General features: G+C 48.2%; 2 protein-coding genes across 9 annotated transcripts; both read left to right on the plus strand.

Moving 5' to 3' along the window:
• Nucleotides 1–1,739: 1,739 nt before the first annotated feature.
• Nucleotides 1,740–24,128, plus strand: EPN3 (epsin 3). 8 transcript variants are annotated; one of them, XM_020972715.2, is made up of 11 exons: nt 1,740–2,137; nt 4,073–4,231; nt 6,161–6,892; nt 14,738–14,856; nt 16,345–16,428; nt 16,797–16,919; nt 18,698–18,785; nt 19,175–19,435; nt 19,749–19,859; nt 20,932–21,162; nt 21,686–24,128. In XM_020972715.2, exons 3-11 carry the CDS (start codon nt 6,322–6,324, stop codon nt 22,018–22,020), a joined length of 1,923 nt encoding a protein of 640 aa, XP_020828374.1. In that variant the 5' UTR covers nt 1,740–2,137; nt 4,073–4,231; nt 6,161–6,321; the 3' UTR covers nt 22,021–24,128. The 8 variants fall into 8 exon arrangements, with proteins under 8 accessions (XP_020828374.1, XP_020828380.1, XP_020828372.1 ...); XM_020972713.2 differs by having other exon boundaries at nt 1,741–2,137; nt 19,746–19,859; XM_020972719.2 differs by having other exon boundaries at nt 1,741–2,137; nt 19,791–19,859.
• A 5,223-nt stretch (nt 24,129–29,351) lies between these two features.
• SPATA20 (spermatogenesis associated 20) lies at nt 29,352–40,500 on the plus strand. Its single transcript, XM_020972559.2, has 16 exons — nt 29,352–29,524; nt 29,715–29,864; nt 30,259–30,323; nt 31,013–31,167; nt 31,253–31,396; nt 31,644–31,845; nt 32,030–32,160; nt 32,246–32,350; nt 32,656–32,730; nt 32,836–33,045; nt 33,904–34,096; nt 34,996–35,164; nt 35,765–35,976; nt 37,872–38,071; nt 38,759–38,839; nt 39,558–40,500. Exons 1-16 carry the CDS (start codon nt 29,454–29,456, stop codon nt 39,726–39,728), a joined length of 2,334 nt encoding a protein of 777 aa, XP_020828218.1. The 5' UTR covers nt 29,352–29,453; the 3' UTR covers nt 39,729–40,500.
• Nucleotides 40,501–56,553: the final 16,053 nt, after the last annotated feature.

Consider the following 56,553-nt stretch of genomic DNA (forward strand, 5'->3'; position numbering starts at 1 on the left):
TGACCTTAGTTCCAGGCTTCTGCCTTCTCACAGTGTTTAGTCACACGTGGTTTATGATGACAGTTTCATGAAGCGTTACCACTGTCATCTTTTATAGATGGGAAAATCAAGGTTAGGGCTGATAGGGATAAGGACTGGACCTGTGATTTTATTTAATATAGAGAACTTCCAGGTGAGGAAATTCCCTCTACCACTGCCAATCGGCACCTTCTCTGCAACTTATAGTCTTAGAGAACTGAACTCTGTCCAATGATAAGTGAATTATCCAGGTTGTTGTTCAGTCCTATCTGACTATGTGAACCTGTTTGGGGTTTTCTTGGCAGAGATACTGGAATGGTTTGCCGTTTCCTTCTCCAGCTCATTTTATTGTTTTGTTTTTTTGTTTTTTTAGTTTTTAGGCAATTGGGGTTAAGTGACTTGCCCAGGGTCACACAGCTAGAAAGTGTCAAGTGTTTGATCTGAGGCCGGATTTGAACTCAGGTCCTCCTGACTTCAGGGCCAGTGCCCTACCCACTGTGCTACCTAGCTGCCCCAAGCTCATTTTATAGATAAGAAAATTGAGGCAAACAGGGTTAAGTGACTTGCCCAGTGTACACGGCTAATAAGTGTCTGAGGTCACATTTGAACTCAGGAATATGAGTCTCCCTGATTCCAGGCCTGGCACTCTATCCACTGTGCTACCTAGCTGTAATTCTGAGGTAGAACTTAAGCCCAGGTCTGTCTATCCACTAGGCCATGAGCCTCTTTATCAAGCTTAGATAGCAAAACCTGGGGTCATAACTTGCAGCTCTGTCACTAGTAATACAAATTAGAGGCAGCTAGGTGGAGAAGGACCCGAGTTCAAATCCTACCTCAGACACTTACAAGCTATGTGACCCTGGGCAAATCACTTCAACCTCAATTTCCTCATCTGTAAAATGAGGATAATAATAGCCCCTACTTCCCTTCTTTCCCTCCTCCCTCCCTTCCCTCCTCCTTCCCTTCCTGCCTCCCTTCCTTTCTTCCTCCCTTCCTTCTTTCCTCTCTCCCTTTCTTCTTTCTTTCCTCCCTTCTTCCCTCCCTCTCTTCTTCCTTTCTTCCTTTCCTCCTTTCTTACTTTCTTTCCTCCCTCCTCCCCTCCATTTGTAAAGTAAGGATAATAATAGCACCTACCCACTGGAGTGGTTTTGTGGCTAAAAGGTTAATATTTGTAAAGCTCTTTGCCAGCCTTAAAGTGCTGTATAGATGGTAGCCAGCTGTTACCGAAGACCAAAACAGGAGGTGATGTGACATGGAAAATTGTCTGGCAGAATATAAGCTCCTTGAGGGTAGGGACCAACTCATTTTTGTCTATGCCTGGGGTTTACCATTATGCCATAAGCACTTAGTAGGTGTTTAATAAATGTTCATTGAATTTAACTGGTCCCTGGACTTCCCAAATTCCTTTGTCTTCCATTCCAGGTAGGTCTCTTTTAAAATATGAGGTCAGATTCAAAGGATGCTCTTTAAGTTTTCTGGGGGACACAGAATTTTAGATCCTCTGTCTCAGCCGAGGAGCGAAGGCAGGCAGCAGGAACTTAGCCTCAAAGTGTGATCCATTTTTTCTCCATACCAGCAGAGCTGGCCAGCCAAAAGGGGTCTGTGTTTGCATTTCCCTCAGCCACTTTGCCTAGGGAAGTGGCAAGCAAAAGGTTAATATGTCTGCCAGCAGTGGGCTAGCAATTAAACTGTGCCCAGGTCTGCACTGCTCTTTGGGACAGCAGGCTCTCAGAGAGCGTTGTGGCGCCTCGTGGGCAGGAAGGGGTTAATGAGCCCTGCTGATTCCTCCTGTGTCCTGTTACTGCTGAGGCGGACCTGCCCAGCCAGCTGAGCAACTTTCTCTTCGGGTACAGGAGGCAGAGCTGCTCCCCAGTTTCCGATGTCTCGGGACCCCTGTTCACTTTCTGGTATGGAGGGATCTGCCCCTTCTGGGCAGCGTGGTTTGCTGGAGGGCAGTATTTGTTGGATCTGAAGACACTGGGGCTGTCCTGTTCCCAACCTGCTGGGACTGGCAGGTCACTGCAGAGCCTGGGCTCTGGCTCCTGGGCTGAGCTAAGCCTCCTGACGCTGCCGCTGCCGCCACCCTAGCTGCTGCTCGTAGAAGGAGGCTGCACCAAAGGTAAGTGCTGCTGTGTCTCCCTTTGGAGGGTTCAGGGGAGAGGGAGAGGTCTGGGAGAGATGCCCCTAAGCCCAGAACTGAGCCCCTGATGTTAACCTTCCCACAAATGGGTGAGGGGAAAGCAGGATATAAACACATTTCAAACTGTAGCTAGTCCTTACTGACCTGGCAGGGCTAGGGCTTGGGGCTCAGGGCCAAAGTCCCAAGATGGAATGACTGAGGCAGAAGGCTGGCTATGAGGGAATCCCATCACCAGAAGCCCCAGTGCTGTGGGTACAGCTCAGAAGCTTCTTCATGTTGCTTGGTTCACATTCTGCTCACCCAGCCCCTAATAATGTATTTCTAAGACACTCAAACAGCAGAACCTCCCCATCCCTCCTTCTGTGGTGTAGAAAGCTAATCAGAGCTGTGACCTTTCTTACCCCCCATCATATCATTTTCACTGATCTGCCATTAGCTGAGCCTGGTACTCAGTAGGTGTTTAACTAATACTGATTGATTGATTCGTGGTCAAACTGAGAAACCACTCATAGGGATCTGGGAGGCCAAAAGGCCTAATCCTGAATGTGTGGCTCAGATGGGCCTGGGCCACACACTTCAGAAAGCTCAAGGTCAACCTGGAACAGTGGGGTGGGTTGTTTTTTTGTTTTGCTTTTCTTTTTCATTCTTATCCCCCCTGCCCCCACTCTCAGGCTCTTCCTGGTTACCTTCTGACCTTGGGGAGATTTTGGTAGAATCCCTGCTCCCCTGGGGGAGTGAGGAATGATAGCCCCCCCCCCCAAACCAGTCTCTCCTTTTTCCTTCCAGTTCTTGGACAGCAGGGGGAGAAATCCAGTATGTTTCGTCTCTTACCTCCCCACACCATCCACATCTCCTCTCCTCTGGACACTTCCCCGCCTTACCCCAACACGTCCCTGGCCGTCTCCCATTCTGCTAGTGGCTTGTGCGTGCCCATTCTCACCCTGTACCCTGGACTCATTCTCCCACTCTCGTGCCCTCCTCCACCCCATCTGAGCCAAGAAGCCTGGGTGCTGGGTTGTGTCCTCTCCACCTGACAAGCCCTGGCTCAAGGTCACTGCAGTAATTCCATACAAGACTGGCTGGTGCTGCTGCTGCCGCCTTATCGGCTGCCAGGTTTCTATTTCACTCCCCTTTATTCCTGGGCATATTGTGTTCGATAAAACTCTTTGCTTTTAACACTACTGGCAGCACTCCCAGCCTTCTTATCCCTCCCTCCTTCCCTCCCTCCTCCCTCCCTTCATCTCTCTGTCTCATTTTTTTTCTCTCTGCTGCACTGGCATCCTTTCTTCCCCTATAATACTGACCCCTTTAAACTTCTCAGAAGTTGAAGAATATGAGGAATGCACTCAGATATCCTTCCACCTAAGTTCCCTTCCTTTTCCCCAGTAGAGACTGATGGAGACAGTATCTCTTTCATATACACACTGCCCCCATCTTCTGGGTAGGGCTTCTCCTTTGGGGGGAACCTGGGAAAGATCCACCTGGCCTCTGAGGCCAGCTTTCTCCTCCCGAGGTTGGGCAGGCATCATATTGGAATTTCCTGAGCTACACTGGGAGAAAGAAAAGTCCCCTAAGTCCGGTCTGGGCTTGCTCCCTCCCCGTGCATGATGGCACAGTGCCTGGGGCAAGAAGGTGAGCATGGCCCTGCCACAGGCTGGGCTTCTTTGTGGAGTTATGATGCCCAACTGGCTTGACTGGTTTTCATCGATGGCCCTCAGCAGTTGCGTGCATTTTGGGGGCGGGTTTTGGTATGAAATTTTTCCCCATATTTATTCCAACATCCCATCCGCCCAGCTGGGAGGTGAGGACAGGCTGCTTCTGAGTCACCCACAGTTGGGGGAGGGAGAGAATAGGACAAGTTGTAGCAGCTGAGCTTCCCCTCAGAAGCCATCCCCCCGTGCTTCCCTCCCCAAGGACACAGCTCCTGCTCCAACAGTCCAGTGTCTATCTACCCCTGTCAGTGGCTGGTCGGGGTCAGGAAGAGGTGGATGTGAACTCAGTGGAATTCTCCTGGAACCCCAAGGTCAGGTCTGGGGATCCCAGGGAACTCTGCAGGAGGCTGGAGAGGAGAAGGTAAGAGTGGAGGTGGTGGAAGTCGGGAGTGAGGGAGCAGGCATAGAGGGGGGTCAGTGCTGGGGAAAACCCAGGCAGATCCTGGAGTTGCCCGCCTTCTGGACCTGTAGGAAGGCTTCTGGAGGACCAGCTATGACTATAATCAGGGATGTTTTCATGATGATGTGGTTCAGATAGGAGACTGAGCTCAACCTATTGGAGCTTGAGGAGATCCTGTGGGAAAGGTCCCTATTAACCATCACAGCCCCAGAATAGCCTCCTTGGGGTAGTCCCTGTATCCTACTTTGGGAGCCACAGTGGAAGTATCCCAGCCAGAGTGAGTGTGTGTGTGTGTGTGTGTGTGTGTGTGTGTGTGTGTGTGTGTGTGTGTGTGTGTTGGAAGAAGGGTGAGGAGGAGATTATCCACATTTTATAATGGAAGGGACTGGATTTGAAATCCCAGGACCTGGGTTTGAATCCCAGCTCTCTGTATTACTTTGGTAAATTATCTTCCCCCCTCCCCCTGTGGGCCTCATTTTCTTTATCTGTTAAATCAAGGGGTGGGGTAGTTGGACCGGATGGCCTCTAAAGTCCTTTCCAGCTCTAAATCCCGTGAGAATAGTTTCCTCTTGGTTCTAATGCCAAGAGGACCACATCGGGATGTGGCTGGGGCTAGAGCTCTATATTCTCTCAATTGGGTCCAGGCTACCCTCTCTCAGTCTAGTACTTTGGGAATGCATAAAATAAAATATACAGGGTTACAAATATTAGTGAAAATGAAAATGTGATTTTTCCCCCCCAAATGCTTAGACTCCAGGTTAAGAACCCTCGGACTAGAGGATCGAGTGTATCCAAGATTATTCATCAACAGACATCAGGGTTTAGTTAGAAAACTTGTTTAGCACTTACCTGTATGTCGTTAGGCAAGTCATTTTGCTTCTCAGGATGTCCATCTGTAAAATGAGAGGTTAGACCTGATGACACCTAAGGTCCCTTCCAGCCCTATCGTCTGTGATCCTCCACTTATTTTCTAGTGTGAGAGAGGCAGTGAGGTGTAGAAGGTGCAATGCCCTGGAAGTTAAGAGAATTCAGTTTCAGTCCTAGCTCTGTTGCTGACCAGCTGGGTGACCTTGGCCAAGCTCTTTCCCCTTTCTGGGCCTCAGTTTCTTCATCTTTAAAATGAGCAGGTTGGACTAGATCCCTTCTGACCCTAATGATCTGTGACTGTGAAGGGTTTACTTTGTGCCCGGCCCTATACAAAGACCAAAAAGGAATACCAATGGCGCTGAGCCTGCTTTTAAGGAGATGATGGTTTCTTGGGGCTATAGGGTGGGGTGGGGAGTGGAGGGCAACCAGACCAACATAATGAAGCAACCAGAGAATAATTACATGCTGACCTGTCTAGGTGCCCAAGATAAGGACTGAAGGAGTTCAGAGAAGGGAGAGGTCAGTGGAGCTGAGGTCGTCAGGGGAGGCTTCGTGGAATGAGATTTGAGCTGGATCTTGGAGGATGAGTGGGATTTGGAAAAAGGAAGAGAAGGAGGGAGAGACTTGGAGGGGAGGTGGGGGTAGGGGTGGGAGGGCTCTGGAATGAGGACTATTTCCAAGTTAAGTACTCCCTTTGTGCTGAGAAAAAAAAGGCAATAATCAACCATTACATTTAGCTAGCTCTGATGTAGTTGGAATACAGTAATTGAAGCCAGAAACCTGGGTTCAAGTTACTGGGCAGCTAGGTGACGCAGTGGATAGAGCACTGGCTCTGGAGTCAGACAGGCCTGTGTTCAAATTCTGCCTCAGATACTTGTTAGCTGTGTGACCCTGAGCAAGTCACTTAATTCCTATTGCCTTGCCCCCCATCCAAAAAAAAAAAGTAGTTGTAGATAAAAACTCACCAGGGGCCTGGGGTGTTGTGTCTAGAGTTCTGACCATCAAGTTTCCCACTTTTTTCAGATCCATGAAGAACCCTCCACAGCAACGGTCCCTTTCCTACTGAGACCAACATTCCCTGTCCACGGATTTCTTGGGGTCAGAGCCTGTGAACATTAACCTCTTGCCCTCAGTGCCTCCTTTCTCACTGGGGGAGGGGACTCTCATCCCCAGTGCCCCCAGCCATGACAACCTCAGCTCTGAGACGGCAGGTAAAGAATATTGTGCACAATTATTCAGAAGCAGAAATTAAGGTACGTGAAGCAACCAGCAATGATCCCTGGGGCCCACCAAGCTCCCTCATGTCAGAGATCGCTGACTTGACTTTTAATACCGTGGCCTTTGCTGAGGTCATGGGCATGATCTGGAGGCGGCTCAATGATAGTGGAAAGAACTGGCGCCATGTATACAAGGCTCTGACCCTGTTGGACTATTTGCTGAAGACTGGCTCTGATAAAGTGGCCCACCAGTGTCGAGAAAACCTCTACACCATTCAGACCCTCAAGGACTTCCAGTATGTGGATCGAGATGGCAAGGATCAGGGCATCAATGTTCGAGAGAAGGTCAAGCAGGTGATGGGGCTGCTCAAGGATGAGGAGCGATTGAAGCAGGAAAGGACCCATGCTCTCAAGACGAAGGAACGCATGGCTCTAGAGGGCTCTGGCATTGGCAGCGGGCAGTTAAGCTATGGTCGCCGGTCCTCCCATTATGGGGACGAGTTCAGCCGGACCAGAGGATCCCCTTCTTCCTACAACTGTGAGTGAGGGGTCAGGCTCGACAAGAAGGTAGGGTGGGGAGGGGGGAACCTTGGAATGAAGGTTTTGTTCAGGTCAAGGCCTCTACTGGGGGAAGAAAAATAATATGACAATAAAGCCAGCTACATGAACAATTAGTTGTGTCCCAGGGGATGAATGCAGCAGCAATAATCCACAGCTGGCTTATACCCTGCTTCCTACAGTCCCACACAAGAGCAGGCTGTCACTTAACTAATTAATTAACCAGGAAGGGACTATGTTATGTAATCTTTCTGTCAGGTGGCACTCTGCTCCAGCCATGGACCCAGGGAGAGAGGGGAGTTGGTTTTTCCAGTTTATATGAGAGACCTCTTTCTCAACTTCTTGGCTAGACAGGTTTATTCACTCTTGGTAACTGTTTTTCAAAATTCAGTCTAGGAGAAAAGAAAATGGAATATTACTCTGAATTGTGAGAATTATGGGGTCTCTATCCCTTGTCTTCAAGATTTCCTTCAATTGGCCTAAACCTCTATATGTAAATTACCCAAGCAGTCAACACTGTGCTCACATGGTTTCTTTAAACATAGTCAAGTAGCCAGACATGGTGGTATACATCTGGAGGCAGAGGCTGGTGGATTGCTTGAGCTTGGGAGTTCTGAGCTGTAGTAGAGTTAAAACCAGTGGTGTGCCTGCACTGTCTGGTCCACATGTGATAGACCCCTGGGAGCAGGCCCTACCAGGCTATCAAAGCAGGAGCAAAATGGCCCAGGTTAGAAACAGAGCAAGTCAGAACTGTGATGATCAACATTGGGATCAACCATCCCCTTCCAGCCTGGGCAAGTTAGGGAGACCCAATTTTAAAAATAACAGCAATAGTAAAGTAACTCATGAAGCAACTACCAAGTGCCCCCACTCATAGATCACTTCACCCATTCATGTTCCCCTTGTACAAACATCCTCCCAGCTTGTAGATTCTAGGAAAGGGAAGGGATTTCATGTTTAGATCCCACCGGCATTGACTCTGCCCAACCATGGAGAATTGGGAAAGCACTGCGTAAGTCTGGGTCTAGTGTCCTGTCCTGATCTCACCAACATCTACAATGTCATGGTAGTGCCAAGCCATTTTCTTCCCCTGGTCACCAGTCTGCCTTGTCACATCTCTACCCACGGTCTCCATCCCGGAGCCTCAGCTGTCATGGCAGCGTTCCAGGACCTAGCCCAACTCTGTTTCTAGCACGCCCAGCTTGAGAGGCAGCAGCTTAGTGGTGACAGAAGGCAATAGTGAGCAGGTACTGGTGTCAGCCACCTGTCCCACCAGCAGCTCTTAATTTTTGTTTCTCTGTTGTCAGCTGCATGGAAGGTGGGGGAGGAAGGGGAGAAGAAAAGGCTGACTAGAAGTCTCTTTCAAGGGCAGAAAAAGAGGAAATGGGAATATTGGGATCTGTGTACCTGCATACAACTCTTTCCATTCCCAGGTGTCTCACTAATCTATTTCTCTTTTCTGTGAGTTCTGGGGCTCCCTGTAGCTCTCCAGTGGGTCGAAATGTCAGTGTAAAAACATCCATTACAGGGGGAGGTAGGTGTTGCAGTGGATAGAGCACCGGCCCTGGAGTCAGGAGGACCTGAGTTCAAATCCGGCTTCAGACATATAACACTCACTAGCTTGTGTGCCTCTGGGCAAGTCACTTAACCCCAATTGCCCTCACCAAAAAACAAAACAAAACACAAACACAAACAAAAAAAATCCATTACAAATAATAATCACATATAACAGAGAGAGTCTTTGGAGTCAGCAAGAACTGGGTTCGAGTTTTATCTCTGACATATATTAGCTATATGACCATAGACAACTCCTTAAGACAAAAAGTTGCAGGTGAGTTGCTCAACTGAATTCTTGGAGAAAATAGCAATGAAATCACAGGTTAGATGTAATTACACATACCTGTGGTATAGTATAGAGAACATAGTACGTGGAGTTTAAAAAAAAAGACCTGTAGTTGAGTCCCAGATCTTATACTAGTTTTATAATCTTTGGGTACCTCATTCAACTTCTCTGAACCTCAGTTTCTTCATCTGTAAAATGAGGATAATAATACTTATACTATGGCTTGGGCAGTTAAGTGAAAAGTACTTTGTAAGCCCCGAAGTGTTGTAGTTGTTATTATCCATCATTTTGTGGTGCACACAGCAGGTGCTTAATAAATATTTGTTGAATGGAATCAAGGTATTTTCATCAGTCAGTCATCAAGCATTTAGACTGTGCCAGACCGTATGCTTGGCTCTAGGTAGACAAAGACAGAAGTGATATAGTCCCTGCCCTCAAGGAGCTTAAATCCTAATGTGGGATGAACCAAAACCATACGGATAAAGCAGATAAAGGGTCACCTTGAGTGGAAGAGTCCTGGGGGTGGAGGGAGAAAGAATCAGGAAAGACTATACACAAGTGGAGGTACTTAAGGTGAGATAGAAACAGCAAGATTTGGCAACTCGCTGGATGTGTGGGGTGAGTGAAAGTGAGGAGTTGAGGGTAATATCAAGGTTGTGAACATGGGTGACTAGAAAGTTGGGAAAGTCATGAGGGTGGATTAGGGGGATATGTTGTGTTTGAGCCTATGGGACACACAGAAATATCTGGCAGGTAATTGGTAATGTAGGACTGCAGCTCAGGAGAGAGAGACTAGGGCTGGATATAGAGATTTGGGAATGATCCAGATGAAGATAATAATTAAACCTGGGGTTGCTGATGAGGTCATCTAGTGAGAAAATATTAGAGAGAAGAGAGATGGCCCAGGATGGAGCCTTAGGGTATATCCCCCTTAAGGGGTCATGATGTAGTTGAAGAGCCAGCAAAAGAAACTGAGGAGAAGTGGACCTACAGTAAGGTAGGAGAACTAAGTAAGAGCAGATCACAGACCCCAGAGAGGCAAGTATCCAAGAAGAGAGGGAGGTTAACAGTGTCAAATGCCGCAGAGAGGTTGAGAAGGATGAGGATTAAAAGTAGGACATTAGATTTGACACTTAAGAGGTTATTGGTCACCTTGGAGAGAGAGCAGCTCCCCTTGGGTGACAAGTTTGGAAGTCAGATTGCAGAGGATTTAGAAGAGAGTCAGAAGATGAAGTATAGATGACCAGTATGTATGCAGCTTTTTCTTTAAAAAATAGTATTTTCAAATACATAAAGAGACAGTTTTTAGCATTCACTTTTTCTTTTCAGCCAAAGACAAGGCTTATTAGAACATTGATTGGGGGTGGGTGAGATTTAAAGGATCTGCCATATTGGCCAGACTCTTAAGGAATCTAAGCATTTGTATCGCTAATGTACTCGGGCCAGATCTTAAGAATCTGAGCCTAACATTCATTTTTTAATAAAATTTTGAGTTCTATGTTTTCTTCCTCCCTCTCTGACCTCACTCCTCCCTAGGATGGTAAGCAACTTGATATAGATTATATATGTATATGCAAAGGAGTTTGGCTGAGAAAGGGAGGAAGGATATAGGACAATACCTGGTGAACAGAGTAGGACCTAGTGAAGGTTTTTGTTTTTTTTAAAAGATGGACTGACGATCATGTTTGTAGGCAGCAGGGAGGAACCAGTGTATAAGGAGAGAGTGCAGATCAAAAAAGGGGAATGATAGTAAAGTCAATATGCTAGAAGAGATGAGAGGGAATGGGATTGAGGGTACATATTAAAGGATTCTTAGTGACTGTGTGACCCTGGGCAAGTCACTTAACCCTATTTGCCTCAGTTTCCTCATCTGTAAAATGAGTTGGAGAAGGAAATGGCAAACCACTCCAGTATTTCTGCCAAGAAAACCCCAAAGCAGGTCATGAGGGGTTAGACATGACTGAAACAACTGAACAACAACAACAATAAAAGAATTGGTAGTGGCAAGAAGGACTACCTCTGTCCCAGAAACTAAAGTAAACAAGGACATACTAGGGGGGTGGTGTCAAGGGGTTGTGAGATGAGGAGGAGAGGAATAAGAGGGAACTCTATTTTCTCAGTAAAGGATAAGGTGAAGTCCTCAGCTGAGAGTGTAAGAAGATGGAGTGGTGTGGAGTGGTGTAGAGTGCGACCGTGAGATGAGGTTTGGAATGGCTGTTGCAGTGATCACAGAGAACCAATTAGGGAGAAGTAAGTAAGATTGTCTTACTCCAGTGAAGGCTTATTTGAAATTAGATAACGTAGACTTATAGTGGATTCAGTTAGTACAGTTCTACATTATCTCCTTTAGTCCTCACAGCAATCTTGTGAAGGAGGAAGAAAAGGGTATTATCTTCCTCAACTCAGAAACTGACATCAGGGTAAGCCACCAGTTCATGTCCACATGGCTAGCGAGTGATAGTGTTAGGATTAGATCCCAGGTCTTCTGACTGCTAGTCTGATACTTTTCCTACTATGCCACCATGTCTTCCTGAAAGTAATAATTGTAATAATAATAAAAATAATAATTCATCAAGCATAAAGATATCCAAAAGGCTATAGCTGAAGATAGTAAGAGATTCACTGGCATCTTGAAGTTAAAGCTTAAATGGGAAGAATGTATTTGAAGCAATTAACAATTATTCAACATCAGTCTTAATGTACACTTTTGAAACTATAAAAATGGACCATAACAGATTTTTAAAATATCCCAACAAAAGCCCATTCTATATTAATGAAACCTGGGGTGCGACTTCCTAAGGCAGTTATTGAAAATGACACTTCCTCATAGAAAAAAAGGAGAAAGAAGATTGATAGACATCCTTAAAGCACATGAGAAATTGGTCAGAAACCTACAGAAATATTTTTGGAACAAGCAGATGTGATGTCACTGAGCAATATAGTAAAGGCTTCTAATGAATATTTACCACTGGATTTGTGGAATGCAACCAAAAGTGGTTTCCCTCCAGAAGAAGCCTATGAAGCACCTAAGGTCCAAGAATGGAAATATAAAGGCCCTTTATAAGCAACATCACCGTGAATCTGCCAACTACTTTCCGACAAAGACTCAAAGAAACATTAGAAAAGTGGCCGAGTGATAGGGATTAGTTTTTAGAAATGGATGGGTGGAGTGGTGTTAATTCAGAATGGCATCACTACTACTCCAGAAATTACAGTAGAGTTATACTTACGAAACATGATCAATATCACTCATGCAAGGAAATAGTCCCTGCCAACTGTAAAAAAAAAAATAGCACCTTTCAAGTATCTAGCAAGCCATGACCTGGTGACTAGAATAATGTTGAGAAAGCAGTGTAAGAGAAATGGCTGAGTCAGGCAGGCTTATTGTTAGAAATGAAAGGGTTTATTCTAGTGATTCAGGATCAGATCGTCACCACAAAAACTTACAGCAAGGTTACTCTTAAGGAGCCCAGATGTATTGGGCAATGCAGATTATATAATGCATTAACAGAAATGACAATGTATCAGTGAAGGTTGCAAAAGTATCATCTTCTGGGTACCTAGAAAGATACAGCGAGGAGACTAGAATTATACACTAAAAACTTACTTTTTTTTCCATTGTAAAGGGGGATTTGGTCCCCCTCCCCTCCCAGCTCAGCTGATATAATCACAGATGAAAAGGTGTTAACATCCAGCGATGCCTTTACAAAGTATGAGCACCTTTCTCTGAATGAAATGGAAGGGGCAACCTCATTGGATGAAGAAAGATGGACACACCCCTTGGTGACCCTTAAAAGATAATTTGTCACTTCAAGTGGAGGAAGAACTCAGCCCCTGAGAGGGAATCACTGGGGGCAAGGGGGGTGGGTCTTCCTCTCTCCCTCTCCCCTCTCATCTTCTACTAGCAGAACTACTAGCTAGGTGGCACAATGGATAGAGCACCCACCCTGGATGCATATGTATGCATATACATACATAATCTATATCAAGTTGCTTACCATCCTAGTTCATCGTGAGTTCAAATCCGGCCCCAGACATTTGACACTTACTAGCTGTGTGACCCTGGGCAAGTCACTTAACCCTACTGCCTAGCAAAAACAAACAACAACGACAAACAACAACAAGCCTTGAGGGAATCACCCCATCCAGCAGTTGGAGTCAGTTCAAGAAAAAAGGCTAAAAGTCATGCCTGCTAGGTACCCAGCCTGAGAATTGCAGTCCTGAGAGAGCAGAGTTTCTACCAAGACTGGGTGCCTATGGTTTCCAAAAGAACACAGCAGTACCACAGCTAAGGACTGTAGCCGCACCTAACGTTGGAAGAAGTAGAGAAGATTGTTGCCCAGGAAGAGCAAGCCCCAGATATCCACCTATGAGCAACCATGCCCCATGAGCAGCAAGTCCAGTCCAATACTGGTGCAGCCTACCCAACACAGAGGTGGGGCCCATCACAGAGCAGCATAAGGGTAGAGCAAGAAGCAGGAAGCCTTGAACCCCTGCACAAACTGACTTGGCTGCTTGGCTATGCAAATTTCCTACATGTGTGCCTTAACACCAGTGTTCTGGGCTCATCCTTCAAACAGATGCTGTGTATATTTGTGTGAAAGTGCTCCTGCTTACGGCAGGGAGGGGAGAGGAAGTTTTATAGCTATTCTTACTGTACACCACTTTTAAGTTAATTTTGTCTTCATTTCTATAAACAGAGTTAATTTTGCCTGTTAATGGGGAAATCACACCAGCTGGGGCTCATGAGTTAGAGTTTTAGATAAATGACTTCACAGAGATATACCCCTTGAACCCAAAGTGGCAGTGGTCCAGTGAGGACCAATTTGTGAGTTTGAGTGTAAGTTTAGGGGCATTCTACTTTTTTAACATTACAAATCTCCCTTCTACAAATTCATACTCTAAAAGAGAAAAGAATAAAATTATGTTGAGAAATCAACCAATAAACTATAGTGAACCTAGAGCATCTTAACAGACAGGATGGTTTCCCCCAACTCCTGGACCTAATGTTGATCCATAAAAACTAGAACGATGTTTTTAATGGATGTCATTATGTCATACTCATGCTGTCCAAACTATATGGAATGAAAAGCTTTTAAAACATAGAGATCTAGCTGAAGAAATTTAAACTATATGGGACCAGGATGAGGCATAGATCATCCCTGCCGTCCAATCTGTCACTGAAGTTGACCTGAAGATGCTTTCTACAGAGGATAAACTTATACCCCAATACTCTTATTCAATTATAAAAGGCAGTTACTTTATCCACCTGCCTAATTGTCTGCAGAACACTGAATGTAAAATAATAGCGGGCTAACAACTTTTCTCAATTTTTTTTCTACTGAAACTTCTTCCAAGAAAGATGATAACAACAACATTATAATAGAAGGCATCTATATAGTGCTTTCAATCCACTCTTGCCTTTGATTCCCATAGCAGCTGTCTGAGGTAGGTACATCTGTTGTTGTTCAGTCATTTTAGTCATATCAGACTCTTTGTAAGTTTGGGGTTTTCTTGGCAAAGATGATGGAGTGGTTTGCCATTTCCTCCTCCAGGTCATTTTATGGATGAGAAAACTGAGGCAAACAGGCTTAAGTGACTTGCCCAGGTTCACACAGCTAGTAAGTGTCTGAAGCCAGATTTGAACTCAGGAAGATAAATGAGTCTTCATGACTCCAGGCTCAGGGTTCTATCCACTACCCCACCTTGCTTGCTGCCCCAAGGTTGGTACTACCCGTGTTATTATCTCTATTTTACAAATGAGGAAAGTCAGACACAGAGATTAAGTGACCTGCCAGTGACCACACAGCTATTAAGTGTAGGAGGTGGGATTTGAACCCAGGTCTCACCTGACTTCAAGTCTGACACTGTGGAGTTTCCCTCACCTCCTCCAACTTAGACCTCCCTGTTTCAAGATGTACCCTAGACATTTTGAATATAACAAGGATTTGGGGAGTCTGAAACCTTTATTCCCCATTCCAGCTTCATCTTCGTCTCCTCGATTTACCTCTGACCTGGAGCAAGCTAGACCCCAGACAACAGGAGAGGAGGAGCTACAGCTGCAGCTGGCGCTGGCCATGAGCCGGGAGGAGGCAGAGAAGGTAATGTTATCATGGGATCAGCAGGATTTGATGGGTATGTGTCAGGGAAGGGGGTATAGACTTGGATGGCCCTTAGGCCATGAGGCTGATGCTCCGCCCTGAAAATGTAAGGCCAGCACCTCTCTGGCAATGCAGTCAGAAAGCACCAGCTTTATGAGCAGGGCCCAGCTTAGAGTCCTAAGGCCATGAGGCACCAGAAGGTGACTGTCACAGAAGGAGCCAGGTTAGGTCCATATGTTTTGTAGATTGGAGTAGCCCCAACCCCATGCTCCCAATCGCAAGCGTGCCCAGTGAGTGCCCATCTGCCTGATTCCTTCTGTTGTTGGACTCTCTGGTTTAGAGACTTTTCCTGAAGGAAAAGAGCTAGAGCCACTTTGAAGTGTTAAAGGGCTGAAGGATCCTGGTCCTCCCTAGCTTTTATTTGAACCACCCAAGGGCAGGGCCCTAGCAAGCCTGAGCTGGTTTGTGTCTGCAAGCTTGTCTCTGCCTGTCATCATGATCCTAAAGGACTCATGGGGGCAGGGGGGCAAACCTGTAGGGACAGAGGGAGGGGTATACTTGGGGTATACCAAGGGTGCCTTCTTGGGCTCTCTGGACATGGATATAGTGGGGCAAAGTGCCTTAGGGCACATCTCCTCCCTAAGAAGACCACAAGAGGAGACAACTCCAGCATCTTTTGTGGGACTCTTCCTCCTCATCCCCACCCCAAGGCTTTACATTCCCTTTGCAGATCCCAGTCAAGTACAGTGTGGAATGGCCTCTTTCCCAGGCTGAGCCACCCATGTTTACCCAGCAAGGGTTCAGATGCATTCTGTAGAAAAAAGAAGATTTAAGGGGTGGGAAGGGAGCATTTTGACACATAAAGCTTGCAAATGTCTGCAAAATAATGTGTGAATACACTTTTTTTCCCCCTTTCCATTAGCCTGGGGCTTGGGCAGTTGACTTCACCGAACTGTAGCCTAGCCTCTCCCTCTGTTCTCTTCCCTTTCCCAATTTCCTTCTGCCCTAATGCTACTTATCTCAAATCCCCTCTGCCACTCAAGGCTATTTCTCCTCTGTCATCCCTGTGCCCTGTTTCCCTTCACTGCCCATCTTGTTTCACTCCCCATCCAGGTTCCCTGGACACCATATTTCCTATCCTATCATCCATTTTCCCTTTTGTCCCATATCTCCTACCTTTCCTCCTGCCCCATATCTCATCCTGCCCCATCTTCCACCTTCTTCCAGCCCCATCTCCCACTTTCCTCCTGACCCCTATTTCACTCTGCCCCGTCTCTTTTGGTTCTCCTTCCCCAGCCCCATTTGTCCCCTACCACTGCCCTGTCCCCTTTCTGCTTTTTCCTCCCCTGTCTCCTACCCTCTGTCCTTCCTCTCTCTGCCCACCCCCTCCAGCCCCCTTGCCCAAGACTGAGAACTGAAAGGGTGGGGGAAGGTGAGCTGAGCTAAGCAGAGGAGTGCCCATTTCACTCTCTTCTCCTTCATCCCCAGCAGCCGGTCCCTCCAGCCTCCCACAGGGACGAGGATCTGCAGCTGCAGCTGGCATTGCGCCTGAGCCAGCAGGAGCATGAGAAGGTAGCGGAGCCCCCAGGTCCTACTCTGGAACTGGTGCTGGTGCTGGTGCTTCTGGGCACTAACAGGGCTCCTCTCGGTTTCACTTGGTGTCTCTCCAGCTCCTTCTCGCTCCTGCCTGGCTCCTTAACCACTTTGTTACCTAGCCTGGATTTTCCCCTGCTACCCTCCCTGCTCTCATCTCCCCACCCCCACCCCTGCTTTCTCTTCGTGTCTGCAGGCTCCTGGTGGATCCTCTGGGGAGCTGAGCGTTCTCCTTAGCCTAACATTGGATGCCCTGGGTTCTAGGGCCCTGGGTCCCAGGGTCCCCATGGCTCCCAAACTTAGCTGGTTGCTCCCCCTGCTCCACCACCAATCTGTCCCAACTGCAGGAGGTGAGGTCCTGGAGGGGAGATGACTCCCCCTTATCCAAAGGCGCTGGGGGCCATGGTCGCCGGGACCAGGACCCCGAAAGAGAGGAGGAAAAGGAAGGAGAGAAACTGAAAACCAGCCAGGTTTGTGAAGGGATGGAGGCCTATGGAGGGGGGGAAGCATGCTGGGAGGGGGAATTAAGGAATTGAGGGACAAGGGGATATAGCAGTCATGGGGGGAATGTAGAAGGGACCAGAAGGTTAGGTTAAGGGCAGTACCATCCTTCAGGTATGACAGAGTTGACTGCCCCAGGCTCCATCCAGGCTCTGGGGGTGCTGTATTAGCTATGTTCTAGTGGAGAGGACCCTCAGCTGACTGGACCCTAGTCATTGTGTAACCTTAGATACTGCCCAGCTCTGGGCCTCTTGATGTCTGCCACAGTAAAATGAGAAGGTTGGAGCTTCTCATGACCACTGAGCCCCATTCTAGATTTGGCATTTATGACCCTTGATATCTGTTATACTACTGGATTGGGTTGGTGACAATCAAGAAGAGAATAGGTGGAAAAAGAACTATCAGTCAGCTGGAGATTGGGGTGGGGGGGATTCTATACATACAAGTTAAGGCAATGTTGGGTTTCTGCTTACCTCACAACAACAACCCCTCTTCAAGTCTTCCTCTGGCTGAACTAGAACTTTTTGTGAATCTTTTCCCCTAGAGCCCATCTTTGATGCTGATTTCAACCAGATTCTTCCCTCATATAAAAATGTTAAAGTAAGGGGGTTCATGCTATGACTTTCCCTGAAGCCCCAAACCTGCCTAGAGATGTCCTGGGTGATCAGTAAGCATTTAAGTGTCTGTTGTGTGCTATGCCCTTGGGATACACAAACAAGAAAGGAAACAGTCCTTGCCCTCAAGAAGCTTACATTATATAAGGGCAACAACACACATAAATATTATATGTATATATAATATATATATATATATATATATATATATATATATATATATGTGTGTGTGTGTGTGTGTGTGTGTGTGTGTGTTTGTGAAAACTATAAGAAAATTCTGGGATAGCTAGGTGGTGCAGTGGATAGAGCACCAGCCCTGGCATCAGAAGGACCTACATTCAAATCTGGCCTCAGGTACTTACTAGCTGTGTGACCCTGGGCAAGTCACTTAACCCCAATTGCCTCCAAATATATATATGTGTGTGTATATACATACGTATACACTTACATACATATATACACATACACACATATAGATAAAATCTGTAATATGGAAAGGGAAGCACTAACAGCAGGGGGGGGGGAGGCAGAAAAGGCTTTGTGTAGGAGGTGGATTTTGAAGCAAATAAGATTCTAGAGTTGGAGGCAGTGCTTTCCAAATGTAGGGGATGGATGGAGAGCCTGTGTGAAGACATGGATGTTGGAGATGTATTACCACGTGCATAGCCCAACAAGAAGACTGGTTTGGCTAGACAGTAGAGAATGTAAAAGAGAATGATGCATAATGATGACTGGACATCTTAGAGTTGAGACTGGCTGTGTCACAGTGGAAAGAGCCCTGGATTTGTTAGGCAAGTCATTCCCCCTCTCTGGGCCTCAGTTTTCCTCCTTAGGAAACGAGGGGGTTAGACTAGATGATTTCTTCGAGCTCTAGGACCTATGACCTTAGGATCCTTCTGCTGACCATCCTGCCTTCCCCTGCTCATGGGAAGGGTGAGGATGGAAACAGAGAGGAGAGGACAGGAAGGGATTGGGAACTACTCATCCACCAGAAGGTACAGTAGAGATGTTTAATAAAATAGTAGAACTGAATGAATAAGAGAGGCTGAGATTCTGTTGCTCTGCCCCCAACTGGCGCCAAGAACTCCCACTCCCAGGGTGCTCAAATGTGTCTCTACTGTCCTTCTTTGTAGTCTTCCATCCTGGACCTTGCTGATATCTTTGGACCAGGACCAGCTCCACCTTCCACACACAGCTCTGCTGACCCATGGGATATCCCAGGTGGGGTGGTCAGATCCTGGGAGAGACACACTTACCCCTTCCCCCTGGAACCTAGAGATAATCTCTCTCTCCATAGCCAGTCTCTGGGTAGACCTTCCTCCATTTTCCTCTTTTAGCTCTCTATCTCTGTTTTCCTTTTCTTCCTTCCTCCCCCTCCTAGGGACCTTCCCTGGTAGAAATCTAAGTGATCAGAAGGGAGACGGAAGGCTCCAGATTTCCCACCTAGTGCCTCAGTTTCCCCATCCATGATTGGTTACCATGTCCTCTCTGATAAGGAAGGTGACCATGAGAGTAATGAGGGAAGGAGAAGGGATGAGATGTGTGATGGAGAGAAGTAACTGGAGGTGGGGATAGAAAATGATAATGCGTCATTGCTATTCTCATTTTAGGTCTCAGGTCAACTGTGGAGCCTGCCGGCTCCTCTTGGGGACCCTCTGCAGACCCTTGGTCTCCAGCCCCCTCTGGAGATCCTCTGTCCCGTAGCCAGCCTTGGGACTTGCCATCTATGCTCTCTTCTTCGGAACCCTGGAGAAGGACGCCTGGCCCCCCCCTTTCCATGGATCCCTGGGTGAAGGATTCTCCCCACCACAAACCCTCTGGCTCAGGAACAGACCCCTGGGGAGCTACCTTGGACACCCCCAGCACTCCCAGTAAGTGAAAGCCTGTTGTCCTCCTAAACCATCCAGTCTGAAGGTGGGAGGTGGGATGAGAGGGATTGTGACTCCTGGCTCCATCCCTGATGCCGGAGACTTGGCTCCTGGGGTTTAAATCTCTCTGCCTTCAATGAGTGAGGGGTCTCTAGGGCAAGGGATGGGAAGAGATGGTGTAGATTGAGTCCTCTACAGGACAGATGTTATTCTTGCCCCCATAAAGGAGAATACCTCATTCTTTTCTTGGGAGGGTGCAGACCCATTTGTCCTCTTCCTCCCTATCTGTCCATCTACCCCGTCCCCACAACAGCAGCTCTAGGTGGTTCAGCCTTTGACTTATTTGCCAAACTTCCAGAGTCAACAGAGGCCAGAGAGGGGTCTGAGAGTGCCCAGGCCCTCCCCTCCGCACGATCTGGCAGCCCTGGTAAGCTAAAGGAGAGCAGCTGGGTGTGTGTGGTGGTGGTGGTAATGAGAGGGTTCCAGGAAATGAAGGAATGGGATGGGGGGGACCAGGAGGGAGGGGAAGGTGAGGCACAGCTGATAGCAGTGGAGCCCTGATGGGTGTGGCCAGACAAGTTGGGTGAGAGACCCTGGTGGGCACCTTCCCTTGCCCAGAGCTCTGTTTGCTAGCAAACAGAACCCTGGACCTGGAAATCTCGGAGCCCCACCCTGATCCCCCTATCTCAGATACCCTATTTTCTGACACTCCCATCCCCACCCCTTATGGGAGGCATTGTGCTGTAGTGAAATGGGTTCTAGATTTAGAGTCAGAAGACTGGGGTTTAAATCAGGGCTCTGGCACTAAGCTTCAGTTTCCTTACCTATAAAATGGGGATAATAATAGCACCAGCCTCACAAGGCTGTTATGAAAATCAAATGAGATGATACATGTAAAGTGCTTTGCGAACTTTAAAGTGTCATATAAATGCTAGTTTTGATGCTGATGGAACAGCCAGATGGCTGAGTGGATAGAGTATGTGTTTATATATTGTATGTATGTATGTATGCATTCATGTACGTGTATGCAAAATATCAAAAAAATGTACGGCAGGTAGGTGGCTCAGTGGATGGAGCACTAACCTTGGAATCAGGAGGACTTAAGTTCAAATCTGGCCTAAGATACTTCCTAGCTGTGTGACCCTGGGCAAGTCACTTAACCCTATTTGCCTCAGTTCCTTATCTGTAAAATGAGTTGGAGAAGGAAATGGCAAACCACTCCAGTATCTCTGCCAAGAAAACCCCAAATGGGGTCAAGAAGAGTCAGTCATGACTGAAACGACTGAACAACTATGATGATGATGACGATGATGATGATGATGATGATGATGATGATGAGACAGGTCTCTTAAGCTCTCTTAGCCCCAGTTTCTTCATGTATAGACTAAAGGGATTGAACTAGAAGGTCTGAGGCCTCAACCAGGCCTAAATCCACGATGCTGCAGTTCTGCCTCCTCTTTCCCCCAGCATCTGAGCTCCCCCTACTTTTTTTTTTCTAGACCTAGACCTCTTTGGAGACCCTCTCCCTAGCTCCAAGCAGAATGGCACAAAGGAGTCAGATGCTTTTGACCTGGGAGGACTTGGTGGGGCATTGACTCAGGCAGGCAAAGACGGTCGAGCCTGCCAGACCCCTGAGTCCTTCCTGGGACCCTCAGCCTCCTCCTTGGTCAACCTGGATTCACTAGTGATGGCTCCACAGCCTACGAAGACAAGAAACCCATTCCTTTCAGGTAGAGAGATGATACTTCCTCCTCCCTTCCCCCCAACTTCCCACTCCAGTCATCTGTCACCCTCTTCCCCCCAGATCCATACTTTGAAATGTTGGCACCTGGGGGATGGGAGAAGTGGGGGCAAGGCAAGGACACTCCCCTGGAATTTGGCTGGTGGACAGAGGAAGGGCCTTCCAGGATGGCCAATATCACAGAGGTGGGGAGTAATTTACCTCAGGTGTGGCTGTCAAGGAAGTGGGGAAGAACTCAGCATCCTCTAAGTTTCAACACCCTGAGGAAATGCTCTAGTCACCTTACCCTAGTTACATCTCAGCTTTTCCCTTTACGCCCTTGGCAAATCAAAGTCTCCATTTCCAATGTGTTCATGGTCTCTGTGCCAGTATCACACACACACACACACACACACACACACACACACACACACACACCCCATTAAATCTAAGTCTTAGCCTCCAATTTCTCCACCTCAGACCTTAGCTGCTTGGCCTCTCAGTTTTCTGATCTGTTTTCTCTTCTCCAACAGGTCTCAGTGCCCCGTCCCCCACCAACCCATTCAGTTTGGGTGAGCAGTGCAAGCCAACTCTCAATCAGATGCGGACAGGGTCTCCAGGGCCCAATCTGGCCTCCTCAGTGCCTATGGGTGCTCCCGTAGGCTCAATGACCTACAGCACCTCTCTGCCCCTTCCACTCAGCAGTGTTCCATCAGGAATGACCCTTCCTGCCTCTGTCAGCGTCTTCCCTCAGGCTGGCACCTTCCCTCAGCTGCCTGGGACCTTGCCCCAGCCCCTGCTCCCAATGTCTGGTTCAGTGGGACCCCTGAATCCTTCTTCTCAGTCAGGCACCAATCCTTTCCTTTGAACTCTGCCCTCATCTGCTCAGCTCTCACTTCTGGCACCTTCTTCCCTCCTCTCTGGAAACAGTTTCCATGTCTGTTGGCCTTGCTTCTCTGCCTCTGTGCCCCGGTCAGCCGCTGGCAGCTGACCAGAGCTTTTCCCACCCCTTGCTTAAGGGGCTGGGACAATGGACAGGGGCACTGCCCCCATCCCACTTAGGTCAGTATGAATGTTGCCTGGATGCTTGGTTCCCTGTCCTGCCTCAGGAGTGAGAGAGGGTCTTGGGAGCTCAGGGAAAGGACATCACAGGAGCCAGCATCCCCCAGGTTTTGTCTGGGCTGGAGGAGTGGCTTTCCAGGCTCCAGCTATCCCTTGAAGGGGCTCGTGTATGTATGTATGTGTGGAGGGCTCCGACACCACAAGTACTGTAGTGCATAGCACAGAAGAAGCCTGGTGACCAGAAGCCTTTTGGAGCCATGGCAATGGTCCCAGAATAAATACCTGAACTAGCACGATAGAGCCGAGTTGTGCTTGTGACCTTCTTATGGTGGCGAGCAGTTCTGTTGTGAATGAAGGGAAGGAGGGGGCGAGGCAGGAGCATTCCTTCCTTGCATCCCTCTCCAGCCCCTATCTCCCAAAGCCCCTGGAGGGGAAGGGGAGGGGAATGGGATCCAAAACACAGAAGTCAGCTCTTGGGTTTGCGTAAACTGGACATGTCTCTCTCAGAAAGCTTGACCCAGAGAGACAGTTCCCCTCGGTTGGGTCTCCAGTTGTTCAGGGCCTGAACTTCACTCTCTAACTCATAGGGATTCTGAGAATTAAAAGAAACTTCAGATTATTAGGGGTAAAGACCTTGGGAGATGGATAGGCTGGAGACAGTGCAAGAAAGTAGAAGGCATTCTCCCTCATTCCAAGTAACCACGGGGGAGCTCGACACGGACGCCAGAAAACTTGAAGCGTTCCATGTGCTCATCACGTGAAGATTCTCCCCTTCAGAGAAGATGGCAATCTGTCCGTATCTTCTCCACTTGGGTGACTGTGGTCCACATCCTGCTGTAAATCCTCTGTTTATCCACTCAGTATGCTGGAGCATCGCCTCTAATTTTTAAAATAATTCATAGCTAGCTATTCAGCTACGTCATTCATTCAACAAGTGTTTATTAAGTGACTGCTCTGGGCCAGGCAGGTACTCTGCTAGTTACTGGGAATAATGCAAAGAAAAAAAAAAGCCTGACACATTCCCTGCTCTCAAGGAGTTTTCACCCTATGGGAGAAGGGGGTGAGGAAGTGGGGAGGGGGACAAATTGTACACAGATAAGTATTTACAGTATATACATATATACATATATATGTAATTTGGGGAGGGGAACAAGCTATACAGAGATAAGTAATTACAATATAGCTATATGTAATTTGGGGGGCAACAATGTGTATACAGATAAGTACTTACAGTACATTAACTGGTGAGAACGAAGTGCACACAGATTAATTACTATATATATATATATATATTATATATATGTAATTTGAAAGAGGAACAAGAGACGTAGATAAGTAACTACAATATAGCTATATATACATATACATGTAACTTTTGGGGAAACAAAGTATACACAGATTAATTACCATATTTATGTGTGTGTGTATATATATATATATATATTATATATATATATATATATATGTAATTTAGAGGGGAATAAAATGTCCACAGATAAGTAATTATATGTCTATATATACATATATGTAATTTAGCAAAGAACAAGGTATATACAGATAAGTAATTATAATATATCTATATATCATATGTATAATTTGAGGGGGAACAAAGTATACACAAATAAGTAATTACAATGTATGTATATATATACACACATATATGTATGTATGCATGTATGTATTTTGATGGGGGAGGGGAGGAATTAAGGATGGGCCTTGCATAGGAGATGACATAAGCTGGGCCTTGAGGGGAGTGAGGGATTCTAAGAGAGGGTGAGGAGGAGGGAGAGCATTCCAGGCATGGGGCCCAGCTTGCCCAAAGGTATGGCATTAGATGATGGAATTTTGTGTGTGAGAAATAATAGCAAGTCAGCCAGGTAGGGTGGTCTATAAAGTCGCCTGCATCCTTCCTTAGTCTGGTCTCTTGTGTGCTGCTTGTCACCATGTAGTCCTCGTTGAGTACCCATCACAACCTAGTTATACTCATTGTCTCTTGGTCCACCCACAGTTTGGATTCTTTGGCCATCATGCCATGTTCTAAGCTTCACAGCCACCCGGCATCACTAGCAACTGAACTGCCTAGGGTAATTTTCATAGCACGATTTTCCACACACGATCCAACCTACTCTCTTATTCAAATCTTGGCCCAGACTGCCATCCAGCTGCAGGGCTGTGTAAGATGTGTATCAGAATGAGCTAACTCAATGGCCTGTCCATCTGGTAGCATGGGTAGCATGCATCCTTTAGCCACACAAACCAGCAAAATACCAAGTGTGCTAAATGCTTTAGGAGTTCATAGATCCAGAACTGGAATGTGAAAAGTGATCTCATCCAACATCAGAGAGAATTTGAACTCAGGTCCCATGGCTCTACAGCCAGTGTTATTTCCACTGTACCAGGAAAGGGCACTAAGGGCAAGATTTCATGAAGGACAAAACAAAGAAAAAAAAAAGATTTCATGAAGGAAAGTGGACCCTGAGCTTGGCCATGAAGGGCAGGGATGCCTGACCCAAAGAATGCCATTAAAGGACTTAGGGGCAGGTTTCTAGCCAAGTGTCCCAGGGATCTCTCTTTGGCTCCATGTCCTTTTATCACAGATGTGGATGAATGCCTAGAAAGCCTGCTTATATGAAATCTGTAGATAATACCAAGTTGGCAATCATAGTTATCATGTAGAAGGAATCAGAATACAAAGAGAAGGTGACATTAAAATGATGAGCTCTATCTAAATAAGATGAAATTTAATATCTCTAGAGGGTTATTACCATCTTCTCATTGTAGTAACTGATAGGGTTTTAAAGTATGCAGAGGTTGCAACAGAGATCATTGGGCCCATATCTGCTGGACTGGGGCACTCCCAATACTGCTGGACATATGCTCCATTCTCACAGATGAGGAGGCTGAGGCTCAGAGAAAATTCAATCATTTGCTCATTGTCACATAGCTTGTCAGTGCCAGAGGCTGAATTTAAACCCAGACTCCTAGTCCAGAACTCTAACCACTATTCTGTGATGAGATGAATGTTACGTCTTGTGTGTGTGTGTGTGTGTGTGTGTGTGTGTGTATGTTTTAAATGAACATCACAAATGCAAGATTTTGTTTTTTCCCCTTTAATGGGAGGGTATGAGAGGGAGACAAAATCAAATTTTGTTAATTAAAAAATAAAATTTAATTGTTAAAAATTTGGGACTTTTAGCTTAGTGTGAGTTCACAGTATGATATGACAGTCAAAAAAAAAAGCCAAACTAAAAACGATGCCATCTTAGGCTAGATTGTGAGGAATCCTGTGCAGGATAAGGAAGGTGCTGTCACCCCCTACTGTTCCCTAAGGATTATGTTCAGTTTGGGGTTCCACTGTACTTTGCCCTAGTCAGATGACATCTAAGCACTGAGTTCACAGTTTGGGGTGTCATATTTTAGGAAGGACTTTGACTAACTGGAGAGCATCCAAAGAGGGGTGACCAGTCTGGAGAAGTTGTTTTGTGACCATGCCATGTGAAGATTGGTAGAAAGATCTGGAGATCTTTAGCCTAGAGAAGAAAAGTCTTAGGGACAGCATCCTATCTTCAAGTAACTGAAGGGCTGGCCTGTGGAAGAGAATTAGATTATTTCTTCTTAGAAACAGTGTGAGAGGAGGAATTGCAGAGAGGCAGACTTGGGCTTAGTGTAAGGAAAAAGTTCTTAACAATTATAGTTTCATTCCCCTCTCTAAATCTGGGGTCCTATGATATATCTCCAGGATACTCATCTTCCTCTATTGGTCTATATTAGTCTATCCTTCTTCCTTTGGGTGGGGCACAGGTGTAGGCAATAAAGACATTGGGATATTCTCCCCAAACTGGCTATGTGACCCTGAGAGGGTGCCAGACTACATTGGTAGAAGGAGTTCCCTTGGGGCAGTTAGGTGGCTCAGTGGATAGAGCACCAACCCTGAAGTCAGGAGGTCCTGAGTTCAAATCTGATCTCAGACCAAACACTTCATACTTACTAGCTGTATGACCCTGGGCAAGTCACTTAACCCCAATTGCCTTAAAAAAAAAAAGGAGCTTCCTATATCAGTGAAATCAGGGGTTTGTTCTCTATCCCTGTAGATTGAAATGGACTACTTGGGAAAGTCAATGACCCCTCTGTGGAGAACTTCAAACTACTTTTAGAGAACTTCATAGAAGGAATTCTAGATCAGGATTTTTGTGGAACTACATGGGCTCTGAGGTCACTTCCAACTTCAAGATTCTGTGATTTGGATAGTTGGAGAAGAAGAAGGTAGGCATTCAGGCAGAGGTATTACAAAAAAGCAAGGGGCCAATTGGCCTGTTCCCTCTTTCCTCAGGGTTGTCTTTCTTCAGCCTCTTACTTTCCCTATCTAACGCTCAGTTTACTCGCATGTAAAATGAGGCCTTGGACTAAATGATCCTTCCCAGCTAGAAATCCTAGAATCCTAATATTGCCCTATGACCTGACCCTTTGGCTTCTGGTTAGGCTGGTCCAACCACAGCTGTGTTCTGGAGGCTCCCAGTGAGAGCAGTGAGGTATCATTTGACTTGCAGTTAGTCGGACGTCTTCGGTTCGAATCCTGACTCTGATACTTACTACTCGCATAACCTTGGGCGAGTCACCTAACTTTTCTGGCTTCAGGTTCTTCAGATGATCCTTGTAATCCCTGGGATCTTTTCTTCCAGCGCATAGCCTTCTTCTCCTCCCTTCTTCAGCCCCTCCCATCCCGCCCGCAATCCCACTCTAGGCCACCGGAGGGAGCGCGGACACCAGGGATGGACGGTCGCCCAAGCAATCTCGCCTCGCTCGGTCTGGGAGCGCAGGCGGATGACCAAGCGCTGGCCCAAAGCCGGCTCCAGAGTCCCACGGTGGAGGGAGGTGGATGATTGGTGACGGTTGGTGACGGCGTAGACCCCGGCCTCAGCTCCTAGAGTAGATCTTGGAAGTTGGAAGTTCTGCCCATGGGATGCGCAGCCCCGGGGTGCTGGAGGGGCACGGTCCGGCAGGGCTTGGGGCTGAGCCGCAGCCGGCCGGGTCTTGGTCCCTTGGCTCCGCCTCCTTGTCCGAGGCCCAGCCTGCTGAGCGGGATCCCCGCTGAGCAGGGTACCCTTTTCCCTAACCAAGAGCAGCCATGCTCCGTGGCGTCTGTAGCCTCCTGGGCCGCTGCATCCCACCGCTCCTGGAGGGGCCAGGGCTGGACTTCGCCGCAGGAACCTGCAGGTTTCCTCAGGACCACATCAGGGAATGGGAAACCACTTCTCGTGGCCCGCACCCTCTGGCTCCAGGATGGCCCCAGGTTAAATGTCTAGCCTGCTGGGTCCTTTCCACCCCTTAGCTCTCTGGTGTGTTGTTTCCCGCCAAGGTCCATCTCCCCTCCCACCTCTTTTCATGCTCATCCTCGCCCTTCCATCCCGCACTCCCAGCCATGCAAGTCCATAATCATGTGGGCATTTAGAGGTCATGGTCTGATCCGAGACCCTTTGAGACCCAAACTAGAAGTATCTTCTCTCTTTCCTCTCTGGTCCTTAAAAAAATGGCACAGGATTTATAGTTGGAAGGGACCTTCAGAATCATCTACAGGCATACATCATTTTATTGCACTTCTCCTTATAGCACTTTGAAGATATTTCAGTTTTTTTACAAATTGAAGGTTTGTGGCAAGGCAGGGTTGAGCAAGTCTGCATCATTTTTCCAGCAGCATGTGCTCACATTTTGGTAATTCTCACAATATTTCAAACTTTTTCATTGTTATTATATTTATTATGGTGCTCTGTGATCTTTGATGTTACTATTGTAATCATTTTGGGGCTCCACAAACCTGCCCATATAAGACAGTAAACTTAATAAATGTGTGTGTTCTTACTATTACATCTACCCTACCTCTCCTCTGTCTTCCCTATTCCCTGAGACACAACAATATAGAAATTAGGCCAATTAATAATCCTACAATGACCTCTAAGTGTTCCAGTGAAAGGGTCAATGGATCGGCAGACTTCATTGTCTTATTTTAAGAAGTTGCCACTAGCCGCCCCAACTTTTAGCAACCCACCACCCTGATCGGTCAGGAGCCATCAACATAAAGGCAAGACCTCCAGCAGCAAAAAGATTACAACTTGCTGAAGGCTCAGATGACAGCATTTTTTGGTGATAAAATATTTTTAAATTAGGGTATGTACATTTTTTAGACATAATACTATTGCACACTTCATAGAATACAATATTGTGTAAACATAAATTTTATATGCACTGGGAAACAAAAGAATTTATGTGATTCACTTTATTGCAGTGGTCTGGACCTGAGCCCACAATATCTTGGAGGTGTGCCTGTAGTCCAAACCCTTAGTTTTACATCTGAAGAAACTGAGGCTGAGCCAGAGAAAGGAAATGACTTATTCAAGGTCATTTGGGTAGTAAATAGTGGAATTGGAAGGGTAAACCTCCCTCTTTTATGACTTTGAATCTAGATCTCTTTCCCAGTTCCCATAGAATTATTACTGGGGCTCCTTTAGGATAGCTTCTTTTTATGTAACCTCTCCCCATATCCAGACTTCTCTGGGCTTGATCTTTTCCTCTTGCTTCCAGGATACCCCACCATTGCCACTATCCAACTCCCCTTCCTATTAATCATTTCCAGTTTCTGAGGCCCCATCCATCTGGAAATCTATGGTCCTACGATCTGTATCCAAGCTACTCATCCTCCTCCATTGATCTATAGTAGTCTAGCCCTCTTTCCTTAGGTGGGATGGGGGATTGGGAGGGGAATATAAATATTGGGATGTTCTTCCCAGCACTGACTCTCCTGTCTTATACAATCATAGGTTCGTAGATCTTGAGCTAGAAGGGGGCCTCAGAGTCCCCCCATCTAGTCTAAGCCCCTCACTTTATAGATGAAAAAATTGAGAACACCAAAGGTATTTATAGACACACAGGTCATAAGCACCTTCTGATGCAGAATGTGAACCCTGGTCTAGTGACTCCATAGCCAGGGCTCTTTCCACTTGTACCATGATGATTTGGGACTGCCTGTCTCATGTGCTCTGTTCTGTTCTGAGTGTTCCTGAGGAGAAACATGAGTCTCTAGTCATGAGACACAATGCAATATGGGGGAGGATCTCCCTCTGGGGGGAGGGAACAGAATCCCTGAGTTCTACCCATTGTGACAACTCTTGTCTCACAAGTCACCATCCCTACCTACCATCTGGGATGAAGCTGTAGGGAGCCTCGCCTAGAAAAGGGAACCCCTCCATGGACTCCTCACCCCTTCAAAAACACAAGGGAGCTTCTAGAAACCAAGGCTTATTGACAGGTCCAGAAAGGTAGGTCTGGTTTATGGTAGAAGATTGGGCTACCCTTGGAGCTCAGTGGAGGAAAAAAGGGGAACTGAATGTAAGGAAAGGTTTAGGAGTACACTGTTGGGCATTTCCTAGCCTTTATTGGTTGTTCCTTCCCTGAACCCCCCAGCATATATTCTTTCACTCTTTGCTCACTGATGGGTACTTTGGTCAGGGGCACATCAGTAAGTGGTCCTGCTGCTATGGCCACTGGAGCAAAGGATCATCGACAAAGCCATACCCAGACCCAGCTCCAGGTGCCCAACCGTCTGATCCATGAGAAGTCACCTTACCTACTACAACATGCCTACAACCCTGTGGACTGGTGAGAGCTCCTGTCACTTCCTCTCTTCAAATCCCCACAATAACCCTCATCCCACCCCATGTATGGGTGAGGGACTCACTTTGAGCTTCTTCTACCCCTCAATCTTTCTTCCTCTCTGTCTTTTATCCAAAGGACTGGTAAGGGACTCCCCTCCTTTACCCCTCCTTGCCAGCACATTTACCCTTCTGTCTCCTTGCTTTTCCCATCACTTCTACCTCCACAGAGGGTAGGAGAAAGTCAGCCCATCTCCCTGTTCCCTGACAATATCTATCTTTTCTACATTCTACCACAACTCAATCATTCCCACCCCTCACCCCCCCATTGACTGTTGAATGATATCTCCTCTACCTTAGGCCTAAGATTCATTGTCTGTCTTTCTCCAATTTGTCTCTAGGTTCCCATGGGGACAAGAAGCTTTTGATAAAGCCAAGAATGAAAACAAACCAATTTTTCTTTCAGGTAATATCCTTCCCCATCTTCCCCTTTAGACTGGACTGGGAAATGGTCAACTCTAGACTTCAGATGTCTAGATAGGGTGATGACTATACCAAGATGTCCCTTAGGATAAGTTGCCCTGATGAGTCATTGGTTTGAGCCAGCCAGCTGGGAGGACATCAACCTTCTATCCTGTCCAGTGGGATTGTAGTTAGCTGTCAATGCAGACTATATTTGACTCTCCCACCTGACAGTCCATGATTGATTCTCTTAGATTATTCTCATCTAAGCCCTTGCTACCCACCAGCCCTGGCCAGCACTCATCAATCAGTTCCTCTACCTTGGCCCCTTGTGGCTTCCATTGATCCTGCTAACCAATCCTCAATGGGCCTTTACATTGCCTCTACATTTCTGACCATTTCACTACTTTCCCCACCTCCAGTAGAATGGAAGATGCTTGAAGGCATAGACTGTTTCATTTTTGTCTTTGTCTCTCTAGCACCTAGCAGAGTCTGGCACATAACAAGTGCTTAATAAACACTGAATTGGATTGAATGTGGTCCAATGTGGCTAGCCCTTATTGACTATCCTCTCTGGTCAGTCCTCACTGATCTCCCTATTATAACTCTATAGGGGGATCTGCTCAATCCCCTTCTGGACAGCCCTTAATGACCACTGCCACACATGCATACACTCTCTGGTCATGGGTCTAGTTGGCTATTCAACTTGTCACTGGTGTCATGTGATGGAGGAGGAATCATTTCGGAATAAGGAGATCGGACATATACTCAGCGAGGACTTTGTGAGTGTGAAGGTAGATCGAGAAGAGCGTCCTGATGTGGACAAAGTATACATGACCTTTGTGCAGGTGAGAGGTCTATGAGTGGGTCTCTTGAGAGGCCAGGAGGCTGCTGAAGGCTGCCCCCTAATTCTTTGCTCATCCACTTCCCCAGGCCACCAGTAGTGGTGGGGGCTGGCCCATGAATGTGTGGCTGACACCTGACCTCCAACCATTTGTGGGGGGGACATATTTCCCTCCCGAGGATGGATTAACACGTGTTGGTTTCCGAACTGTCCTCCTGAGGATCCGTGATCAGGTAGACACATGATGCATGTAGGATAGAGGGTTGCAGGTTGGGGAGGGCTGTGAAGGTAGAATGAAGAGTGTGATTGGATGGGTTGGAGGAGTGCATGTAGGGAAGGCAAGGAGAGACAGATAGGATGGCACAAGAGGGGTTTTGAGAGGGAGGATATGGAAAAGGTTGGATGTAGAAAAAAGGGGATGGTGGTGGGAAGAGTTTCCTATGCTCCACATAACTATTCCTGGGATTCCTTCCCAAACAGTGGAAACAAAACAAGGCAATGCTATTAGAAAACAGTCAACGGGTCACCGCCTCCCTGTTGGCCAGGTCTGAGATCACTGTGGGAGACCGAGAGCTCCCTCCCTCTGCCTTAGTAACCAGCCAACGATGTTTCCAGCAACTAGAAGAGGTCTATGATGAAGAGCATGGCGGTTTTGCAGAGGCCCCCAAATTCCCCACACCTGGTCAGTGGTTCCTGTTCCCTTCCCCATACACTTGACATGTATCCAACTCCTGTTCTCCCCAAGATGTTCAGTGGCCCACTTCTGTGCCCATCCTACCTCCCATTGGGCCCTCCAACCATAAGGGATCTTGGGTTTCTTTTTGACTGAGCCCAAACTCTCATCTCTGAGCCCCCTCTCCCTGCAGTGATCTTAGGCTTCCTGTTCTCTTATTGGGTCACTCATCGAATGACCTCTGATGGTTTTCGAGCCCAGCAAATGGCCATACACTCACTGAAGATGATGGCAAATGGAGGCATCCGAGACCATGTGGGACAGGTGAGGAGAAGCAGATTGGGCAGGGCCGAGTGTATCAAGTGGGCTTGGTCATGTTTTGAACCCCTAACATTTTTCTTGGGGTTAGGGTTTTCACCGCTACTCCACTGACCGTCAGTGGCACATCCCTCACTTTGAGAAGATGCTCTATGACCAGGCCCAGCTGGCAGTAGCCTACACACAAGCCTTCCAGGTAACCCCCTGACATCCTATTCCCACAGATATCAAGGTCATTTCTGACTTCAGTCATGCTCAAAGACTTCCAGGTGACCTGTCTCATGCACCAAATGTTGAAGCAAAGTTTGAATCTTTTGGAGATTTTGGTGGCCCTCCCCCATTTCCCAAGGCCATCCAGGTCACCTCAATCTTCAGTCTCTTGAACAGTCCCTAGCAGGTCTCTCTAAAGGGATACCAAAGCCACGATCTCCTCCTTTTGACTTCTGTAAATTTTCCCTGCTTTCCCCAAGATATCAACACCTTCCTCTCCCCACTCTGCAGATCACAGGAGATGAATTATTTTCTGATGTTGCCAAAGGCATCCTACAGTATGTGAGCCAGAACTTGAGCCATCCGGTGAGTGGACATGGGAGGATATGGGACAGGGCAAAGGAAGCCTCTTCTGCTCTGTTCCTAGATACAGATTTGTGACAGGATCCCAACCCCTCCATCTCTCCACAGTCTGGAGGCTTCTACAGTGCAGAAGATGCAGATTCTGTGCCTGAGGGGGAAGTGAAGCCCAAGGAAGGAGCCTATTACCTGTGGACAGTGAATGAAATCAAAGACCTACTTCCAGAGCCTGTAGAAGGCACCACTGAGCCATTGACTCTTGGTCAACTCTTCATGAAGCATTATGGGGTTACAGAGACAGGCAACATTGGAGGCACCCAGGTAAAGGCCCTAGGGGTGTATGTGTGTGTGTGTGTGTGTGTGTGTGTGTGTGTGTGTGAACATGCAAATGAGGCAATGCATACCCAATGTGGGCATAGCTTAGGGAACTACAGAGAGGGTCACAGGCAAGATTATAGATGACATCAGTAAGGGATGGCCATAATGGAAGAGCCATGAGAGAGGTCATGAGAGGGTACCACTGAGAGAGACCCTGAGTGGACATGGATGAAAGGGCCATGAAGAGGGAATCCCTGGAGGGCATAAGTAAATGTGACCATGAGAATACAGGTAAAAGAAAGTCATGGGGGCATAAGTGAGAGGACTATAGAAGAGCACAGGTAAATGGGTTCATGGAGAAATAGGTGGAAGGACAAATACACATAAAATGAGATCATGGTGGGCACAGGTAAGGAGACCATTGAGGGTGCAGATGTGGTGGGTAATAGGGGACACAGGCAAGGGAATTGTGAAGGATACAATTGAGAGGGCTGTAGTGAAGGTACTATGCCGTGCTTTGTCTCTGGGCCCCTCAAGGAGACCCCTAAATACAAGGCACATAGGCCTAGAGTCCAAGTCAACATAAAGATGATACAGGTTGGGGCAACAGGGTCCTTTTCTCCCTTGACTCCAAAGACAGATCCATGATGAGATGCCCACCCTCACCCCCAATTTGGCAGCTGCCATGGTGTAGAGGGCATAGATTCTATACTTGATGGGCAGGGAGATGAAGCTCAGGGAGAGAGCCAAACCTGTGGACAACAGGCAGGATCCAAGAGGCCTAAATGCCAAGCCATGTTGATAGGCCTAGAGTCTTAGTCATGGGGAGACTATCCCAAGCCTGACATGTGTGTCCCTTAGGACCCCCATGGAGAGCTGCAGGGCCAGAATGTGCTGACGGTGAGATACTCAATGGATCTCACCGCTGCTCGCTTTGGCCTGGAAGCAGAGACTGTGCGGAATCTGCTAGATACTGGACGCGAGAAGCTCAAACAGATCCGAAAACGTCGATCTCATCCCCGATTGGACATCAAGATGCTTGCTGCCTGGAATGGTGGGGGATGGGGTGGGGAAGAAGCAGTCTGCCAGATGCTGGTTACTTGGGATGGGGATAGATTTTGATCACCTCACCCCATACACTAATAGCAGAGAGAATGGCTGAATCCCTGTGGCTTCCTTCCAGGGCAGGAAGGAGGAGCGGATAGAATGAGGGAATTAGAAATGGGCTGATAGGGCTGATGAGAAAGGCATAAATCATAGACTCATAGAATGTCAGAGCTAAAAGAGACCTACAGAGAATACCTCCTAGTCCAACCCCCTCATTTTGCAGATGGGAACACAGAGACATAGAAAGAGGAACTATATAAACAATTATTATTATCTTTCCACCTCTCAGGGGGTGGGGTTAGGGGCATGGTATCCCCCACAATCTGGAAAATCTGCATAAATTTTTTTGGCTCTCTCTTCATACTGAGAAGGTCTGAATTTTTTCATTTTCTTTTATGGGGTGTTCACGGTAACTTGGTGTAAAATTAGGGTTAAATATCTGGTCATAGGCTCTGTGTTGTCTGCTGGCCTTCACGTGTCATCTGTGGCTTCCACAAAACTCCCCCAAAATTCCCATTTAATTTCTTATGCCAAGCCTCAATATATCGAAACTGCAAAGGGCAAAGTCACTATGTGGAAGGGATAACTGTAGAAAGTGTGGTAGAGCGGAAAGAATGTTGGATTTGGAAGTATGAGGACCTAGGTTTGATTCCCAGCTCTGCTACTACCCCATGTCACCTCTGTGTCTCAGTTTCCTTACTGATAAAATGAAGGCATTAGATAAGATGACTTTTGAGGTTCTTCTAGTTTGAAATCTGTGATCCTTATGATTCCTACACATACACACTCCCAAATCCCTTCTTCTCTCCCTCATATCTTTTTTCCTTTTTTTTTTCCTCCTTTCAGGATTAATGGTATCTGGCTTTGCAGTAGCAGGGGCTGTGCTGGGCAAAGAGGAGCTGATCAACCAGGCCATTGATGGGGCCAAGTTTTTGAAGAGGCACCTCTTTGATGTCAGTAGTGGACGACTTCTTCGGGGGTGCTACGCAGCCATTGGGGGAACTGTGGAGCAGAGGTAAGGGTCCAAACAGAGAAAGGCAGTAGCAGAGTTTGAGTTCTCCACAGAGTGATGGGTGGGGGCAAAGTTTGGGGTAGAGGAGCAGCTCAAATGGGCAGTACTGGGAATTTGGGGAAGATTCCAAGAACCCAGAGGGGTTTGGAGGAACTCTACTTTCATCTGGTCTCTCTTTAGACGATGGGAATAGAGTTGGACATATTGGGAAAGGGAGAACACTTTAATATCTTCTCCACTGCCCCAAAGCAAGACAGAATGGTGTTTTTTCCCTCTTAGGAATTGGGGCATGCTCTTCCTACAGCAGAAGTTTTTAATCTGGGGTCTTAGATTTCAGGGGGTTAATGACCTTGGGTGGAAAAAAAGATTACATCTTTATTTTCACCAATCTCTAAAATTTAGCATTTCCTTTCATTATGAATTTTTTTTAAATTATTCTGAGAAAAGTCTGTAGACTTTATCAGACCATTAAAAGAGTCCATGACACAAAGTCAAGAACCTCTGCCCTTGAGCATGCTAATTGGCCATTCCCTACAACCTTATTTCTCCCTCCCCTCTTTCTCATCTCCCTTGCCCATCTCCCATCTTCTCTCATCCCCCTAGTCCCTCACAGTTCTGGGGCTTTCTAGAAGACTACGCTTTTGTGATCCGAGGTTTGTTGGACTTATATGAAGCCTCCAGGGAATCTGCATGGATGGAATGGGCACTGAGGTTGCAGGAAATACAGGATAGGCTCTTCTGGGACAGCCAAGGAGGAGGCTATTTCTGCAGTGAGGCCGAACTAGGAGGCAACCTTCCTCTTCGGCTCAAAGATGGTCAGTAAGGGGAAAATGCAGGGGAAGCCAACAAGGAGAGCCCTAGGAGGAGTTCCCCTGGAAAGGCAGTGCCATATGGTAGAGAGAGCTTTAGGCTTGAAGAGATCCAGATCAGGAGAGATCTGGATTGGAATCCCACCTCTGGTGACTAGGTAATCACTTAATCCCACCAAACCTCACCCGTAAAATGGGGATAATTCAAAATTATGTCAGTAGTCCTTGCCTCAGAGGATTGTTGGCAGTATTGAATAGGATAATATTTGCATGGAGTTTCAGAAACTTCCAAGCCCTTAAAACACATTGGTCATTCCATTTATATGAGATTACAGCTATCAGAGATGGCAAGGTGGGATGGATAGGAGGTCATCTTAAAGTCAGAAAGACCCACTTCTGACCCAGCCTGACTTGGGGATCCTGGGCAGCCCCTGTCATGTAACATCTCAGTGCTCTAAGCAATGCTCTTAAGACTCTTAAATTGTAGAGAAGACACCAAATTACACACATACAGGGAGTTTCCCCACCCCAGAGTCCCCTGTACCAATAAATCACTAGCTTAATCACTATTCTTAGTATTATACCTAAATACACACACACACACACACACACACACATACATGTGTGCATGCATCCGTGCGTGCACAATAGATATAGATACATAGGCATATATAGATCTATATATAGGTTACATATTATATTGTATATAAATACATATATAAATACATACCTATATCTGTATATATATGTGTGTATATATATATATACATGTGTATATATAGTATGTATATACCCATACCTGCATGTATATATGTGAGTGCGTATATGCATATATATGAAATAAATTAATGCAATCCTTGGTAATTAGGGTAGAGCCAAAATTCTGCTGGCTGTCACAGCCATGGCTATGAACACACACACAGATACACGCAGACATACCCATCCCTAAACTCACAAATGTGGCATAGGCATAGCTACAGATATGTATATGCACACAGACACACATGCTTGTGGACATACACAGATGCAGATACAAAAACATACAAATGCACACACAGGCATGTAGGTACACATGCCTAAATGTGCAAATATACAAGCAATCATGTGCTGATGCAGGGAAAAGCATACATGAAAGCTTCAGAGACAGGACAGAAGTCATGTGTGTGTGTGTGTGTGTGTGTGTGTGTGTGTGTGTGTGTGTGTATGTGGTCCTATAGGAAGGTAGGAATAAATAAATTAATCTATATAGAATTTTTTGTAATTGTTGTTCAGTCATTTAGCCATGTCCAACTCTGTGACCCTATGAGTCTTATCACACCAATACTGTCCATGGAGTTTTCTTGGCAAAGATACTGGATGGTTTGCCATTTCCTTCTTCTGTAGATTAAGTCAAACAGAGGTTAAGTGACTTGCCTAGGATCACACAACCATTAAGACTCTGAGGCTGCAATTGAAGTCAGGACATCCTGACTCCAGGCCTGGTGCTCTATACACTGAGTCACCTAGCTGCCTTATACATATATACATATACACACATGTATATGTCTATGTGTGTGTATATGTATACACACACACACATATCTCCTATAAGAAAGTGAGAATATATATACATATGTATTATAATATACTTACATATATACACATAGTCCTATAAGAAGGTGGGAATATTTTCCTTGTGATTTCATATGTGGGGCTTGATTCCAGATTAGGGTATACACCTTTGAAAGAGATCAGAAGGCCACTCCTCACAAGCATACCCCTATCTCATCTCCCTTCTTTTCCCCTCTCAATGCCTTTGCCCCCAGGCTACCTGCAAATGGAGATACTAGGGAGTGGCCAGTTCCAGGTCCCTCTCCAGGGCTCCATGACAAGCCCTTTCTTCTTCCTTTCCACTCTCCCAGATCAGGATGGCTCAGAGCCCAGTGCTAACTCGGTGTCTGCCCACAACCTACTGCGGATTCACAGTTACACTGGCCGAAGGAACTGGATGGACAAGTGTGTCAAGCTGCTAACTGCCTTCTCTGATCGGCTTCGGAGGGTCCCTGTGGCACTGCCAGAGATGGTCCGGGCTTTGAGTATGCAGCAGCAGACAATGAAGCAGGTATGGGTGGAGATGGGATGCTGAAAGCAAGGAGATCTGGGGGTCAAGGTCAGAGGAGTTAGGGATTCCTTTGGGAGCCTCTGAGTCCAGGAAGCCCAGGAGGGAAGAAGTTGAGAGGGGCAGGGGAGGGGCATCCTCAAGAGACAAGCCTGGACCCCTCTCCTCTCTCTGAGACTTTCATGTATATTTTTGCCTGCATCAGCACATGATTGCTTATATATTTGCACATGTATGTATGTTTTTTAGGTATGTGTACCTATGGTGCATTTGTATGTTTTTGATCTGCATCTGTGTATGTCTACAAGCATTTGTATCTATGTGCATATACATGTCTGTGGCTGTACCTGTGCCCCATTTGTTTGTGAGTTTAAGATATGGGTATGTCTGCATGTATCTGCGTGTATGCTCATAGCCATGGCTGTGACAGCCAGCAGCATTTTGGCTCTGCCCTAATTACCAAGGATTGCATTAGTTTATAATCACATCAGCTGGTCCAGACTGTCCTCATTCTTAACTTTCCTCCCCTTGCTTTAAGGGACCTGGGATTCCTCTCTTGAGGGCTGACCCTCAGTGGAAGGGAGGGGAGGAGAACTGCAGCCAGAGAATAAGGGAGTAGCAATGTAAGGACTTCAAACGGGGCCTTGGGCCTTCAAGATCATCAGGTAATCCACCACACACTCTTAACAGATTGTCATCTGTGGGAACCCCCAGAGTCAAGACACCAAGGCTTTGATCGACTGTGTCCACTCAATCTATATGTCCAACAAAGTAAGCCTGATATTCTCCTTTTGACCCCATTTTCCATTAAACTCCACCAGCTTAGCCATGGGAAACCTCATTTTCTGGTCCCATCAAGTTGTTGGGGGGTTTTTTTGGGGAGGGAAGACCTATGGTCTCTCCACTATAGGGAACACATCATGAAGAAAAATTCCCTTTATCCATGCAGTTCACAACTATTCTGCAATTTAGAGTTTTAGAGAATGGCTTGGGATTCAGAAAGGTTAGTTAAGTGACTTGCCCTGGGTCACAAAGCAAATGTGTGTCTGAGGCTGGATGTGAACCCAGCTCTTCCCCAAGTCCAGGGGCAGCTCTGTATCCACTAGACTTGATGCTTCTCCTCATCAAACCTAGTAGGAGAGACATAAGAAATAAACCTGAGATTACTGGTGAATGAATGAGTCATTGCTCATTTAATTAATAATGTGGGGATCTCCAGTGAATCCTTGCCCCTCTCTGGACCTCAGTTTCCTCATTTTCCCATTGAGATCATTGGACTAGGTCATCTCTAAGGTCCTTTTCCAGCTTCGAATTTCTGTGATCTTGTGGTGAGATGAAATGGAGAAAGGGGCTGAAGCATGGACTAGCTGGGACCCATTCCCCCTAGCCAGCATCTCCTGTTCCTTCTGAGCTCTGTCCCTCCTTACATCAGGTGCCACTGACTCACTCCAGAACCTCTCCACCATCACCTGCTTTTCCTCTGTCCCAGGTGCTAATCCTCTATGATGGAGAGCCTTCCAGCTTCCTTGCCCGACAGTTACCGTTCCTCACCAGGCTTCAAAAGGTAGAGAACCAAGCCACAGCTTACGTATGTGAAAATGAGGCTTATTCCTTGCCTGTCACAGAACCTGCTGAACTTCGAAAACTGTTGCTCCTATGAATGACTGATCTTTGATCGTGGGCCCTTGGGGCTCTGGGAGGGGTCTTTGAACATCCAATCTATAGATGAACCCAGAAGGAGGGGGCAATCAAAAGTGAGGCACTGACTCAACAGGAGCCCTGCATCAATCTATTAACCCATGGTGACCTCACAGCGTCATGGGTGATTCTCCTTCCTGATTCCTACCTATCCTACTGACCCTAAGGTGACCCCATGGACTCCATGGAATAAACCCCTGGGCCCCAACAGTTTTTTGCAGTGACCTTGGAGTCAACTTCGGGAACTCCTCTTGTGGGAAGAGGAGGAGGGAGGGGGTATTTTAGAATCCTAGTCCCTGCCCCTGAGAGTGCAGGAAGATTCCAGGTCCATTGACCCACCATCCCAACCCATGGGGGTGAACCACTTGAGTTTACATTCCACACATTTACACTCCACACACTCACTCATCTACTCACCCTAATGCTTCTTCTTCCTCTTAAGATCCACCTCCTTTAGTTATCCACGCAGCCATTCATCAAGTCACAAAATATCAAGGTGGAAAGGGACCCCAGAGGTCATAGGATTTAGAACTAGAAGGGACCTAGTTCATCCAAGCCTTCCATTGATATGGAATTCCCTAAGTTCTTGAGATATAGCCTATTCCATTTGGGAACAACTCTGACTACTAGGAGGTTTTTCCTTCTGTCAAGCAGAGATCTCTGCCCTCCAATAACTCCTTAGTTCTGACCTCTAAAGCCACCTAAAACAAGACTAGAGCCTCTTCCATTGCTGTCTGATGCTTCTCAATACCTATTGTGACTACAATTTTGGGGAAACAGAGACTGGGTGGACAAAGCCAAGTCAAGCCCAGGGAGAATGACAAGATAAATAGAAGCAGGATGAGGACTCAGGTGTCTCATGTCCTGGATTTTATACTCTGGAAACTCTAAAAGGAAGATAGAGCCTAGGCACCATGGCACAGTGCATGAAACACTCGTTTTGATGTCAGAAGATTTGTGTTCAGATCTTCATTCTGCCACTTATTTACTACCTGTGTGACCTTGGATAAGTACCCTAACCTCTCTTAGCTTTCTTTTCCTCATCTGTAAAAGGGGTTGGACTAGATTGGTCCCTTTCAGCTCCAAAGCTATAATCCTATTCTCAAGGTGCCCAGGAAGGGAGGAGTTAATGGAAAAAATATTTCTCCCTTGCATCCTTCCCCCTACCACCACCACCACCACCACCACTACTACCACAAGGCTGTTGGAGGCTCAGGCTGGGAAGGAAGAAGGGAAGAGAGCCTTGTTCTGTTTCAGTTTCACATTGGAGCTGACTGGGGGTAGAGAGGAGATACTTGAGTGAGAATGACCTTAATCTTCTCCCCACTGGAGCAGAACCTCTCTCCTTAGATAACTCTCTCCGGAGTGGAGTCTTGGCTTTGAACTCAGGGTGGCTGGGGGCATTGGAGGAGAGGGGGGAAAGAACACCTGGCATAGAATGAGAAGAAAAGAGGAAGGATAAAGAGATGTATGGGCCTGAGGAACTCCATGTGTTATCCTTCCAGCAAGTCCTTTTCCCACTTCTTTCTTCATTCTATACTCTTGTGGACCTGAGAAAGTGGGAGCCCCCTTCTTAACTGACTTCTCTTTTTTTCTGACCCAAGGCTTCAGTGACCATTGTCTTAGGAATTGGATGGGGGTGAGGAAAAGGGCCCTGAGAGTGGAGAGGGAAGGAGTGCTTGGCTCTTATTCAAGGAAAAGGCTCATAAGCCTTCAGTGAAGGGTTTAGGAAGATAATCTGTGCCTAACCTTCCATTTCTTTGTAGTTGAATGAATTGGAGAGAGGTCAAGAATAAGATATCCTTATAGAACCCTTTATTTAAAAAAAAATGAATGACAACCTCATTTACATATGGCTTGGTGCATTATGGGAAGTGTCCAAATCCTTTCAAGCTGCTGGAAAGGAGGAATCTTAATGAGCTCAGTAACCAACATGTTTCTTTCCCCAAAAGCTTTTCTTCTGCCCTGACATGACCAACCTGAGATATAGCTTATCCCATTTGCCTTCACCTAACCCGGCCCCATTTTTTCATTCTCAGATCCCTCTCTGATCTGATTGAATGTTTCACATTCAAGAAGTCCTCTTCTGGTGTCTAGCCTCCTGCTTCAGTGTGAGTCCATGATTCTTTCAGTCTGTTGTCCTTACCTGCTTTCTAGTACTGAGCAGGTCTTTCCTTCCCCCTGCCTGTCCTCACTCAGGAACTCCTGATGGTGTATGACAGCCTCCACATGATGAAAAGCAGAATCCTACCTGACTTGTAGTCAGAAGACTTGGATTCAAATCCCAATGTGACCTAGGAAAAGTCACTTCACTATTCTGGGAGTCCCTCATTTTCCTTGTAAAATGAAGGGGTTGGGCTAGGTGCTGACCAAGGTCCCACTGATTCTCTAAGAGACCCTAGGTACTCTGCTGAACCCCTTCCTGGGAATTAGGAATAGGTGATAAGCGACACATAGGGAGGGAAGGCAGAGACTAGGAAATGGTTTATCAGTGTGACAGCAGGAGAAACACTTACTCTGAGGTCTAAGACCTGGTTTTGAATGGCAAGCTGTGCCACACAAACTTGCTGAGTATCACACCAGCTCTCACTTTCTTCTTCTGTAAAACAAGGAGCTTTGACTAAATTATCTCTAGAATTTCTATCTCAAAGTTCTATGATTCTTATGATTTCTAAGCATTGTGTGACTTCTTCCCTTCCCTCCCCTCCTTTCTCCTCTTCCCTCTTTTCTCCTCTCCTTTTCTATCCTCTCTTCTTTCTTGGCCTCTCCCCTCCTCTCTCCCACCAAACCAGAAAAGGGAGAACCATAGGACTTTAGACATAGAAGAGTGCTCAGAGGGTGGGTATTCCCTGTAAACAGCACAGGAAGGGACAGCATAAGGGGACAGGGGTTGGGGAGCCAGATGCAGAACACCAGGGGTCTCCAGATAGGAGATAGTAGGAGGGAGTTCTGGAGGAAAGACTGTTGTTCAGTAGCTGGGTGGGGGCAGCTGCAGCCCAGGTTCTCTGTTGGATTGATCTATGATCAGCCTCTCCCATTTATCTGATTGCCCTGTCAAACCTCTTTCCATTTCACTTTGAACTTCAGAGACCCTGTGATGATGTCAGGAAAAAGTGGAGAGTGGGGGGAGTCAAAACTGATAGAGAAGGAGTGTTAGCTGAGTTAAGGTAAAAGGAGAAATAAATAAGACAGGATGGGAGGGCAAAGAGAAGACTGGGCTATCCCTGGAGAGAGTATAGGTGAAGACTAACACAGATGGTCACTGGGGTTGGGGGGAGGGGAATGTCATTGCTCTGCCTGGGCATCTGGGCCCATGGTGCTGACCACTGAGCCCATCTGGAGGGGATTAGGATTCTGGCCCTAGCCATGGTCAGCTATCCTCTTTCTGGCCAGAGCCTATTCCATGTTGCCAGGAAATGCAGAAGGATGGCTGAAAGGAGGTCTGCAGTGGGGAAATGGGCAGAGCAGACAGTAGAAACAGTGAAAGTATATATCTAGTACATGTCTCACACACCTGCCATATGGAGTTCTGCTTGGCATACCTCTAGTGAATGCCCTCTTGAGTCCCCCAGGGTACAAACCTTGGGGATAAGCAGAGTTTGGGGAAAGCTTTTCTTCTCTCCTATACAAAAGCCTCAGGGAAACAGATACAATTTGACACCCTTCACCACCTGCTTCTAAATGTCTTTTCCCCTTCATTGCCCCCTCTTTCTGTCTCTCTTCTTGGGCACAAACTGCTCTCATTTGAAATGCTATCAACTACACTTTCTATAGGATTTCTACAAGATCTCTACAGGAAGAGATATGAATTATATTCAAGGTATAGGGGACAATTTAAGCAAAGGCAGGAAGGTGAGAAAGCACAGAATTGCCTGGGGGATACAGAATGAGTGATCTGGCTTGGACTAGCAGTGAGCCGCATATGGAGGAAGGAAGTCTGGGAAGGTAGGTTGGAGCCAGTCTTCGGAGGCCAAAGAATCTGGAATATATTCAGTAGACAATGGAAAGCTATTGAAGGTTTTTGAGTGAGGCCATGACGTGATCAGATGCATTTGGAAAATTAGTGTGATTGTGCTGTGTAAGATGGGTTAGAGAAGGGGACACTGGAGACAAGTATTGCTCATGGATTGTTATTGTGGGCAATTCAGGTTTCAAGTAGGAGAGCTATTTGCCTTCGGTTCCATCAATTCACACATTTGGCAGCTCCAGATCTTCCTCCACCCCCTAGTTCATGTCAGCCCACCTGCCTGTGAAATACCACCCTAACCGTACTTTTAGTCAGAGCTGAGTCTACAGAGAAATTTAAAGTCTTGAGGCTTGTTGTTTCCTGGGGGTATGAGAAGGTCAAGCATCAGGAGATAATGCCCTTCACACTGATCAATAATTATGGATATTGAAGGAAGGTATTTCAGAGGAAGTTCCATGGAGCAAGGGAGAAGAGGGACAAGAAGACCCAAGGATGCGGAAGCAAGTAAAATGTCCAGCTGGAGTTCACTAACTAGGCTTTTTTCTTGCAGATTTTTGTTAGGGATATTTATTAGCAGTGAACTATGCTTGCAACAAGGACAATCATGATAATGATGGGGAGGAAGAAGAAGGTGGGTGGTGACTAGAAATTCCCAGAAAACTACCTCTCTTGGAGTTGGAGCTCTTTAAAAGCATGTAAAGATCCCTATCTGAGTTTTCCATTAGAGGTTGGAAAGTGTCTCTCCTCGCTGTGTGTCCTTGAGCAAATCAGAGCCTTTCTGGGGCTCCGTTTCCTCATCTAATAAAAGGAAGGAGTAAGCTAAGATCTTTGAGGTTCCTTCCAGCTCTAATGCTCTATATATGAGTCTTACGACTCTAGAACTTACACCCTTTTTGTTAAATTGGGGGTTACGCTAATTGGTCTTAGAGCTCTCCTATTCTGTCATCCTATTATTATCTTTATCTTCCTGAGCTTGGCACAGGACTCGGCACCTGGGGACTCTAGATAGGGTTGGTAAGGCGGGAAGGAGGAGGTGGGGTGGGAAGGAAGAAAGGGTTAGGACGGCGAAAAGAATGATTTAGGTGGGGGCGAATAATAGCTAAGTTTCCTCCGGGCCAAGCTGCCTTGCACGGCCTAGGTCACATCCGTACCAGATCTCCTTATCATATCCCCCCCACCCCACCCGGTGCCCCCAAAGGCGGGCCTACCTACCCGAGGGAGCTGCTGAGAATCGGGGCGCAGGGCGGGAGCGGCGACCGCTGCAGGAGGGAAGGAGGAAGGCAAAGAGAGACCGAAAAAGGGAAGGAGGGAGGGAAGAAGGGAGAGAGGATGCCAGCGGCCGAAGTTACCCTCCCCCGGGCGCCGCTGCTCTAAAAGGAAAGGTGTCAGCCTCGTCTCCTAAATCAGAAATAATCATCCCCATAAAGGATGACATCCGCCGTCCACCCCCATCTCCGGTTTGAGTTTAAGACTCTCGGGCTCTCGGAAAGCTGAGAAGCTGCTCGCTCTCTGCCTGGGAGAGAGGGAGAGACTGGGGATCTGCTCATTAGCATTAAGTTTAAATGAGTCCGTCCTCGTTTGCATACTTCCATAAAGCTCGATTTCTGCGGAAGGGCAACTGGGAAGCCGACGGCGCAGACGCCCTGCCCTCGGCTCAGCTCCCTGCCCCCCCCAACCCCACCCTTTGCGGGAGCCGAAACCTTCTCCAGGTCGCGACCCCGAGTGAGGGATGCGGGGGTCTATCTCTCTCGGTGGCGCTGCTTCATACAGTTGGGAAAACAGAAGAAGAGTCCCAGGGGACGCCTGAGGTCATGCGCTCCAGTCCTCTGCCTCCGGAAAGTGCCCAATTCCCAGGCATGGCTCAGGAGAAGGAGGTGACCTGACTCTTCTCCCGTACCTTTCCCTCCCCGTGACGTTCAGGAAGTGCTTCCCAGTGTCTAACCCTTAATTCCCAACACGCTGTAATCCGTAAACGCATTTCCCTCCGTAGTCCCGACAGCTTCCTGCGGGAGGGGGCTAGAGTCGAATGGGTTGTAGGGGGAACAAATGAGTAAAGAGACTGGGGAAGAGGAGGGGGTAAGAACCAGGTGTCGCCAAAGAAGGGGGCTTTTACTTGCCCCGCCCCCTGTCCAGGGTGCTGGGACTAGGATACCAGCCGCCGCCAGCCGCCACGTCTGGGTGCAGGGTTGAAGGAGGAGACCTCATTTGAGCGCGTGGCTGAGATGGAGCAGGCGGTATTCGGACTCTCTGTTGGGCAGACCCAGCTCCATTTTGTTACTCCTGGTCCTATTTCTCTCTGGCTTCTCTTGAGGGAACCAAGAGCTGTCCAATATTGGTACATTCCTCCGGCTCTCCTTTCTCCATTTCCTCCTTTCGAACTGTCCCCATTCTATCAAGGGAGAAACTGAGGCACGGTGCGACGCTTTGAGGGGAGGGGCTGTGGTGGAAGGATACTTCCTTAGTTACAGAAGCTGGCTTGGACTCCAGGTATCTCTAGTTTTCTCCTAACTCCACATAAGTTCATTAATAGCACATGCCCTGAAATCTCCTGCCTCAGGGGTCTTAGTACTCTCCATCATCTTACTCTCTGGGAGCGCAAGAAGGCCTCAGTCTTTATCTCCCCGGTGCTGAAGTCCTTCAGACCAGACCAGGGTTAGTTCCCCTACTCCAGGCAAAAAAAAAAAAAAAAAAGGTGTCCGCTTTGTAAAGTAAGGCCCCTTACCGACTGAGACAAGAAGTCCTGTCACCTTGTGTGGCCCGTGCGGTGGTCCTAAGGGCGCTAGGGGATGTGGCAGAACAGACGGCTCTGTAGCTGTTTCTTCCTAGGTCAAGTTTAAAAACGGTGGGATTAGAGGAGGGGACACAGGGTCATGGTCAGGGGCAGATATAGAGGGGCTGGGTCTTGCACCAGCAGGACGGAGGAGGCAACGCCCACCTCACGGGTCTTGGCCTGGCTGTTTTTCCTTTCTCTAGACCCCCTCAGCAACCCAAACCACACACCCCCATCCAACCGCAAGCCCCGCCCTCAAACCTCAGAACTGCCTTAGTCCCTTGGTCAATCCAGGCCCCACACCCAGCCCTGTCTCCTGTATTAGGCCCCACCTAACTGTTTTGCCTCTCCATCCACCAGGTCGGGGCAACCAGGTCTTGGGGTTGCCACTTTAAAAAAAGATCCAGGTTTTCGTGTTAGGCCCCATTGCCTTCCTCGTGGGTCGCCCCTTCGGAAACCCGGAGCTCCGCCTCCACCCCCACCTCCGAGTCCCTTGGATTGATCTAAATCCTCAGTCTCCCTCATTTCTTAGGCTGCAGTTCTTTCTCCAGCCCAATTCAATTTGGGGGACTCGGAGCCACAGAAGGCTCTAAAGGTCCAAGATTAAAGCGGCAGTAGACCCCAGGGACAAGCCCTCTAATTACCTAGGGGCTCTCTACAAGGGAGTCCTCGAGACCCCAGGAGCCAATAGGAAAAGGGGTTCGACCACTGTGGCACTATGATTGGTTTCTCACATTCCAGAGGGGCCGGGGGTGCGGGGAGGGAAAAAAGGGCGGTCCCAGGCGTCCGGGCTGGAACCGGATTCCAGCTGTGGTTCTTTCCCACCCCCCCTTTCCCCGCCTCCTGCCCGCCTGCCTCAGCTTCCGTCCAATAAGAGGGCGGTGTGAGGCCGGCAGCACGCCTGGATTGGCTGAGAGGCTGGCTCCGGAGGGGCGGGACCCGGGGCTTGAAGTTGGAGTGAGGTATCCAGCTGTGCTGTGCGCTGGGCTCCAAGCTTTAGCTCCAGGCTCTGGTCCGAGAAGGGAGGCAGTGGCGCCGGCAACGGCAACGGCAAAAGCAGCGGCGGCAGCGGCAGCAGCAGCGAAAGCTGCAGCAGCCGCATCTCCGCCCCCGGCCCTGCCCAGGACGGCCCCCTACTATCTCTCCGCCCCACCCGGACTGCTAAGCTTGTGGGGGGAGGAAAAAGAAACCTCTCCTAGCTCCCCCCCAACCCCACCACCCCAGGAGAGTCCTCCTTCCCTTTCCCCCACCGACACCACAACTGGCAACCCGCCGGGGCGATGCTGACTGCTTAGCCGCTGACCTCGTTGCTCTAGAGAAGAGGGGGCAACCCTCCCCGTGGCCCCCAGCCCTAAGCCAGTCTTCCCCTGCTCTTCCACACTCCCCAGTGCTGCAGTGAGGTGGTCGCTGAGTCGGCCGCCCAGCACCTGGACGCGAAGCAAAGAAGCCTGAACAAAGTGAGGAGGAGCCGGCGGGGGGCTGGGGTCAAGCCGAGGCCCAGGGGAAGCGGGGACCCGGCCAGGAGGGGCCCACCGCGGGCCAGGAGCGCGACAGCGGATTTAGGGCCCCCGGCGGGCAGCATGCCCCTGGGGGCGGCGGGAATTGGGCTGAACTGGCCAGCCCGGGGGCACAGCCTCCGCCCTAGAGCCCCCCGGATGCGTCCTCCCAGGGGTCCTCCTGTTCTGTGAGGACCCCCCCAGGGGGTACCACTTGCCCCGCTCGAGACCTGGGGCTCAGGCTGGCGGGAGGATGGACGAAGAGGAAGATGGAGCCAATGCCGAAGAGTTCGGGCAGCCCAAGACCTTGGTACGGCTCAACGACCTGTCAGGAGCAGGGGGCCTGTCGGGACCCGGGCCGGGACCGGGGCCGGGGCCAGGAGACAAAGACCCAGGCAGTACGGACTCGGAGCCGGAGGAACTGCCCTATCCTGCTCTCGCCCCGGTGGTTTTCTTCTACCTGAGCCAGGAGAGTCGCCCCAGGAGCTGGTGCCTTCGCCTGGTCTGTAACCCATATCCTTCGGGGGACAGCAGCGGGGAAATGGGTGGGTGGGTGGGACAGGTAAGCAAGTAGGGAGGGGAGTAGCTTGGGGAGGGGGATGAATAGCAGGTGAAGGGACGACAGGTGAGATTGGAGGCAAGAGAGAATTGGTGAAAAGGGGACTGTTAGAATAAGGGGGGAGGGGAGAGCCAGGTAAGGACATCAGAGGAGAGACAGCCATCACCACCTCAACCCTTCTAGCGGGGTGAAAATCGGTGCTGAACTGCTAGAGAGGGGGAAACTTGGGTAGGGGGAAGGGGTGAGTGAGGAACGTGCGCCGACCGTTCCGCAGCTGGATGCTCTCCAGATGTGGGGAGGGGTGAGGGGGATCATTGCCCTCCAGATGTGGAGAGATGCAGAAGCTATTGATTTCCCTGGCTGATAGGGGCTGGATTTGCTTTCCTAAGTTGAAAAGGGGGGGGGGAAGAGAAAGCAGAGAAGCAGGGAATGGGGGGAGGGGAGCTGTAATTTGCTCTTCCTTTCTTGCCATCTCCCCCACTTCAAAGTTTGCTACAGAATCTGGGGTCCGTCCTCCCCACTTCGACCCTGACGCTGGGGTTTTCCTGACCAAACAGGAGCTGTATGGGGGGGGGTTCTAAGTCCCCCCCGCCATCTACTCCCATCCCTCACTCCCCCGCAGCGGGCTGGAGGCACAACAAGGAGATTCCGGCGGCGGCTGATGTCAGGGGCTGAGAATGAGAACAAGATGTGCGGGGTGGGGAGAGGGGCAGTTGTGCCCCCAAAGCTAGAGCTGAGCCCCTGGCGGGAACTGAGCCGATTTGGAGATCAAATCTGAGCTCCCCGAAGTTATCTGCCCCTCTTTTCCTTATTTCAGGGTGTGGGGATGCTTAAATGTGAGGAGTTTGAATTGAATCTCCAGCGGGCTGGTTTGTGTATGGGGAGGGGGGAGGTAGACTGTTGCGGGAACTGCTCTGTAGAGAGGGAAGGATTGAGCTAGTCAGAGCCTCCCCCTCCCCCCAGCTGCTTCCTTTCAATGAAAGCTTCAGTAAGGGAGAATATGACCAACCCCCTAAAAATGAGGGTTGTAGAGAGTAAGGGCACGAGTGTGGTTTTCCGTTTCTCCCACTCCCCTCCTTAAAAAAGATTCAGGTTGGCCCTTCTCGGTGTCTGGCTCGGCTGATCTGGATAGGGAGCTCCCACCCAAAGTAGAAAAGAATCATCATCACCCCCTTTCAATTTAATCTCCAGTGTTGGGGGGGGCTCCCATCTCTCAAGTAGATCGGCTTCCCCAGAGAAACCCTGTTCCTGGCGTGCCCCCCCCCCCCGCTTTGGTTGCCTCTGCCCAGATTCAGGCACAAAGCGCTTCCTTGGAACGGGACCTGTTTTGGTGGTAGTGGTACTGGTGCTGGTGCTGGTGGTAGATGTTGTCGTTGGGTTTTCTTTGGAGGGGAAGGAGAGAGACTCGTTGACATATGGGGTATCTCGACTGCTTCTCTACTGTCTCTGTTCGTGCCCCAGGGATTCTTTGGGACCTTGGAATCTGGGGTAACCTAATCTGGTCTTTCCCCCTGTTGAGATTCCTGTTACCTATTCTCAGTCCCTGGGGCTGTGAGAGGAGGGGAGGAATGTGTGCCCAGACCACCCTTCACCCCTCTGCAGTTAAGCCCCCACCGTTCCCAGAATTCTGTTCTCCCAGTTCTTCCCTTTCTCTTCTACGCAGAACTGGGGACCTGGGTTCCTGGTCTCCCTACCCCTCAATCCGCTTTCCCCCCTTAAACTCAGATGGCACTAACATCCCCTAAATCACATGAACCCACAGGCACCTCACCTAGTCTGCTCCACAGTCGTGAGTACCTCCTGGATGGTATCTTTTTTCCACTTCCTTTCCAAAATCCAGAATGGGAGAAATTGGGAGGGGTGGTGGTGTATGTGTGTGAAGCTATATACTGTGAGATTTAGGTGGCTGTTTAAATTTGGGTATTCTAAGGTCTGTACCTTAGAATGTACAGAATGCAGAAGAGTAACCCACCCCTGCCCTACTTTTTATGCCTCAGTTTCTTCCCTTCTAATAGATTAAGGAATGGAGGTAAATGTGTTCACAGTTCTTCTCAACTCCCCCCTCCACACACATACACACACACATACACTCCAGGGAAATGGATCTTGAGCTAGAGAAGCCAGCCTCCATAAACCATGAATGGGAAAAGGTAGCAGCTCCCCTCCCCTTTGCTTCGGGGGAATAGAGAGAACAGAGAAGGAGACTTTTTCCACCCCTCCCAACTTACCTCATAAACTGAGGTCTTAGGGTTTTTTGGTGGGGGGAGAGGGTTTTTTTCTATCTAGCCATTATCCTTTTATCCCCACAAGGCTTTCATTGTGTGTTTGTGCACAGGATCCAAGTGGGGAGGGTGAAGGGATGGCCGTAATTTACCAATCTCCACATTGGGTATCTTTGGTGTTAGGTCTGGGGGAGAGAAGGTCAGAATGAGTGGTGAGAGGTGAAGGCTATCTCAAAAGGAGAATTGGAGTTCTGCCTGGTCCCAAGTCTGCTTCTGGAGGGCTGGGAAAGGGGTATCTCTTGGGAAAATTGAAGCTAGTTGGGTAGTCAGGCTTGAGAGGTAAAGGGAAGTTAGGAAGAATGCTGCTTAGACTCCCTCCCTCCTTTTCACACATACACACACACACACACACTCACACACCCCATACTCACAGCTTAAAGTTTGAGGAAAATGTGCATTTTGCATTTGCCAGAGGCTCTGAATTGAATCCCCATCCTCAATATTTCCTTCCTCCTTCTTACTCTACATGCACAGAATCTCATTCAGCCCTATAACACTCATTTATGCCTTCTACCCCACCCCCCACTCTCTACTTCCCCCACTTGAGGCTAAGAAGGGAGCCAGACCCCTTCTCTGCATGTCACTCTTTACCACTCCCTCCGACCATCAAGGCCAACCCCCCAAAGAGGCCTTGTTTCCTGGAGAAGAAACCTGCCCAAGGCCCCATCTGGGATGTAGGGGGTGGGGTGAGGAAAGGCAATAAAGAAGGATATGAGGAATGGGGCCTGGCATTGTGTGTTTGTGTGTGTGTGTATGTGTGTTTTTGTGTGTGGGTATGGGTGTGGGTGCCTGAATTAAAAGAGGATAGCCAACATGGGGTCAGAAGGCATTTCTCCCCTATTCTCATTGAATCCCTGCCCCTCTAGGCATAGGTGCCTGTTTTCTCTTCACTAATGTGTATTTTTCAGTTGGGTGTGTTTTCCCTCCTTGTGTTCCTCCTTCCTGACTCTTACACACACACACACACACACACACACACACACACACACACACACACCAACCAAAGGAGATCCTGAGCATTCCCTCTCCTGGCTGTTATGTCACATCTGGAAGTTTGTGTAGGAGTTCCTCCAAGCTCAGAGCCCAGCACAGCTTTTTCTCATTTAGAAATCATAGGCTGGCATTTGGGATCCAGGGAGGGGGAGTGAGAGAGCAGGGCTGGAGGGGGGAGTGGGGAGCCTGCCAGGAGGAGGAGGCCTAAGCGGCAGGAGCCCTAATGACTTCCAGAAGTGAGTGTGAGTGTGTGACTGTGCGTCATTGTGCGTGTCTGAGTGTGTGTCTGGTGGGAGGGGGAGGGCAAGAGATCTATGAATTTTTTCCCCTTAGAGGGTCTTTGATTTCCTGCTTTACCTGTCTCTTTCTCACCCGGGACTGGGATGTGAAGAGTGAGGCTTTATAGGATGTCGTATTACCCTAATCTCTGTCCTGACCCCCCAAAAGAAACTGGGGAGTTGAGCACTTTCTGTCTCATCTCCTGATTGCCACCTCTTAGTTTCAGGTCCGTGGACTCTCCAGGGTGTGGGGTGTGAAAAGACTTGGGGTGTTGGGGAAAGGCTTGAGGGCTCTGAGAAGCTTGAGATGGAGTCCATGAAGGAGGAGGGGTGGAAAAGGTCTCCTACCTCAAATCTGTCATACAGACTTCTTGCATTAAAGCACCTCCTTCCCCTCCCCTTCCCAAGTTGGGGACTCCCCAGCTACTCTTACTCCTGGCCCCAGTTGGAGCCAGTCCTAGGATTCCCCCCTCCCCACACCCCTCCAGCTGCTCAGGCTCCAGCTCTTCACCCCACCCTGCTGGCCTCAGCCAGGATGGCGACAGACACAACCGCTCACACACAGGCACTCACACAGCAACACACACACACACATACACACACACACACACACACACAGATATGCTTGCACACATACAGGCATAAGCCCTCTCTCTCACACACATGCACATGCATGCACATACAGTCATAGATGCTTGAATAAGATTTCTGGCCTCCTTTCCCTCCCAAAGATTCCAGTAGGCCTGCTGTCTCCCTCTCTCCTTCTCTGTCTCTGTATCTATGTCTCTGGGTGGAGCTAGCTGTCTTTTTTGGCATTTTTTTTTCAGTTCAGCTAGAAATCTCTCTCCCCACACACCCACACACTGGAGAGGAGAGAAAGGCACAAGCAGTATATATGTTTGTGGTGGTGGGAAGACAGCAGCATTTGACCAAGGGGCGCTGCTAGGGCCACGGAGCTCTCCAACCTTAGTCAGTGGATGATTCCCTTCCTGCCCACCCTAAAGTCCGAAGCTTTCTACCATGGTTGTTCCTTGCTCTTACTGAGGTTGGGGAGCTTTTGTGCTCACGTGATTATTGAAGTTGCCAGAACCCCGGGGGGAGGGGGGTCTCTCCCTCTTGTATCCTGATCTTCTCACCCTTTTCCCCTAGTGGCTGACCAAGGTAAGGTTATTTAGGATGAGTTCAAATACCCTGTGAGAAGGCTCTTCCATGAAAGGAGGATGGAAATGAGGAGTTTCTCCTGCCTCTGGTTTCTTCCTCTAGATTGTGGGGAGGAGTGGGGGGCTAGACCTATGATGTGAGGGAGAGTGCTCCTCCAGTTTCCCTTCCCCCCTCCTTTCAGAGCCACTCCAGCCGGGAGAGTCACCATAGCAACACTGGCCACGTGACTGCACAGGTCCCTCTCAGTCACTATGGCAACCAGTGTCCCCTGTTCCCTTGGTTGCCATAGGATATATCACATGGTTTCTCCCCCACCTGGCAACCTGTGTTCCCCCCCTTCCTACTTTCCCTTCCCCACTAGAGAATGGGAGAGCAGTCTTAGGGGAAGGGGGTCACCTCAATTACCATGGTAACAAATCAACACCAACCTAGTGACACATCCTATTATTGCTATAGCAACAAAAGGAACATCACACAGTGACATGGAGCTCTGTTCCTATGGAAATGAGCCCCACCCTGGGATGGGGAAAGAAGGACACCCAACTAGAAGTCCAGCATGGTTGGGTTCAGTCCAGTCAGTGGTTATACTGACCTGGGGACAATGCAGCATATTCCAGCTCCAATTTCCAGGTGCCTCAGTTTCTCTTCTGCTTACTTCTGTGAATTTAGGGCTAGTCAGGTGGAGGTAGGTAAAACAGAGAAGGGGATAGAAGCTTTCTGAAGATGCTTTCTGGTTGGGCCTCAGGAGACACTTTAGAAGATGTTTCCATAGTTGAATGATCTTGAACCGGTCATTTCCTTTCTTTGGCCTCATTTTACTTATCTGTCAAGTAAAGAGGCTGGGTGAGGTCCCTTGAAACTTTAATATTCTATGTTCTGTGTATGGTTGAGGAAAGGGGGACATCTAGTTAATATGTCAGGCCCCTGCCTCAGTTTCTTTCTTTCTTTTTTTTTTTTTAGGAAATTGGGGTTAAGTGACTTGCCCAGGGTCACACAGCTAGTAAGTGTCAAGTGTCAAGTGTCAGTTTGGTCTGAGGCTGGATCTGAACTCAGGTCCTCCTGACCTCAGGGCCGGTGCTCTATCCACTGCACCACCTAGCTGCCCCTCTGCCTCAGTTTCTTTTGGAGGGGAGGGAGAGCTCCACAGAGGACAGATAGCATTGTCCTTTCTTCTATTTACACCTCCCCCATAAATGTTCATACCTTTGGTCATGAAAATGTGTGTGCGTGCGTGTGTATTAGCACTCATATGATTTTAGATTTGGAGCTAGAAGGAAACCTTAGAGATCATTGATATAGGTTCATGGATCTCACTAAGCTCCTTCCCTATCATCCCTCCCCAGTCATACACTAGGCTGGAGTGGGTGAGAGATAGATAGTCTGCTTCCCATAATCACCCTCTTCTTCAAGAGTCTGGTGCCTCACATTGTTTCTAGTTGTTTCCTAAAAGGTGAGACTCTCCTGGCTCAAGCTGGAGACAAGTTAAGTTATCCCAGTTAGTGGGTCTGGAAGAACCCTCCAGCCCAACAACTTTTGGGGGTTCATTGGAAGAAACTTTTTTGATGATCTTACTTCCCACCCATCCCATCTCCATCCCAGCCTGGGAAACACAATTGTTTCCTCATCACCACTGTAAGGTGGAGGAGGGAAACCTTGAGGTGGGAGACCATTTTTGGTCTCCAGTGGGTGTATGAAAGGGGAATTTATTCATTCAGCAAACCATTGATACTTGAACTTATTCTGCATAAGGCACTGTGGGGATGGGGGTGGGTGAGGTACAAAGAAGAGTAAGACAAGATCCCTGCCCTCTAGCAGTTTAAAATCTAAGTAGGAAAAATGAGACAGGAACACATATAATTATACTACAGGCAGAATATGGCCAATGTTGTAAGAGAAGTATGAGCAAAGTGCTATGGGAGTCATCCTGCCAAGCTGTGTGTGTTATGTGCTCCATCCGGCTCCTCTTCCAAATAGAGCCACCCACCCACTCTCATTCAGGTAAACCCTGGTTGGGCTTCCCAAGGCACTCCCACACCCTCTCTCCCAGCTTAGAAGCCTTCACTTTGAATTCTTACTTCCACCCTCACCCTCCTGGGGAAAGCCACGGGGGAGGACCACCTCCTGTGTAGGGCAGAAGAGAGGACAGTCCCAGGGAAAGGAGGGCGTGACAGCTCTTCTGGGCTCTGACCTCCTTCCCAGAAGACTCTGGGGAGAGGTTGAACAGGCGTGGGGGTGAAGGGAAGTTGGGAGCCCAGAGCTTCTAGGAAGCCTGGCAGCTCACCCCGCACCCCGTGCCTCAGCACCCCCTCCCCCGCCCCGTGAACTCTGGCTGACCCCTGCTCTGGGGACAGATCCACCAGCTTCGGCTTTACTCAAAGAAATGGTTCCATGGAAACGGAACACTCTTTCCCGTCTTTTCCTCACTGCCTATTTCCCCCTAACCCCCTCATCTTCTGACAGTCAACTATTGGAAAAATCATTATTGTTAGGGCACAGGTGGGAAGGGGCATTGCAGGTGCCAGAGGTTTGGGGATTGGAGGCTGGAAGAGAGGGAAGACGACCTGCAGGACCGGGATAGGCAGGGGATCTGAGCTGGACCCAGAATTTAGGGTAAGGAGGAACATGAAATACTATTGAATCCTAGGGTTAAGCTTGGAGGAGTGGTCTGCCTAATAGAACCGCTTAGCCAGATGCTGTTGCCTCCTTCCCCACCACTGATTATAATGCACAGCTTCACCGTCGGGGAACCGGTTCTAGTCCTCAAAGGGCGCACTTTGCGCAGCTCCGAAAAGCGGTGGGGAGAGATCTCCAACCCCGCCTTCCTGCGGGTCTATTTTATCTTCCTTCACTCCTCCCAACCTCTACTCTCTATGTCCCTCACCTCGGCCTCTTCTCTAGTCTCCAAGGACAGAGACATCTCATGTTTTAAAAATTGCAAAGAAGGATCTCTGAGGTTTGGGGGTCCGAGTCACATCGCTTTCTGCGTTTCTGGGGGTAGAATTACTCAACCTTGCAGAGGTCGTTCCAGACTTCTCCTCCTGCTTCACAGGACAGCCCTTCCCTCAGTCTGAGCCTGGAGGGCAAAGAGGAAGATTCAGCGATGTGGGAAAGACACCCAGCCATTCCCCAACGCCCGAGAGCCTGTCCCCAGTGACAGTCTACTGAGCCCACGCTGTGCCTTATGTCAGGCAGGGCGCAGTAGAGTATGATGGAGTGTGTGACTGTGCATAACTGTGTGTGTGTGGTCTCTTCGCTGCCGGTGCCTGAGGGCAGGAGTCAAT

This window comes from Phascolarctos cinereus, unplaced genomic scaffold (assembly GCF_003287225.1).
Source record: "Phascolarctos cinereus isolate Bilbo 61053 unplaced genomic scaffold, phaCin_HiC Scaffold_5;HRSCAF=322, whole genome shotgun sequence".
NCBI lineage: Eukaryota > Metazoa > Chordata > Mammalia > Diprotodontia > Phascolarctidae > Phascolarctos > Phascolarctos cinereus.

What these genes read in the sequence shown, in the direction of transcription:
- EPN3 (XM_020972713.2), top strand. Translation starts at nt 6,322, where the DNA reads ATGACAACCTCAGCTCTGAGACGGCAGGTAAAGAATATTGTGCACAAT. An exon ending in ATCCCCTTCTTCCTACAACT is followed by an intron (nt 6,893 to 14,737) that starts GTGAGTGAGGGG and finishes TCCCCATTCCAG; the next exon opens with CTTCATCTTCGTCTCCTCGA. An exon ending in GGACACCCCCAGCACTCCCA is followed by an intron (nt 19,436 to 19,745) that starts GTAAGTGAAAGC and finishes TCCCCACAACAG; the next exon opens with CAGCTCTAGGTGGTTCAGCC.
- SPATA20 (XM_020972559.2), top strand. Translation starts at nt 29,454, where the DNA reads ATGGACTCCTCACCCCTTCAAAAACACAAGGGAGCTTCTAGAAACCAA. An exon ending in TATACATGACCTTTGTGCAG is followed by an intron (nt 31,168 to 31,252) that starts GTGAGAGGTCTA and finishes CCACTTCCCCAG; the next exon opens with GCCACCAGTAGTGGTGGGGG. An exon ending in GATGCTTGCTGCCTGGAATG is followed by an intron (nt 34,097 to 34,995) that starts GTGGGGGATGGG and finishes TCCTCCTTTCAG; the next exon opens with GATTAATGGTATCTGGCTTT.